At 34.9% G+C, this 72,089-nt stretch overlaps 4 protein-coding genes and 4 non-coding genes across 8 annotated transcripts; 5 read left to right on the top strand and 3 right to left on the bottom strand.

Annotated features, from left to right (window-relative positions):
• Positions 1 to 6,397: 6,397 nt before the first annotated feature.
• Positions 6,398 to 13,629, bottom strand: L(2)k09022 (lethal (2) k09022). Its single transcript, XM_021331505.3, has 5 exons — positions 13,464 to 13,629; positions 12,194 to 13,378; positions 7,475 to 11,998; positions 6,967 to 7,386; positions 6,398 to 6,635 (listed from the first exon to the last, which is right to left on the bottom strand). Exons 2-5 carry the CDS (start codon positions 13,354 to 13,356, stop codon positions 6,443 to 6,445), a joined length of 6,300 nt encoding a protein of 2,099 aa, XP_021187180.3. The 5' UTR covers positions 13,357 to 13,378; positions 13,464 to 13,629; the 3' UTR covers positions 6,398 to 6,442.
• Positions 13,630 to 13,931: 302 nt separating this feature from the next.
• Positions 13,932 to 15,795, top strand: LOC110374007 (DNA polymerase epsilon subunit 2). The gene has a single exon (XM_021331530.3). The coding sequence runs from the start codon at positions 14,100 to 14,102 to the stop codon at positions 15,678 to 15,680; it is 1,581 nt and encodes a 526-aa protein (XP_021187205.3). The 5' UTR covers positions 13,932 to 14,099; the 3' UTR covers positions 15,681 to 15,795.
• Positions 15,796 to 15,960: 165 nt separating this feature from the next.
• LOC110373987 (lysosomal thioesterase PPT2 homolog) lies at positions 15,961 to 22,883 on the top strand. The gene is made up of 7 exons (XM_064035311.1): positions 15,961 to 16,324; positions 17,648 to 17,789; positions 18,159 to 18,266; positions 18,677 to 18,848; positions 20,699 to 20,800; positions 21,139 to 21,370; positions 21,517 to 22,883. Exons 1-6 carry the CDS (start codon positions 16,190 to 16,192, stop codon positions 21,335 to 21,337), a joined length of 858 nt encoding a protein of 285 aa, XP_063891381.1. The 5' UTR covers positions 15,961 to 16,189; the 3' UTR covers positions 21,338 to 21,370; positions 21,517 to 22,883.
• On the top strand, positions 19,811 to 19,882 carry Trnaq-cug (transfer RNA glutamine (anticodon CUG)). Its single transcript has one exon. It is a non-coding gene; the product is annotated as a tRNA-Gln (tRNA).
• A 14,482-nt stretch (positions 22,884 to 37,365) lies between the features above and the next one.
• LOC110373996 (uncharacterized) lies at positions 37,366 to 38,019 on the top strand. Its single transcript, XM_021331508.3, has one exon. The coding sequence runs from the start codon at positions 37,479 to 37,481 to the stop codon at positions 37,848 to 37,850; it is 372 nt and encodes a 123-aa protein (XP_021187183.3). The 5' UTR covers positions 37,366 to 37,478; the 3' UTR covers positions 37,851 to 38,019.
• Positions 38,020 to 44,498: 6,479 nt separating this feature from the next.
• Trnaq-cug (transfer RNA glutamine (anticodon CUG)) lies at positions 44,499 to 44,570 on the bottom strand. The gene has a single exon. It is a non-coding gene; the product is annotated as a tRNA-Gln (tRNA).
• Positions 44,571 to 47,917: 3,347 nt separating this feature from the next.
• On the top strand, positions 47,918 to 47,989 carry Trnaq-uug (transfer RNA glutamine (anticodon UUG)). Its single transcript has one exon. It is a non-coding gene; the product is annotated as a tRNA-Gln (tRNA).
• Positions 47,990 to 51,515: 3,526 nt separating this feature from the next.
• Positions 51,516 to 51,587, bottom strand: Trnaq-cug (transfer RNA glutamine (anticodon CUG)). The gene has a single exon. It is a non-coding gene; the product is annotated as a tRNA-Gln (tRNA).
• Positions 51,588 to 72,089: the final 20,502 nt, after the last annotated feature.

Genomic DNA, 72,089 nt, shown 5'->3' on the forward strand with positions numbered 1-72,089 from the left:
GAATGGTGCAGCAATAGGTGTAGGTAATCTGAGTATTACAAAGTAGATTACAAATCTGTTATTATAGCTACCAAGCTAGCTACAGATGTGAATGATTATTATTGGGATTTATTATTTAAAGCCATAATCATAATCTTATCTGATAATAATAGATTAGTCAATGAGTGCAAACTAAATATTTTAAGGACAATTCAAATTGTGAGTTATTGGTAACCTACATAGATACATAATACAGGTACTACACATTCGTAATAATTCGCCGACTATATATTTATTATTCATGCTATTTCCGTAATGACGAAGGGACTAAGTACCTACTTGATGTAGGTATCTAAGATTTTTTTCTGTAGGTAAATGAAATCAGACCCAACTTGCTCGCCGTTCCGCAGCGCAGTGAGTCAGAAGTACTAGAATGAAAATATTTCTGTAGTGGGTAGTTTAATAGAGGGCCTTTTGGCGCTAGATTTTAAAAGCAGATTAAACTCTGTTTTTGCTCAACAATAAGCTTTGTAAACTGAGTAATAATACCACGGGACTAATTGTCTCGTTGTCTAGATTTAATTAAAATCCTTTATTAGTTTTCAGTAGTAAGATTGTTTACGGATAAAATTGGAAGAGATGTATTTTGAGAAGAATGGAACTAATATTAAGTAGGTACAAAGAGGAATATGTTTGATTGTTTGTACCCTAATGGCTCCGAAACTACTGCACTGATTTCCAAAATTCTTTCACTGTTGGGAAGCTACCTACCCCCGGTGACAAGAGCTATTTTATATGACGCTACGAGAAAAAGGTTCTAGGATGTAATACCCCTAGATACAGTGTTCTAGAGGTCATTCACACACTCAAAAAGTAGACGAACCTCTTTTCTATCCCATTTAAAACTCATACCACTCACAATCTTCATCAAATTAAAAGCTCAAAAAATAGAGTTGCGTACATTAAAACGATGGTAAACACAGTTCCGTACATAAAAATGCATTTCATTTTATATTTACACTGCTTTCGTAATATGTACCTTTCGACATATGCATTAGTTCAATTGGATTTTGCTCTATGCGCCTCGGGGATATGAAATGGGCAAGCCAGAATCGGCCAACTGTAATTGGTATGCTAGTACTGAGAATTATCATTTATGGTGTACTGAGTTGTTACGCAGATAAAGTTCTGTTTATCTGTTTGATAGTCTTTACAGTTGGAATAATGATCAATTCTGATTAGCTCAATGGCTTAACATACGTAGTAGAGACTTACCTATAGGTACTTAATACATGCCTATATAATTAGACTTACCTATACATATATTGGATCCATGTTTGTGAATTTGTGTACTATTTAAAAAATAATAGGAATATTTACCTACCCTTACAAAATCTGTAAATGCAAAAGACAGTTATGTCTGCCTGCCGTGTTTTCATGATATAACTACTGAACCAATTTATAGGTAGGTACACAGACGGACTGCTTGAGCCTAAGGACATAGGCTAGTTTTTACACGAGTGCGGGAAGCAGTGCCCTCGGGACGCATTTGGAACCACATGGAAGAACTACTAAAATAAATAAGACTAAAACGTACTTTATGTATAAATGGTAAACGAAGGGAAAACTATTCATGACTTTCCCTCTACGTGACATGCGGTATTTCCTGTCACTAAAGATATTATTATTATTCAGAAGTTCATTTTGTACACGTGTCACCTTAATACCTTATACATTTGTATGTACATACATTTATAGAAGAGGGAGATTTGTTTGCTTAATGTGAACCTATGTTACTTCATACATAATCGAGCAACAAACACCATTATAAATATCGTGCGTTCTTCCTGTATTAAGATAAGCCGTTCCTGTATAAAGATTCGGATATTTGAGAAAAAAAAAACAAATTATAGACCATCGATTAATAATGGCACACAGACCGATTGTCGGCCACGGTGACTATTCTCGAAGGAGCCAGAATTAGCTAGCTGCGCAGACACAGGTGCATTCTCTATTCCCTCGCTCACATAGCTCGATGCGACGACTATATGCCACGACTGACGAGATATTGGGCGAAGGACCAACATTAACATGGGTGTATCACCACCAGACTTCGGGTTGGTTCTTGAGAGTTTCGTACATATTCGAACCCGAGACCCATTACTATGGGTCTTTACTAAGAGTCACGCTTTGCACTCACTAAACCAACAGTGCCCAATTCTAATGGGAAACAACTTTAAACCTTTACAAGTTACCTAAAAACCTATCGTTTTGCAAATTAATATTCCTCAGACCCTTGAACATTATTTACAACCCTACAGAAATCTAATTAATTCTCAATAGACTATCGTTTCTCACAATAGGCTTGTTTGTATCGTAGCTACCTTTTCTTAAAGGCTCAGGTTCAACGCTAAGGATCTCTAAAAATATAACTTTTACAGGAGGGCGGCTGTTTCAATTTAATTAAAAATACTTTGCTGTGTCCGTAGTTTATAGTTTATGCATTTTGCTCTGATTTTTTAATGTTTTTGGTGACTTTGTGTGTAAAGTATGTGGTTATGAATAAACTATCTTTGAAACTACCAGCATCCCTTTTGTCTCTGATAAAGAATTATTTTCATATTGTTAAGTTAAACGTCCATAAATATGAAAATTATAATCGTTTCATGGCAAAAATCGATTATCTAAGCACCCATGCCTGTCCTCTAATTAGTTCGGATAATCTACCTACTGTAATCGAAAATTTACGTTACCCATAGAAAATATGAAAAATCACGGAGAATAAAAAAGATACTTTAATTAATATAAGTTTTTCCTGGAAGCGAACTAATGCTTCTATTTACAGATACTTCACCTATAAATCGAAGAAAAATATATTTCTTTTATAAAGCCATTTCTCGCCCTACCTATCTAGTAAAGCCTCTAGTTCATTGACCCGAACGATGACCCCGGCCTATCGCGTCTACAAATCAGTTTCCTGAAAACATCATTCGCCACTTATGATCAGAGGAAACGTAACTTATTTTATTTACACTAATGTAATCATTTACTTGCTAGCTAAAGGCACTAAAAGTAGATAGTACCTACCAATAGTTCTATTATATTCTACTACTACCTGTTTTCCGCGGCTTTATCCGGATAAAAGTAGTTTACTCATGTCCTTTCTCAGGCTTCAGAATATTTAAAAATACTGATACTCAGCTGCATCTAGTTAGACTAGAAGCTGACCCCAAAATAGTTGAGAAAAGGCTCCGAAGATTAGGTCATCAAGCCCCATATACCTAAAGTTCTGAACAATCACATAAATAAACCTCTGGAGTGTCCTACTAACATTCTTCGTAATTTTAACTATAGCAACCCCATCTTACGAACAACATTTACCAAGAGCACTTAACACCTGAGAATTCTTTATTCACAGAAGAAAATTAATGTAGTATCCGAGCAAAGAGTTTTTATTCTATTTTTCAAGACGTGTCCTCTTTTATACCCTTTCATTTCCTTGCATTTGAAGTAGCTTTCAGGTAGAAATTCTAATTATTATTCTTGTGATACTGAAAGGTTTTATTTGGTTAGCTCGGTAGTTACTGCCCACGTCATTTACTTATTTGCTGTAAGTTTTTACAGAAAAACATTTTATCGAAGTCAGGATCAGACAGATATTCTGGAACTACCAAACTACAAGGTCTGTCTCTATACTAAAAATACCTACCCGGTGGAGATATTTAACCGATTTCCAAAACATGATGGTTCAGGTTCATAATTCGTCAACATTTCCTTCACTGAATGTTCTATGGGATCCCTGAGCCAAGGTAAGTAGGTACCTATATTCTTCTGTTTACCATAGGTTTAAGACTATCCAAAGACTATTCAATATCTGCAATATCTAAACGTAAAACGCAATAACATGTTCATACCTACTTCAGCAAAATCTGTTTTATATTGAAGTACGAACACAGATTATATAATAGGTACGAACTTTATTCCTATATACGATGTCGATTCCTGCATTTTTATCATAAGAACGGACTGTCTGCAATCGTCTGTCTAGGTACTCTATACGAACACAAGAGTTCTTCAGAAAGACATATTAGATATCGAACGATAAACTATAGATTTCTCTCTTGTACGTGCTTCACGATAATCTATTGGAATTTTGATGCACTTTGTTCAATTCTGTTACAAAGAAAGAATTGCGATGAAATGAAATGAAATGGAGACTGGTGTTTCTATTTGAATTAGATAAAAGAATACATGAGCAGATTAGTATTTCGTTGGGTACATTGTTTGGGAAAATAAGTAGGTATGTACCTAATAGGATAACTGCACAGGGAGCATATATTTTGGGAAAATAGGGCAGATAAGTATACCGAGAGGAAGACCAAGGAAACGCTGGATAGAAGACTTGGATAGCTTCCTCGAGGACTGAACACAAAAAGAGCTCTGCCCAGCAGTGCAAATAAAAAATATGACTGATGTCCTTTAATCGACTTTCAGCTCACATTAAGAAAATCACTTTAGTTGAGACCTTCAAAAGTCCTAAGTTACAATAAAGAGGAGGTTTGGGAAGGAACCTTGCGTTATTAAAGCCTGATTATGTACGCCTAAACCTAACCGAACTTAGGACTTAATGATTTGTTTATTAACTAATAAGTTACTTAGGCTTTTCTTGGCTCATGTTTTAGTCTTTATTTAAGTTCGGGTTCTATGGTACTTAGGTACAAATCAACGTTACTTACTACGTAAGTATTTATTTTATGTTAGGTTTATAAAGCTTTTAGTGAAAACTGGGTATTTTTAGTAACACTAATATTTAAATAAGTACTACCTAGGCAAGCTACCGACCTATCTAGAAAGGAGTGATAATAAATATCGAAGTTGTTAATATGTAATGCTAAAGTTGGCTTAAGTATCTGGTTTGTTAATGAATCAAAATACAAAACTTGGATTACCTACCAGGTAGGTTTAACTTACAGTTAGAGCTAAGTAGGCAGTAGGCAAGTGCTTACATTCCCACGGAAGAAAAACTACTTATAATGCGATATCAAGGGCACAATATTAAAGAAAAGTTGGAAGATAAAAAGTTCAGCGTTTTGTAGGCTCTCTAAAAAAACATTTCAAAGTCTGCCAAGTTTCCATCATACTTAGGTAACGCCTTAGGTTCATACCAAAAACTTTATTTGACGAGACTTTCATCGTGTAATGAAAACTTTCCCATTTCGCGAGTAAATAAGGCTAAGAGTATTCACACGGCAAACTTTTAGTCGACCGATAGTTTGTTTGGGCTCTTTTATTAGTATGAAGATGAATTGTGATGATGACGTGATTTGTCTACTACGGCGGCTGTTCTCATGTAATGAGATCGGCCAACTACCTACGCAGGACATAATAGAGCACAAGCATTTGCGCAGACACAGGTGCACTCACAATATTCCATCACTCTCATAGCCCTATAGGACGGCAATCTGACACGACCGGAGAGAGATCAGCAGGACCGACATTTACGTGCTATCCGATGCAAGATGAATGGTATTACGTACATCAGAAAAAAATGGTATTTAGCCGGCATCAGACTGACTGAGAACTTGGAGGAATAAAAATTTTCTGTAAAAAAAAATTGGCAACCATCGGTGCAACTGTTTAGTCTGTGGTGTGCGCCTATTCTAAGTAAATATCAGTATATAGGCGAATATTGCGAGATACGATATTTCACAAGTTGATAGGTACTTTCATTTTTGCTGATGTGTTGCGTTTTTTTTCCAACTTATTTGCTTTTAGTTTTTGATTGATGATCTTCGAAATTAATAACTGACTTTAATGTGTTCGGAATCTGAGTACCTACTTATAACGTTTTTGACAAAGTTTATTAGCTAAAAAGTTTTTGAACTTTGCATGCGTGAACACGATTTTTGCATTAAGTAGGCAGGTCCTAATTGAGTTTTTTTTCGTGGATCAAAAACCAGCAAATAATATCTTTCACGGCAACTTAACGATGACATACACCTTGTTGATTTATTTGTTAGGTAGGTACGCTTTACAGAAAACTTCTGAACCGATTAATTAAGATGCAATTTGAAATGGCTATAGGTGAGGGTTGAGACAGTCAAACGCCTCTGTAAATTGACTAAAGAATATCTATTAAAGAATACTTATTAATAGTAGCTTTTTGATATATTCTCTCAAGTTTAACTTTATTTTTAAGTTTACAGTTTGTTAGAGCGGGAAATATTTTATTCAACGCCGAGGTATTCAGCGCCCTCTATTGATGTAATGAGTTATCAAAACGTATGCCGAGTCATCAGTACTTGTAGTGTTTACTAATAGGTAGTGATAGATGGCGCTTAGGTAAGTAAAACTATTCTAGTTTTATTTACATCAACTTAAAAAATAAGCGGCCCGGGAGTTTAAATGAAAAATTAAATACACTGAGTAATAATGTATTTCAGTATAAAATGACAATGTAAACTTAAAAGTATTTTTCAAGCGGCTCTCCCAATATCTGTTCGAGCTTCCTAATGGCATCTTTAGTGGACGCTTCTATTCTTGAGTCGCCATCTTCAAGCAGTTCCGCTAAGAATGGAACGCTTTCAGCCAAGAGTGGTAGCCAGCTGCTGCCTAGTTGTGTTGCCATGGCAACCAGACAATCCAGGGCTGTCAACCTGTAAACAATATTATCATAAAATATCGCATGAATCCTTACATGTAAGAGAATTAAAAAAATTGTTGGGGGTATTAACTAAATCATCACAGTAATATTTAAATGCGAAAGTTTTTGTCTATCTTTGTATCATCTTCATGCTCAAACGGCTGAATGGAGGTTGATGAAACTTGGCAGTAACGTAGGTCTTATTATATACATCAAAATATCACATAGGTTATTTTTTATCCAGGTGCGGGAAGCAGTTCCTTCAGGAAGCGCGAAATACCCGCCAACCAAAAAAGCTACTTTGTAGGTATATAAATTTGAAACAATGATCTTTCGGTACTAACCTGACTTCAGCATCGTTATGCCTCGTCTTCAACAAAATCTGATAATTCAACAACTTCCACAGTGAGTCATCCGCCGTAGCCACCGCAAACTGAGACACACAAGGAATTATGTACTCTGTAGCCCTTGATTTAAGGCTCTGAATCCCACCCAAAGTGTTCTCAAGCTGATCCACAACTGGCTGCATCAAAGTTTCAAACCTATCCTTATTCAGGAAACTTTGACTGTCATACAAGAAGACAGTATGAAGAGTTTTCACAATATACTTGATTAACATTAAGCATTTTGCTTCCGAATCGAAGTATAGGTCTTCAGTTTTGCTATTGTTGCAAGCATCGAGAAGATCTGAAGCATTTTTGATGAAATGACCAGCGAAGAGAACGAATAGGCCTTTCAGTTTGTCTGCTATGGCACTGCTTAATCTGAAATTGTGAAAAAATATTATAGCATCAATAATTTGATAAATAAAAAATGTATACTGTATTTAAATTTTCATATAAAGTAACATACCTATAAAATGTGATGGCCCGGTCCTTATGCCCATCAACATTGGTCCTTATAGCCCAGTCATAGATCTTGAAATAGAACGGCCTAAAGCTGGTTTCAGACAGCTTCAACACCAGACACACAAGTGCATTCACCACTTCATCTTCAGCTCTATCCACTACATCAGCATCTACATCTTTTTCCACTGCATCACTTCTAAGTTGAAGAGCACTTAAGAAGAATGTTGTCAAGTCCTGTTGCAGAGCCGTGAAATCTGCTGTCGTGACATTGGCAAAGCTGTCAGCGAGTACCAACATAACAGGACCTACGGCATCATAATCCTCCTTTTCTAAGAGCATCTGGTGAGTTTGATTTACAACAGGAATAAGGACTCTAGGTGGTATAGAACTGGCAATCTTCTTCTTAATCGTCAAAAGCTTGGTGACTATAGCAGACACTTTACTGCACTCTTGATCCTGACTTTGCCATTTGGCCAAGAGAATTGAGTACTCATACAATATTTTCTGTAAGTAAGGACTCAAGAAAAGTGGGAGGCTTTCGACTATCTTAGCAATTGCTGTCACTGTACTGAGTAGTACCAGTTCTTGTGTTTCTGCCTTCCGCTGCTTTTTGAGCACTTTGATCAGAGCTGGCATGAATTTCCGAAGGCTTACTAAAGCATGGGCCTTTAAGTTGCTGCACAGTTCAGCCAGACATAAAACCACTGACGCCATAACATTTCCAGCTATGTTAGGATTGCAAGTATAATCAGTGACAGTTTCCAAAACATCTTTGAATGGCTCAGGGTTCTCTGATGCCAGCATTCTCGTCAGTAATTTCAAGGATAGAAGAGCTGTTTGCTGGTTCAACTCCAATTCTTGAGAAGCAATCTCACTCAGGTTCTCATCTCTTGTTTCAATTGTCTTTACAATATCCAATAGTGGAGGTAATAAGGAGAACAGTAACTCTTTGTCAACTCCTTCAAACAATTCTGGACTGAACTGGATCTTGGAGTTCAGGAGCTCCATAGACTTTCTTCTGACAGTCTGCAGTGTATGTTTCATTAAGCCTCTGACTACGGACAAGAACATAGGTGCCGATAGCAAATTGTTTGTATGGTCTAGCAAGTCGTAACTGTGATGCAGCATGACACGCCAATATTTAGCACTTTTATCATCAGATACTTTGGATATTGTTTGAATGAAAGTCAGTATGTTGATAATGAAGGTTTTATAATTGGTTTCCATGGCTTTATCATCAGTAGCCTGGCTGGAATGCTGGATGAACCTAGACGAAGCTAGGCAGGTGTTCATGAAAGTAATTATCATGTATTTGTAATGACGTAGTTGTAATGGACTATGTCCTGCTACGCTAAATATGTCACTGGGGTCAACATCAGCGTCCATTGTGTTCTCATCCTTTTGCAAAGGTAAAGATTTTATATAGATGATCAGTTTTATGAAGTTTTCTAAGGCAATCTCTGGCGGGAACTCCAAAACGATACTTTGGCCAAAATCAATACGGTTTATAGGAGCTTCCTGGTCTGCTAATGTTCTAGTGTTTCGCTTGTCGGTTTTCTTCTCTTCGCTGAAGTGAGCAACATGTGTTTCGAGCAACAAAGCTAGGAATACCCAAAGGAATTGACTTGGTCCAAGAGTTTCTATAAGTTTTTTGAATAGTGGAAGTCTTCTGTGCTCTGGAACATGTAGCACGCAGTCTGCGAAAATACGCAAAACTGGGACCACACGATTCTGTAATTGTTGAAGTTCCTTTTCAGTGTAATCCTCAATGTTCTTATCTAACTTGACCAAAATAGGTATCAAAGTTTCTATGATCTTTATGATTATTTGGAAGCTGTAAGCGTCGTCATGTCTCAGCACTGATGTTCCCATAAATGTGAATATCTCCATCGTATGGTGAAGAACTTGTTCTGGCAACATGAAGGCAGCGTGAGACAAGAGAATCAGAGCATGATGGTGAGTTTGAGGGTTCTGAGTACCCCTGATACATTGCACAGCCAGTTCCACATCAAAAACAGATTTCAAAGACTTCATTTGATCCTTATCGTTTTCGTCAACGAATTTCTTACAATAATACCAGAGCGATGACAAAACCAGCTGTTTTGTATACTCCACGTAAGACTGCTCCTCAAATCTCAGGCATTTGTTTAATATTTGGAACAGAAGAGAAACAAAAGAGTTATCCAGCTTCATCTTCTTTTTGCTTTGAACGAATTCAAGGAAAGCAACTCCCAGTCTCCATTCATCTGTTTCTGTAACTTGGTAAGACAGCATGGAGACTGAAGACTTCTTTTTCTTGGACACGGTCTCAGCTGGATCAACGACGTGTAACATTTTCTCTAATATCGGCTTGAAGTGACTGAACTTCAGATGGATTTTCTTCATAACCTTGGAGGCGACACTTGAAATCGATGGGTTATTGCTCACGGCACCAGCACAAGCGATCAAGTAGACAAGATCATTAGATTTCTCTTCTGGCACTTTATTGAAGACATTTTCGTCTATTTGCTTCAATATCAGAACTGCAGGACTGACGAATGATTGATCCTCACGTAAAATACACTCTCTATACTCTTTCAGACCTGCTTGTATGGAATTCCATACTTGGTCTTTAGAGAATGTAGAAATAGTCGATTCATTGATGTGGCTATACACACTCTGGAACATATTGGACTCATAGATGTCAAAAGTAAATCTTGTGTTCAATTCATTTTCAGACAAGGTTTGTTCTAAAGTCTTCAAAGCTTGTACAATATGTGGGAAGGCTACAGCATTATTTACTTCACAAAGAATCTTCAGGAAGCTAGACTTAATATGAGATGGAGCATCAGAATTCAAAATACCAACAAGTTTCAGAAGACAGTTGCGTCTGAACATCTTATTCTGGTCTTTCATAGTCAGTATCGTATTCAACACTTGTGTTATTTGATTGTGGTCAAGTACCAACTCCTCTTTATGTGCCATTAATTCATCGTACAACTGGACGTAAATTAGTTTCTTATCTGGTTCTTCTCTTAGCAATTTATTCACAATATCGATGACGCATTCGCGTATAGCTGTTATTGGATTATTCAAGCAGAAGAGGATAGTTAAAACAACCACATCAGAATCATACAACCATTTCTCATTTTCTTGTACAGCGAGGAAATTGGACAGCAATTTGAGGCTTCTCAACTGAAGTTCAGGACCAATAACGTCTTTAGGATCGGTCGCATAAAGAATATGTCCACTAGCAAAGTTGGCAATGAACTCGAATTTTTCTCTGGCATTTTTGAAGAATTTCTCCAAAAGTTTTTGGAGCAGAGCAACGTAATTTTCGCCATAACTTGGTATAGCACAACCAATCACACATATCTCATACAATCTTCTAATGAGGATAGTTTCAGGAGTTTTGCAAACATCACACCATGGTTTAGGGATGTCCTTAATATTCATGTCTTCAATGACTCTGGAGAAAATGTATTCGATAATTTGGAAGAGCATGTTATTTTCGCGACAAAGCTTTATAAATTCCGGCATTATGGTGCTTGAAAATACTTGCCCCTCAGAACTGTGCACTATGGACCTATTTTCAACTGACTCTAGAAGCAGATTTAGAATAGCAGATAATTCTTCAACAGACGCATTTTTGAGGCAGCTAGTTTTAAGTAGCATATAAAAGCAGACATCAGAAGTATTACTTTTGTTCAACTGATTCTCATCAAGTATGTTATCTAAGTTAACAGTTTTATCAACAAACAAAGCCTTGAAAATGACTTCGCATAATTTCAAATGGTCTCCTTTTATTGATCCTTTTAAGTCTTTAGTTTTATTAGCGAGTCCGAATTTCTTTCCCCATTCTGAATTCAGTATCTGCCATGTTAATTTTGCTGTTTCTTCACTGTTTGGGAAGAGGTATGGTACTAGAGCTAGTACCGTTTCTTGGTTCACAGGTAAAATTTCAATTTTACAAAACTTAGTGATTGCTTTCTTCACTACAGGCTTCCATTTCTTGGCTCCCTTACCAACGATTGCGACAAAAGAATTGGTAGCATCTATTTCATTTAATACCTCCTTCAAACTATCATTAGGTATGTCTAAAGCTGCGCTCACAACTTCAGGAGTGTCATCATTAAATCTGTTGATTATGGATTCTTTGACAAATTCAGAATTCTCAGCTTTCAATGCGTCAAACTCCTTAGCTATGTAATTTACTGCTTCAATACGTAATTTAGCGTTGACATGGTTCAAATTTTCAAAAAGGTATGTGCCACCAACCTTATGTGCGATTGCAGGTTTAAAACCTAGAAGTTTTGACAACTGATTCCTTCTTTTAGGTGAATTCTTGCTATCGGAACTCATTTGCTCTTTGACAACTTTGTCAAATGCGTCAGGGTATTGGCGCTCAAGATCTTTTACGAAAAGTGCATACCAGTTGAGGACTTTGCCGGAAGCTTCGTCTTCTTCATCAATAATTTCGATGTCACTTTCGTTGCCATCATCCATTGTGTTTATGTTACTTTGTGGCTGGAAAGCATCAAGGATACACCTGAAAATTATAAGAAATTAAATTAATAAATATGGTCAGTGAGAAACTTAGAAAACAAAATAAACTGACTGCTAAAACCGTGAAAAAAAAACTTCTAGGTACATAACTCTAAGAGTAGAGTAGTAATAAATTGCTGTATTTAATTTGCCATCAACTCGCTAGACTCATTGTTTTGTTACAGAAATATAAACTTACTTGATAATCAATTCTGGCTTTTGCTGCTTCAGATCCACCTCACTAATCAGAATTTCTGGCAGTTTACAATACCTCCAGAAATCTTCACCTTGTATCAACGGCAGAATGCTCGACAAGAATGCTAACAAGAAAGCTCGGATGTTATTTCCTTTCTCAACTAACTTCTTCATATGATTGCACAAAGTATTAATTATGTCTACCGACAAATTGTTCAGTATATCTTCAGACATACTTGTCACATGGTCTTGGTTTTCATACATCATCGTAATTAAGATTGTTACATCGTAAGAAATATCAAATTCTGTTGTCAAGAGTTTAAGAGCTATTTCGTTCAGTGTATCTTCTTTAAGACTTGTTTTAGTAAACAAATATCCGAGGATAATGTATGCTGCTGCTCTGAAGTCAGTGATGGTAGAATCTATCGCTTTGATTACAGTTGGTAACAATGCATTAATGATAGCTTCAGTAACTTTCTTGCTGGAATCAATTACACCTATAGCGGTTTGACAAAAGAAAGCAAATACGGTGTTCAGCTGCGATGCTCGTTCACCAAACTCTTTAACATACTTCAAAGTAGTTTTAGCAATGAATTGCAAAGTACCAGAATTAGATGCACACTGGTTGAAAAGAACCTGATTGGCTAAAGCAATGCCATGTTTGTGTATAGGCATCAACCAGTTCCACCTATTATTGGTTGATTTTATATCCATGAGCTGAACAAAACGGACAAATATCTTTGTTCCATGATAAGGCAGGATTAATGCCATAATAGCATCCTGATTGTAATCATGAATGTGATATCTGTTTATCAGCCATTCCAGAGCTTTATGTGATGACTGCAAAAGGAGGTAAGGTGACAACTGCAGTAAGAACTTCTCTATGGTCTGATCTAGGTTTTGATTAACCTCCTTGGTCTGTACAGCTCTCTCGAAGTCTTTGGATGACAAGCTGAAGAGTGTATCCTCAAATAGGCGGAATCCTTCATAAATTGCAATGAGTTCTTTCAACCCGCTAAGACCAATTTCGTAGAAAGTATCGCGATCTTTCGCAGCCGCTTCCTTTGGGTCAAAGAGTAAAGAAATGGTTTTGCTATCATCTTTGTAGATTGTTGCCTGGGGTACTGTTAGCTTTTTCAGCTGCTCTGCTAAAGATGTAGCAGCCATGGTTAGTTATATTTGTTTTCACCTGTAAAATACATGAACAGTGATATATTTCCACGCCGAACCTGGACGTGAGAGGTTAGGATAGAGGATTGAAAATGAATACGTACCAATTCAACATTTACTTGAAGAGTATTTATAGTTATTGTTGATCTTTGATTATCGCTTAAAACACTGTTCCACAATATTAAAACAAATACATATTATAATCGTAAACTGCACGTGGAAAGTTGAGCTCGCCACTCAATGTTTACAATTTTTTTATAACTTTGCTGTCAGTGTCAGTGCTTTTAACTTTTTAATTTCATTGCCATTATTAAAATTACTGTGAGTCCTGTTTACAAATCCTGTTATTTTATGCTTGTTCATTGGTAAACAATTTTAATATTGTAAAAAAATATTTTACCAATTCAAGCCATTTTAGAATCTAGGTTGCATTGTTGTGAATTCAATTTGTGTAAAATAGAAAACCAATTCTAATTCTCAGATAATGGTAATGAAGAATGTGCATATTAAACTTTGTAAATGCAATGATAAAGTCGGATTTACCGCGTTGTCAGTGTCAGCTGTTTCTGAATCTCGTTGTTTTGCCGCCAAAATCAGTTTTGTAACCTGTTGATGGTTCTTTTGGAGTTGTTCAAGTTCTAACATTGTTGATTACGATAATCTGGCGTGTAATAAACATCGTACGCAGTTTGTGAACGTGATTTAATGTGTGTTGTGGGTTATCTACCTACACTAGAAACATGGGAGATGTGCAACGGATGCGCAGCGAAATAACTTCGACTTTCAAACTTAGTGGATTCACATTGAGGAAGGATGCGAGCGTTTATCTGGCTGAACAGCTCCTGCAATTGCCTCCAGCAGAACGATCCAAGATGCTCGAGAAGCTCGCAGCTCACTTGCTCCACCAATGTATTTCCCAACCTATCTTAGAGAAAGATCACATAGAAATTGCTTACAAAGAGTGTTCGACAGCAGGTCTCGAAGAACATGAAACTATTTTAAATGTCATAGACGCGTTTAGTATACCTAAGCTCTGTTACAATCACGAACTGAAGAAATTCGTTAAAGACGTGGATACATCGAAATGTTTACTTCCTGATCCAAAATGGAAGTCTCGATTTGTAATAGACCGCTACACAGTTATCTGGCAGAGAACGCTAAGGAACAATCTCTTCACTGCAGATCCTGTCAATTCATCTGAAAGTGAAAAACGTTTCCGATTGCGCAAAGTGGAGTTTTTACTAAGTTGCTCTAGTAGGGTTGATGATGTAGTAGTTTTAGGCTTGCTTACTCAAGTTATTGAGAGAAAGTATCATTTAGAAGACCCTACAGGAACTATACTGCTTGATATGACAGATGTGAGATACCATTCAGGTTTGTTCATGGAAGGAAGCTTTGTGCTCGCAGAAGGGTACTATGATGACAAAGTACTACATGTAACTGGTCTTGTCCAACCTCCTGTAGAGCCCAGAGAAGCTTCAGCACCTTATTTCGGCAACTTGAATGTGTTTGGAGGAAAATCAAAGTCATCTCTTAAAAATTCAAAAGCTCTCTTGAAAATTGAACAAGAAAACCGAGATGGGGTGATCGTTTTTGTATCCGATGTTTGGCTAGACAGCCCTAAAGTAATGGATAGTTTGAAGAAATTATTTGCTGGATTTGAAGATTATCCACCGATAGCAATTGTACTCATTGGCGAATTTCTCTCTTGCCCTTACACATATAAGTTCCATATGCATTTGAAGAATGGACTGAACAGTTTAGCAGATACTATTTGTCAATTTAAGCAGTTAAAAGAGAAATGTAAGTTTATTTTTGTACCTGGAAAGACAGATCCTGCGGCAGCAAATGTCTTACCGAGGCCACCATTACCAAATTATCTAACAGAAACAATACAGAAGAAACTCGGAGACAATGCAATATTTACAACAAATCCGTGCCGGATACAGTACTGTACTCAAGAGATTGTTGTATTTAGACATGACTTGGTCATGAAGTTATGTAGAAATACTTTACACTTTCCGGACAGTGGGGATATTCCAGACCATTTAACAAAAACATTATTAAGTCAGTGCTGCTTAACACCGCTGTCTATAGGAGTCCAACCGGTCTTTTGGAAGCATTCTAGTGCCTTAAATCTGTATCCATTACCCGATTTAGTTATTATCGCAGATCATTTTCAACCTTTTGTAAGAAACTATAAGGATTGTCAAGTTGTTAATCCAGGGTCATTTCCTAGAACCGAGTTTACTTTTAATGTGTATATCCCAGCGACTAGAGTAGTAGAAGAATCACAAATACCTAATGATGATGATACATGATATTTTTTACGATTATTATATTATTAAATTAAGTTTTAAAATAACAAGTAACGATTGTGATAATAATGATTTTTGTATATTAATTCCATCTCATGTACTTGAAATATAAACTGACTTTATACAATAATGCCTAAGATTTTTATTGTTTCATTTTAATTCCTTTACGTTTTTATTGAAAACTTCTAAAAATATGAAATTCGTTTTATGCAGGGTAAAAATACTTGCCATATCTGAAATTGATAAACAGAGCTCAGAATTTCGTGGCAATGGCAACACACAGAATGACATTGGCTGTTTGACTTTTGACTCATGCCAGATGATTATTGTTTACAAATTGAAGGATTTTGCGTATTATTTACGTAAATTCTGTTATTGAAATATTATCAATTAATAAATTAACAATGTTTAATTTATGACGTAGATGTAGTGTAAGTTTATAATGTATTGTAAGTGAATTCAGTAATCGTTGAATATTACATCAGTAAAGTCCTTTGTTCGCGTGTTTAAAAATGGCATTGAAAATCGTATTTCTTGGCTTAGTTTTATTTATTACGCCTATATTATGTTATAAACCGGTGGTTTTAATCCATGGGGTCATGACTGGGAGTGCTAGTATGGAAATGATTAAATTCAGAATTGAAGAGGTAAGTTTTTATTCTCAACTTTTTTTTAAAATGACCATGCTGGTGTTTGCGAAGGTCAAGTTCATTCCCCCGTTTTTTGCTTCATGTGCTATTCGCGGAACTATTTTTAACATAATAGTACATACATAGGTGCTACATAATAATGTACTCAATAGTGAGGATAAAAATACTCAAACTGGTGTTAAGATTTCGAGTCAAAGATTAGATCATAATGTGGATAAAGACCTCTGAAACAGACGATTACGACAAGCATAAACTGGAAAATAATCATTTACAAAAAAATCTACTCCACCTGTTTAGTAATTCCTTACAATTTATCTTAATAAGTATGAAATAAAATGTTCATTTAACTCATCTTTATACCTAGGTCTCATCATCATACCTACTACACTTACCTACTTACTTGTCCCAGGGTTATCACATTGCTATTCCCTAGTGGACAAAGAACAGTGGAATAAAACAAACAATACATTATTGTTTTAATTTCCTGTGAACAACAAATAGATACATTAATTATTCTGACAGCTATTAATGATTGCATTATGCAAGGATACTTTTATCATATTGCATATTTTTTATTTACTTTCTTGCATATCTTTTTTTTACCCTTGCATCATTTTTCTTACAATTAATTCCCTCTGTATGCTTATCTTCATTTCTTCAGTCTGATTTTTCTAGAACACACAAGTCAGCACCTTCAATATAATTTTGTTTGCCTCCAAATTACCGAAATATCGCAAATAGACAAATCCTATCCGTCTTAGTTAATCCTAGTTTGCTCAATACAGAAAATATTATGATGAAGCAGAATATTGGTAGGTAATTGTTATGTATAATATGAAATCACAGTTCTAACTCTGCTCCTCCACATAAATAAAAATAAAATAAAAATAGCCTTTATTCTCTGAACTTATAAAGTAAAGTAATTATTCTTCTTAACAAAAACTTATAAGCTTATCTAAATTAACCTAATATTTTGTTTATTATACGAAGCTCAATCAGCTACCGGGTCAGGTTGTCTTCTGCTCCTCTACATACAGTGCCCTTAATATTATATTGAATACTAGCTGTTTTCTCACAGTTTCGTCCTGCTTCCAGTGAGAACTACTGACATACCTGGATAAAAATTCCAACAGGGAAAAGATTTTTAAAATAGGTCTAGTAGTTTTTCAATTTATCCATTGCAAACAAACAAGATCACAATTTTTTCTCTTTATAATATTAGTATAGGTAGATGGAATCACAATTTATATTTTGCTCCTGAACATACAATGTGTACTTAATTTTCTTTTTGTATAAAAAATGTATTATTTAAATTCACAGCAACACCCAGGAACAATAGTGTACAATGTGAACAGATTCGAGAGCTGGTCCAGTTTGGAGACAATGTGGCACCAAGTTCTGGAAATTGGTATGGATATTGCCAATATATCGGCCAGCCATCCTGAAGGAATTAATCTTATTGGTAAGATTTATTAGTAGCTTAACGCTCAATCCTTCTCCATGTGAGAGGAGGCCTGTGCCCAGCAGTGGGACGATAAAAAAAGGCTGTAAAGAATTCTTTGATTAGCCTCTTACAGTGCACTACTTTATGCCCTAAGATAAAAGGTAGCCTGTAGCCTTCCTTGACTGTAAAAAATTCAGCAGCAGTAGTCCTAAGATAAGCTCATTCAATCAAACAAAAAATTCTTTCAGTAGGCACAAAACAAAAGAATCAGTCTGATCATTATTCATTGTACTATCAAACTAACAATGGGTAATTGTATTAAAGATAGGCAAGAAAATTAGCTATTATTTGAAATGTTTAATTTAAACTATTTATTTAACTTTTCAGGGTATTCCCAAGGAGGGCTGATAGCGCGCGGCATAGTGGAGACATTCCCCAATGTATCAGTTAGCACATTTATATCTCTGAGCTCACCACAAGCTGGACAATATGGAGGTAAAACAATTATAATGTCCGATATAACGTATTCAAAACATTCTTCAAGACAACAGAATATTCAGATCAGCCTAAAAATGACTTGTTCAGCACTTCTTTGTATTATGACAATACTTCATCTTTGGCACAGTGCCAATAAGTGATGAATTTTCTGGGGTCTTCACTTATATTCAGAAGCCGAGTCCAATCTACAGCCCTGTATTCAGCTTTATGCCTAAGTTCCCAGGAAAACAAACCTAGGGAAAGCTAGAATGACATATAATATAATTAAGCAGCGTAGTTAGCCTACCTCAACAGGAGTGAAAATAGATGTAATGATCTATGACTTACTAAACCAAAAAAAAAAAAATTGAAAACCTCCATGTAAAAATAGAACCTCATTTCTAACACGTTTTTTTCTAACTTTTCAGCTGGCTTCCTCCACCTAGTATTCCCCGGTCTAGTCAAAGACACAGTCTACGAACTATTTTACTCTCGAGTGGGACAGCACACATCCGTCGGTAACTACTGGAACGATCCCTACCACCAGAGCTTGTATGAGACCTACAGTGTGTATCTACCGTATATTAATAATCATATTAAGTAAGTATTATTTTGTTATTTTTAAAGCTAACGGTAGAATGCTCAAACGGTACTCAATTTTAGAAACCGCTCAGACATTATTTTGTAACCATCACACTTGCATTAATTGCTACGATAAAATACTCTTATGTATGTATGACTTAAAGTTAATTAGTGACGTGATGAGATTTGGAGAAAAGTGTCCTGTGGTTAGGGCTGCCATCTCGAATTTCGCCAAACCCGGACAAACATTTAAAAAACCCGGACATTTGGCGTAAATCGCATTAACGAATACGATTTTTTTTAAACAAAATAATACCTAATTTGTAATCCATTTACTGTAAACATATACATACTTAAATTAAATGAGGTGCTTCCTTACATGAAAAGTGTCCGCGTTTTCCCCCGACGCTTCTTGAAACCCCGCCCGGATGGCCCCCGGACGGCCTCCAAACGAGGACAAATCCGGGGAAACCCTGACGGATGGCAGCCCTACCTGTGCTTAGTTTATCTTCATGACAACATCTTCTAGTAGTAAAACAATTGTTGAATGTAAGGTTATGTACCAGAGACTTTCTTACTTTTTCAATGTGGAATTTTTATTATGAGCCTAAAGTTCATATGTACTAATTGTACTATGCCTCTTTCATGTTATTGACTAACTACCTACTTACACGATAGAACAACATTATTGTATACATGCTACATTTATTTCGCTAATAAATGCCATATGCATACAATGTATTGGCATTGTTTCAAGCCACGTGGAGTAGATAGTATTAGAAAGTAAATGCGGAGTTAAAGGTCACGTGACCTTGAATAAATACCTACTGATAACGGTAATCGCTTCATAGTTATTTAGAATGCAAATTAATCTGTGATAGCCGATTATAAACTTTATTGCGGATTATGTAATTATATGCAAAATAATCTGGCACGGAAGTCGTAAATAGTGATTCGTTATTTCGACTCAGCTATCAGTCGGTTCCATGGTGTAACGGTTAGCACTCTGGACTCTGAATCCAGCGATCCGAGTTCAAATCTCGGTGGAACCTGATCTTTTGTTTGTCTCTGGTGCAATATTTTGAATCCATTTTTCTATGAAAAGAGTATTTATGGGGAGTTTTTAATGGATATAAAATTGATTTTTATTAATTTTTACATGTTTGAATTGCAATTTGCATTGTCTGAATAATCACTGGTACACATTTTTTTATTTTATGACTTATTAATTGTTTTGCCAATAAATACAAAATAATATTTTTTTATTGCACCATTTCCTCCAGTTATTACTTGTAGGCATTTGGATAATTTTATAAGCTTTGTATTATGTGTGTGCGTGATCTACTAGGAAACAAAAAATATTCTAAAATGTTGGTCATCTAAAAATAAGTGCTTACGTCAAACATTCAAACGAGGTCATGTTTTGACGGGACATTATAACAATAGTGAATTATAACTAAATTACTGTTAATTAATAAAGATTCATTTTAGTTTAGTATTTTGTAAATAAGGAAAATTTTACTAAAATCAGATGAATGTTTTTACCACAAATCAGAAACGTTATTTGAATGCATTTTGCTGTAGAATGTGTATCTGTTTATGTAAAATAAATAATGCCTAATTACTAAACCAGCGATAAAAAATATTTATATGTAGGGACAGTTGACGTCAATAGTGTCCTACCGATAATATTTCGAACATGTTTTTCTACTTATTCTGTTAATTTTGCTAACTTTTTGCAAAAACAAAATCGTCAAAGAGTTATGGGTTTTCTCTGTACAGATTAGACTCAATATTAATTACATAAAATATTTTCTAGTTTCCTCAAAAATATATTCATTAAAATAATTGTTTCAAACATTTTTCAGATCAGCGAAATCGGAGGACTTCAAGAAAAATCTACTAAGACTGAAGAGATTGGTGCTCATTGGAGGTCCAGATGATAATGTGATTACACCCTGGCAAAGCAGGTAAAAACCATTACTGCTACCATTAAACCAACCATTTATTATCCTTTGATCTAATACCTAGTTTTTGTACTGAAAAAGCTTAATATGTAGTCATTAAGAACCTGCAACAAAACTAATTTTATATTCGGTTTACCTCCATTTTATTAAGAGACTTGGAATGTCAATGATTCGTTTTCGAAATAATTTTTCATGACGCAGTAGAACACAGCTTAGAAGTTATCGTGACGCAGCAAAATTCATTTTAAAGTTTGACAGTAAAAGTTAAAAATAGGTCAGTTACTTATAACAAATTTTTACGTAAAAAATGAACACCTAAATTATTGTTTATGAAATTCCAGCCAATTCGGGTACTACGATGCGAACGAGACGATTATCGAGATGAAATCCCAAGATATTTACATGGAAGACAAGATAGGTCTTCGTACCCTCGACGAGAGCGGTCGTCTCCATGTCGTGACCGTCCCAGGAGTCAACCATTTCAGCTGGCATATGAACATCAGCATCGTTGACGACTATTTGCTACCGTACTTGGATTAGAAACTTTTTTGAATGAAAACTCCTCGGAAAAATGTAAGCGAACTCTTTTTTTTAATTTGAAGTGACGTTCTAAATTTGAATGGTGATAGTCTATTTAAAATTTTACGGACGATTTTGAATTATTTTGTTTTGGTGAATTTGGTTTTTAATTAATGCAATGATTTTTTTTTTGCTTTCAGCAAAATATACAGCTAAAAACCCTTTTTACATGAAAGGATTTTTTAGTTATAAATCCGCTGGCTAAAGTTCTTAACTTCAGAAGTTTAAAGAAAAGTCGGTTAAAAAGATAAAAATGGCAAAAACAAAAAGTTTAAAAATGGTACAAAACAGTTTTAAAATACAATTGGCTTTTCAAAATTATTGAACATTATTTCATTTTTTTACGGACATGGTAATTTGTATACTACAAATAAGTAATAAAACGAATTTATAATATAGCCAAATAGAATTTCGAATATCAGAAAAAAAGTGATTGGTAATTTAAAATTTTAATTTATTTAGGTAGGCAAATTTTACATAACTAACTCATTTAGTTTATAGTTTTATGATTTAGTAGCTTTCTCGATATACATTGTATCTCGTTTGCTAATAATACCTAAGTATTTTTTGTCGATCTGATTTGAACCTTTAAAATAACTTCGTATTGAAGTTTTATTTATTGTGCATATCTATGTAAAAGAATCTGATTATAACACATTCATCTTTGCAAATAATACTGTTCCTTTTTTAGCAATTTTAATAAGTATTAATATAATAATGCCAAAATATTGAAGCTATGAATTGGAATTTTGAAAAGTGATCTTTTTGTATTGTATTGAATTTTTACAAAGCTCATGTTAAATAACTTAAAAACTAGAATACCTAAATTTCTTGGCTAATTAATTTATTTAGAAGGTACTAAGTATGAAATAATGTTAAATTACGCACAAAAATGTATACAGACGCATACATTTACTTTGAGGCGGTTTTCAGCTCAATTCTCATTTCGTGTGAATTTTACAATGCACTATTAGTTTCTAAGCCTAATTATTAATAAGTTACTAGAAAGTTTAGAAAAACAATAGAACTTTTCCTAGTAATATAATTAGATTTAGAATTGATTGATCTTTAATAATTTCGCCCTTTAGATGGCAACAATAAGTCGAATTACCTATAATTTTATCGTATGGCAACATTTTTTTATCAATCTCATAATATTAAACAAAGGCTCAATTATAATGATTATTGTAATTCCTGTATTTAAATCAAATCGTGTTTATTATCATGTTTTAATATCTCGTCTTGATGATTTTTATCTATTTGTACTTATTTAATTTGATACCAGTTTAAGAATATTATGTTTGTTTAATAACATTTTTAAAAGGTACTAAAATCACATGAAATCGCTCTGAAATTTGATATCAAAAAATTCATTTAAAATGTATTCAGAAAACCACTATTTTTCAATTCATTTTACATCTTTCTACATTATGCATGTATTTTATATAATTTTACTGACAATAGTTCAAATAATTAATAATTTCTGTGTTAAGTAGGCTTTTTAGTCCTATAAGGAAAGTAATAATAACTTTTTATACAAGTATTACCTATCTGTTTTATTACCTAACCACCTTTTTACCTTCTTCCCAAAAAGGAGGTTCTCAATTCGGGTTTTTTTTTATTAGGTCAACTTGTGTAATGGAATCTAATTTAACTATTTTCCAAGGATCGTAGCGTCATGATAATTGTCAGCTGTATGTAGTTCTGATGACAATACAATAATATGGTACTGTCGAACTGATCTGATGATGGAGCCGGAAGATATGAACTGGAACTTCATGATGGAAAATCGTATCATGGCTGTATTTGAACTTGTTAGAAAAGTCTTGTAAAGATTTTACGTATATTTAAAAAAGGGTATTGTGCTAGTGTTTATAATTTTAACAATTTATTTATAGTTACACTGAATCGCAGGTCTGACTTTAGAATTCTATATTTGGTATAATGCGCTTTGAATCATTAATCATTTAAAAAGTAATTTTCAAGGCAGATTCATACTATTTGTTAGGGGTTTTTTCAACCACAAATTGGCGAAGATTATGACGTCTTATGCAGTTTTCTAATGACTTATATTTTTAGTTTTACCTCTAAATGACACCGTGTCTAATGTTCTGTTTCTTGAAAATACTAAGTCATTTGTACCTTCGAGATTTTCCTGCTATTAATAAAAGTGATTCGGATATTAATTATAGTTTTTAGGCAGTCGTTTAAGGTAACCATTTAAAGAGTAGGATTTTATTTTTATTTCTATCTTTTACTATTTTAATTAATTACATTTTGGGGTTCCCACACAAACCGTACCAAACGGGCTCCCGAACAAAATTGCATCGCATCGCAGTTTTGTGTGGGCGCCCATAGCCAAAAAAAAGATAAGTAAACAATGTTAAGTTTTTCATTACTTAATCATTTAGCTGTAATAAAATTAATATTACATACTAAAATATTAGTTAACCTACATCAAACCTTCAATCTTTATCCTTCAAAGCTTTTTGTGATATCCCCCCAAAACCGGATCTAAATCTGAACCACTTAATTTCTCATACTTTTTTTGCATCTTAAACAACTACAAAGTAGGTGTATCCTGCCAATAAAATATAATTAAAAAAATAAAAAATTAATGTAAAAAAAGCTAATCAAAGATTTCTTTTAGTTTAGGTAGGTCGTAACCGGTTTCGGGGGAAAAACGTTACTTACCTAACTTACCAGTTTTTGACTTTTTGAATGTTTTATACCTGTTATTTAGTAACAACATGCATATTTATAGTTTTCATAAACTATGTAATAGCTAACGTCATAATTTGTTTAGTCTTTTATTTAGAAAAACTGACTTTCCGTCTTCCTCGAGGTCATTGATTTTCTGAGAGCTTTTTTAAAGATTTATGAGGATTACAAGACAAATGCATGGGTTTTAGTCAATAAGAGTTTTATACTTCCTTCTACGTAGTCCACAGCGAGAAGTAATTTGATTGAAAATTCCTCAATCCAAGGCATGGAAGTCTGTACAGAGAAATTCAATCGTTAGCCACCTAACCAGAGAACACAGTGAGCGTGGTCATCTTCATCTACTTACCACTGTGATGCAGCAAAAGCCACATCAGACCACGCCTACGTCACTGACTTATGTCAGCGACCTTTAGTAGGTACTTACCATGTTCAAGACATCAAAACAATTGAGGTCACTGTTAGTGAGGTTGTGACGTGTGGACTGGTTTAGTGACTTCACACATGTCGTAAGGTAGGTAAGTAGGTATGTATTCATCTCTGCTTTTCGCAATACAGTGGGAAAGGTAGGTACTGAACTTAGGTCTCTCCTTGAGATGCGTCAATCAATTGGGTCTTTTGCTTTTTCCCTGAACACACTTGCTAGAAGTAAGCTGTCACTTACCTACCACACCGACCATCGTCTACAAGCACATAAAGTGATATTGTCGCACTACTGCAAAACATTATTTTTTTGTCGATATTTCTTTGTTTAAGATAAAAGCAATCCCATAGATATATGGGATCATGGATATAGTGTAGGTAGGTTATTCCACATTTCGGTGCGCGAAATAGGAAATATTAGGACATGAATGGGCTAGTTCAACTACTTTTCAGAAGGAGTATTTGACGTCATTAACACATTTGACTCAATAATTCAATGACGCCCTAAATAATAATCTTGTACCTAGGTGACAAGCAAGAGCCTTTATCAGCCATCTTCAGATAACCACCAACGTCATTTACAACTTCCCCTGAAAATGATAACGTTGAAACGCCAGCTACGTGCCCATATAAGGTAAGAAGCGAAAAGTGTGTCTATTTTGACTGTTATCAGGTATTACTCAATATCTTCCAAGTAGTATTAGTCATAGTGCACTCAAAACTATCGCTTATCTTGTTCCGTTAGTTCTTATCGCGGTTTTAGCATTCCTGTCGATGTTGGCCGCATTTAGTTAGAAAAAAAGTTAGTTAGAAATTATTATAGTTTTGTATGTAAATTGGCAAAGTAATAGCATGGTTTGATTGATCATAAGGTTAACAAACGCTTGGACCGGTCGCTTGGAGGATAAGTGTCTCTCTTGATATGAGTCCTCCAGTCCGTTGAACATTTTTGGCAGTCGTTACGAGTGGCAGTAGTCAGGAGCCAGAACGTCTGACAACCGGTCTTACTAAACGTTTGAACTGGATTGAGGAGTTCAGATCAGCAGTCCCTGTTTAGTATAAACCTAAATAAGTAGGTAGGTAGTTTGGGAAAAGGCTAGGCAGGTGATGTAAGCTGAAATGCCTTTCGGGTTCGTAATCAATTCATGACTGACTGATAGATGTCATAACCTGATTATTTTAATGAGTGTCAAATAATTTGACATATCGAATTCGATACAGGTAGGTATTATTTAAATACTCAAATGTGTCATGCCCATGTAGGTATTTATTGTTGTCTTCTTTGTTTAATACCTAGCTTATGTGTGTTTTACCTTCCTGCGAAAAATCCTCTTTTATTTATTTCCCATCTATTTAGGTGTCTATCTGCTTACCTACATAATTTCGTCAAAACAAACAAAAATAAATTTACAACTACATCCTGCTAAATCGGGGTTTATTATTTAACATTTCTACAACTACCTAAATGATGTAAGATATTTACATCATCAGCAAAACGGCTAAACAGCATACACCTCCATTCACCATGACATGCATGACGTCATCCAATCCCTACTCTATTGCCTTTTACTTTTTTCGAAATACTTTGATATATTTCTTGTGTGACTCATCTTGCATCCCCGTAGTCTTAACTATGCAGTTTTTACTCGGCCGTCAATTCCATTGCTCTTTCTTCGAAATATGAGGTTTTATGCTGGTTAAGTTTAAATGCACTGGTTTGACTCATTCTTGACCATTTTTGGGATTGCTTGCTATATTTAGATACTTAGGCAACTAATTAGGCTTCGTTTGTTTTTGTGCTATGACTATTTTTGGTATTGTGGTTTGCGGTTAATCAGGTGATCTGTTGTATTTTTAGCATTTTCTTAAGGACATAAGTACCTACATGATGATTCTGAATATTTAAATGTTTCATTCTAGATCTTGCTTTCACAGTCGACAACCATTTTTGTGGCCTACATCTCCCTCACAATAAATATAGATACCTTTAATTACGTAGGTACCTACACACATACAGCTTTGGGCTATGTTTCAACAAAAAGTACCCTGTCTATCTTTCCGGCACTCCACGGGGTAATCACATTATCAAACTACCGTCTATTACATAAACCTTAAGTACATACACTTCAAACGACAGAAACTCTTGAAAATTTGCGTCAAACGTAAAAAGTCCCTGAGCACTCGATCCATCAATTCTTCCGATACGATACCGATCTATCGATAAGAAATATCGATTAGAAGTTTACAATTTTATCTGTTGTACTTAATAGGCAAATCACTGCAGTTATGTCATTATGATATAAGTAATTAGCAGTAGGTGTTAGTAGATAATATAAAAACTAATTAGCAAGTCAGCTAGGGGAACCACCAATAAGATGATCAGGTTTTTTTTATTAGTGGTCAGTTGCGGTCGATATTTCCTTTGTGTTAGATTTTTTCCGATAGGTTAGGTTACCAATTAAGGCTTTGTTTTGCCTTGCAGGCGGTTAAGCTATTATAATGTAGGTGGCTTACCTGCCTTTTATGGGAGACCGACTTAGGCACGCTACACAGACAGTTTGCCGTTCCTGTTTTGTCGCTGTTTGTTGATATTGTTAAGGGAACAAAACAGCGATATCTAGCATTTAATGGCATTGAGGAATATCTAAGTAGGTACAATAAAATAAGGCTGAAGAATTGGTTTCTTGGTTTGAATGCTTTATTCTCAGGAACCATAGGACTGATTAAAAAAAATACATTTCCGTGTTAGACAGCCCATTTATCTAGGAAGGCTCCTACACTGCTTTTTATCCAATTGCTCAGAGCAGTTCCCACGGAATACAGGCAAACCCGCTGGCTAAAGCTACTTGTAATTTTCATGTTCGGCGCATGTTTTTTTTTTGCAATGCAATAAACCCACAGGCAGGAAACAGTTACCTTTTTAGTATAATTAGTACCTGATTAACAATCCCAAAAATGTATGAAGATAAAATAACAAAGTAGGTGTACAATGCTCTATTAACTTTCCTTAAAGGTTAAGCTGTAGTAAAATTTTGGTGTCATCAAAAGCCAAATATGTCATTGATTTACGTCATTAAGTTAGTAACCGCACATTGTAGCGTCATACAAACTTAGGTAGGTACCTACTTTCTACATACCTACCGTGAATTAGGGAGGAAAAATAATCAAAAAATACGATCGTCTTATAGGTAGGTACTGTAGAGGTTACATTTCAAAGTGTTTAGGAATCCTGGCTGGTTGTAAAGACAGTAGATTTTAATATTTTTGTTTTCCAAGGTTTCCATCAACCTCTTTTAAAAATAGAACAGAAAAAGAAGAAAATATTAAAAGATCCAGTCATTTTAGACATTTGAAGTTACATTAATTCACAACAAGCTGAAAATTGGTGAGATCGTTTAAAATACAATAATAAATAAAATTTCAAAGTTCCCCATATTTCCACTGTATGCAAAAAAAATATTCAAGGTCCATTCCAGGTAAAAAATACGTTATTTTTTTGCGTTTTGTTGTGATTTCCAGCAAAACGGTAATTTTTATAATAATAATATCTTCGGCAAAATTGTGTGACACAATTTTTTTGGTCTAATTTGACCGGAATATCAAAAACAGTTTTCTTTTAGGAACAACCGAAACGCTACCTAGTACGTTCTGCTTCCTTACAACAGTACAAACTCTACTAGGTTCTTCATATAAGTAAACTTCTTTGACAATCTGATCAACAAACTATGATACTCGTAACCACTCAAACATTTTGTGTAAACAGAGTTAGCACATCCATATGAACTCTCAATGCCACTTTAGTTAGGTTTTTTACCTAGATAAGGGTTATCAATAACATCTAGTAATCCTTAGGTACTTTTGTTAAACCTATTGAAGGGCGGGGTGCCCCTTTTTATTTTCAATAACAGATTAGTCATTGTAAATCACCGAAAACTGCGTAAAGGTTGGTAAATAAAAACATTTTTACCAATTTTATTTATTGGTTTGATAACAAATTCATAAGTAAGTATATTGTTATAAAGCCGAACCGTCAGTTTGTGCCATCACCGTGTCAAAAACTGCAGACATATTACTGAATACAGATTTCTCAGTAATTAAAACCCCTGAAAATACAAAAGCCCCAATAAAACAGAATTCCAATAAAACTAAAAACAAATTAAATCCAAAACATTGTCATTTACTAAGAAAAAAAACAATAACTGATTCTTAACATTACACTACAAAAGTTTGTTCTGGTTTCTTGTTATAATGAATAGTGTCTGCGTGTGCCCATGACTCACGGTAACAAATTCCCACGGAGGCTTGCCCAGGCGCATCGTTCGGAATTCAAAGGACAATGGGCACAAATATATGGGACCTGGTATACCCCACCAATAGGAATGTCATATATATCATTGGATAGGTCTTTTTATGTAGAACAATATTTACTATGACAGCTTTGTTGAAATGTTTGTCCGTTCTGAGATATGCAAAAGTTAGAACTAAGTAATCTATTGATAACTCAAGTCTTTAAAGGATAATCTAAGTACTACTAAGTGTAAGTCTTGTAAGTACTACCTGCTGTGCGTTAGGGTCCATAATTGTTACTATTATGTATCATTTCAACCTTTTATTGTATCAACTGGATTTTGGGTTAAAAAGAAGGTTGGTGGTTAAAAAGACCTGTCCAACGATATATATGACTTTGCTATTGGTGCGGTTTCTCATTACGCCCAATATCCAGTTGGTACAGTAAAAAGTTGAAATGTTAAATAACAATAATAGTTATGGACCCTAACGGGCACAACAGGTAGTACTTACAAGACATACACTTAGTAGTACTTAGATTTTCCTTTAAAAACTTGAGTTATGAATAGATTACTTGGTTCTAACTTTTGCACAGTTTTTGATCTATATCTCAGAACGGACAAACATTTCAGCAAAGCTGTCATAGTAAATGTTGTTCTACATAAAAAGGCCTATCCAATGATATATATGACATTGCTATTGGTGGGGTATACCAATCTGCCCATTGTCCTTTGATGTAGCATTAAATTATTTGATTTTTGATTAATCTTTTACTTGAAGTAAAAAGTTAAATTGCTTAAGATGATTAGCGGGGCTATTGAAATTAAAAAAAAAAAAACATCCACATTTCAATAGAGAAGATAGCTGGAGCGTACCACCTGCTTGGAACCCCATCATAATACTATTAAACTAAAAAAAAAAACTGCTAGACCTAAGAATAAAGTGAGCTCGTTCTGCGTGAATCGGATTGTCAATAATTCAACATAGCTGATTGCAACTATATTGTCTAGACGACCAACACCTTGTCTGCATGTGACCATGAACGCTGTAAAGGATCCGAAACGTCGGGATTAAATAATATTATGTAGTATGACCGTAAAATTAGTTTTCATTTCAATTTCTAATATTCGCGTAAGTGTCAGAAAACTACATGTTAATCTTTGCTGCAAGAAGTCGTGTGAACTGTGAAAAATCATCTTTACAGCGAAACGGAACATTCAGTTAGTATTTCTTTGAAATAAACGACAAGCGATCTAAATGTGATTGCAAAAAACAAACTGGCGCCAAAAATTGGCGACCGTCACTTTTTACGAAGAAAAACAAAATCCAAGCGTCAGATTTAACACTAATACTTATCTTAGTTTTATTTTATTATGTTGGCACCTTTTTATGTGATTCTGTAGAAATGATCTAATTCTAAAACATTATTAGGAGGATAGTATAATTTTGAAGTAACATAATGAATTAACATTAGTTTAAATAATTACAGGAAAGTTGTGGTTTCTTGGCACAGAAAGACCGCTAATGTTCTACGAATATTTTTTTACGACGTTAAAATTTGTCCGCAAAAACTAAATGAATCAAATAGTTTACAAAATTGATTATTTTTTTTGGCTTACCAAATTAAATGGATGTAAACAAAGTCACAGTTAAAATATACTCAAATGTTTGTTTAGCCATTAAGATTAGATAGGATTATAAATAATACCTACTTATTACTTAGATAATGGGAAACCCCATTAAAAAAATAACGGTCTAAGTACCTAAGTATATGACCGATGTCCATTGATTCTTTTGTTATTGTTATATTATGTTAAACAACGCGTGCTCAAGCGCATGATTCATAGACGGGCGTCTTTTGGCACCCAACAAACCAAAAAAAGTCATAAGGAAATTCGCATTTACATAGAAAATTGCACTCAGTATTTCTAAAGAAACATAAGACAGTTCGATCTAAAAAGATTATTTTTTTTTACATAAAATCGCGGTGACATGGTCAGTCGTCATGTTAATAAGAATTGCGTGTGTAGAAATGGTAACATTGGTGATTGAACGGCGCGGCGCGTGCTGCGTCTGCGCATGACTCATAGCGTGGAGTTCTCACGGGGGCGTGCCGTCTCAACGTTCAATGGATCCCTTTGACACAGATTGTTTTGGCAGAAGCGACATTTAAAAACCTGATTAAAAGACTAAAAAGTTCCAAAAGGCTGCTAGTTTGAAATGAGATAAGTAGCTACAAAAGTAAACGACTCCTATTTCTTCTTTTAATCATTGATAAAAGTAATAGGCATTTAAAATAAAAACGCGACTTTGCAATTTTAGGCCGCATTTTACAAATATTGCTCTTTATTGCAGCATCAATGACGATCACCACATCAGTGATTGCACAAATCCAAAATGCAAGTAAGCGTTACAAAAATATATTCTGACGAAATCGATAAAAGAATCTCAAAACCTGACGAAAATATTGTCCAATAATACCTACTGATTATACAATCAGATTTCGTCAATATAAAGAAAGTCTTAATACATGAGTCATTTTCTGAAATAAAGCTAATTAATATGGGTTGAATACTTTGGGCTTTCTTTGTCGTATCTGCATAATATTTTTATCTATATTCCGGCCACAATCTTGAGTTTGGTCTCCGGTAACATAACTATGAATGACTCACGCTTACATCAATTTAGTAAGAGCATAACACCATGATTCATATGAACATGAGTGGTATACCTATCTCTCTTTTTCATACCAGATAGAAAGAGAGACTGAATATGACTTGACCAGGGAAAATACGGTAAAACTTCGGTAATATGATTCAATCAATCGATCAATGATTGCATTGAATTTATTAGAATTTAATCTATGGCTAGAAATGTGGATTACTGAAAGGAAGTGCGGAAGGAAAATAATAACGAACTGACTTTTCACTTCATAATTTGTTGCAAGAATTTAAATGACACATTGGAGTTTTAAGTACCTACGATTAATAGGATAGCGCCTGCAGTAGGATTTTTATAATTTCCTAATAATTATTAGTTAAGTATTATAAGGCATATACCAGTTCAATCTGATTGTGTTTCAAGCCCCAAAACTCCCAAATATCAGTCTTCACCAACTACATACTTATTCATCGTTGGACAAACCCGAAACCAAAAGCCATATGACTATTTAACAATGACGACCAGACAATCAGACCATTTATTGTTTATCGAATATTGATAGAGGTTTTCCTGTCCCAAAAAATGGGACCTGCCATAGAAGTAAGTTTCCTAATACAAAGTGTGTAATGAAATCATTTTCATTCATAGTGTACTTGGCCGAGTATTTAAATGTATGTGGTGGCATGGTACCTAAGTATGCAAAATCTTGCAATGGTATGTGAAAAGAAACTATATGTTGGTTTGTTACATTACAAAGATTTGAACTGTATCCATAAAATATGACGTATCTATGTAAAGCATTTGCTTCTTTAGAGAAGTTCGAATCCAGGTACCAATCACGTTTTTGAGTGTATTACCTACCAATGATTACTTGACCAACAGTGAAGTAAAACATCGTGCTGAAACTTGACCTAGTGATTCTTGGCTTTGACATCATTAAATATGGTACTTTTCGAATTATTTCTTTACAATTTCATTTACACGCCTGGCTACCTGAGAGGGCTACTTTGGGCTTCATACTTGAGGATAAAACAAATGAAGCCGTTTGCAGAAGCTAGTGTTTCTCACGGCCCTTTCACACGGCAGTCCAGTTTTTTGCAGGATACCGTTTTTTGCAGGATCCCGTTTGATCGCAAAAGATATTATATGCTAGTGTTCACACGAGCAAACCGCATGCAGGATCCTGCAAAATGCTGTTCCCGTCGTAATATCTTTTGCGATCAAACAGGATCCTGCAAAAAACGGTATCTTGCAAAAAACTGGACTGCCGTGTGAAAGGGCCGTTACATGTGCACAGTTCGATGATGTAACACCTTCATAATAGCAGGTAACATACCATAATATTATGTTAATTCCCCATGCTATGAATACCAAACATAAGTGTTGCGCATTTACCTGTAAATATTATGATCATGCTTAATTAAGAGTACAAATGTAGATGTACCTATGTTTATATTGTATTCTCACAGCCAGGTGACATGCTTACACCGTAACAGCAGATGTTTTAGAGTCAGTAGTTTGTCAACAAAATGAAGTATTGTCCTATTTATTTTCCCGGTTTATGAAAATTTAGGTACTTCAATAATGTCCATAACTGTATTTCCTTTCAGTTTAAATAATTTTTAAATCGTTCCGTAGATCTAGCTAGATACTACCCCCCATAACTTTGTCATTTTATCCAAGCAGAACACATTATTTGTAATATCAAAATGTTTTTTTTTTCATTGAGTAGCGAATCAAAAATGCGGAAAGTGCAACACGGATTTGATCATTCGGCATGCGAAATGACCATGACCCTAACTACATTTGAATCCTTCGTGATTTCCCTGAGATATGAGAACATTCCGTTGCAGTTCAAGGTATACTTACAAAACCACGCTTTTTTCATTCAGTAAACTTGAAATCATATCATCTGCCTGACTTTGTCCAGCTATGTTTTTTAGGGTCGGCGTAAGTCTAGCTAAAAGACATGTTTGTTGTAAGGTACTATTGATTAATAACTTTTACTCAATTGTTTATAGCTACTCTACAAAATATAGTGCTCCAGTTTATTACAACAACAGGTCTCAAAATGCCCTCAATATGGGGACGGAACCGGTAAACTGTAACTAAGCACTTGTAAATATAAGAACAATGGAGAACACTATTATTTACTGAAGTAAGTTGAACTACACAAAATGATACAAGTTCAATGACCTGAATTTGCTCCGACAGTCGCATGAAAATAGCTGTAAAAGTGATTTCAGGAAGTATGCTTTCAAAATAAACAGCAAAAAAACTGTAATCAAAATAGACATGGCCTTGATTGCAAAAAAATAGTAGCAAAACAAAACATTCGTACACAGTGAAAATCCCCAAGAAAATCACAATTGTTTCTTCTCGGTATTTGGAATTTTTCGGGCAACTGTCCCAATTTTCTTTTCCCCAAAAATCTTTTTTCAGATAGTTACAAGAATTATGAAATGAGATAAAAAACAAAGAGTCTGGACTTTCCTTTGGGCAGGTGGAGAGGTGATAAATATTTTTAAGTACCTACTGTGTACGTATTCAAAATAAACTGGTAAATAACCGCTTTAAAACCGGACACTAAATACTGAGATTTCTTCTTAATAAACGTGCTAATTTATTATGCAAAACATACTCAATAGTTGGCACGTGGTTAGTACTAAGTATTTATTTATTCAAGGCATTTACCTCGTACATTACCAAGGCCACTATTACTATGAATTGTACATAGACTATATTACAATGTTTTACTAAAGGATAACTTAATGTGTATGAGTAGGTATGCCTGTTTTTGTGCATTTTTAGTTCATGACACTAAGAAGAAACGTAGCATTCTATTGGTAAAATAATTTCAAAAATCTTTTCATTAGATTCAGAGATTACCCCCCTACAACATCATAAACTTTGCCTCTTCATACAATGTACATTAGATTACACTGCAATGTTTTTTTTTTTATTGTGAACGCAATTTTTTTACTAATACCTAACAGTTGTTGACGCATTCCATTCATTCAGAATTATCGTAATAGGTATTTATTTAAATAAAAGCGGTCACGTTTGCAACCCAGGGAATCCTCGCGTGTTTATTTATTTATCCCATTAACAAAATTTGCAACAGGAAACAAGCAAAACGCCCATGTTTCCTCTATATTCTTGACTAGTTTTTCGCGTGGTTTTACTTATATTGACTTGAAATCCCGACTAAAACTATTCTCTATTTATCAGTTTATATTTCTGTTTAATTTCATCTGAATCCCTTCAGTCGTTTTACTGTAAAAACACATAGATGGAAATCATAGATGTTAGGTATGTGTGATTAAAAAGATGGCAAAGATCAGGCCAATAATTATTATAATCTATTAGACGTAGGTATATCTATTAAAATGTACATTTAAAACAACATGATTTTCTATCATTATCTCGTCGGGAAGTACCTATTCAGAACCACGCGACTAGATAGCAAAAACACGATGTTTATCTATGCGTTATAAATTATTATTCTAATATCTAACTACGTGTGTAGGTAATATGTATGTTTACTTTGCAAATACATTGACCTTTGAATACATCATCATATGAATAACCTTTTCCCAACTATTTTGGGGTCGGCTTCCAGTCTAACCGTACCCATACCGTTTTACAAGGAGCGACTGCCCATCTCACTTCCCACAGGGTGCAGCTGAGTACCAGTGTTTTTAAAGGAGTGACTGCCTATCTCACCTCCTGAACCCGGTTAGGTATATGGGCAACCAAACACGCTTTGGTAAGGCTAGTTGTCAGACTTTCTGGCTTCTAATCCGTAATGACTGCCAAAAATGATCAATGACATCCAAAGATATTCAAATGATGTTTATCTATGCATCATACATTATTATTCTAACATCTACCTACGTATGTATGTTTACTAACAGATACACTGAACTTTGAATAATTCGACCTCAGATCAAAGAAATAATTTGACATTAAAATGCTATTATTTCGTGCCTTAAACTTGTTTCCGCGCTCAGGTTAAATCCCGCGCTAATCGCTGTCAAACTCGGTTTGAAAAAAAAAACATGGCGGACTTTGACCTCCGAATGCATTTTGTTTATGGTCTGATTAAGAGGACGAATTGGAATTTTTGGCGCCAAGGATGTCAATTTTTCTCAGTAAATACAAAACGGATCAAAATACAACTTGGTTACCTGAAAGTTCATGATATAAACCTTATTTTGTTAGTTGTAGAAACATGATTAGGTAACTTTTATAACAGAGAAAAATATATCAAACATACCTCTTTTTAAAAAGAGATTCACATATTATGGGCAAACGGGACCGATTAAAGCCTCTTAACTTTTTTAGTAGTTGAGTATATACATACTCTTTAAAATTGTAGTAGGATTTTTTATCAAACTATCATTTCTAAATAATAAAATTACAAAACCATTTTGTCGCTTACGACTTTTAGTTATAAGCTAGCGCGCGTATTGTTATCCTCGCCCCGCTCAGACGCTCCGACCCCTTTTGGCGCCTTAGATGCGCGTGCCGGTTATGGAATTATTGTTGACCACTTCCTCGCCTTAACGTAAGAGTACTGTTAGGTCATTATGTCATACGAGGTTCCTCTCGCGGTTTCACCCATGTCCCGAGGTGGGTGCTGAAAGTATTTAAGTACTAAAACACTCGAAGTAAAAGGAGCTTAGGTGTGTCAATCTCCAGAGTACGGCCTACTTCTATGCTTTTCATCCAAATTGGTGCCATTTTCGTGTGATAGGGTCATTTACAAAGAGAGTAGAAGAGAAAAGAGTGTGTTAGATAAAGCAAATGTTTATTTCGGGCTATCAATAATAAAACACATGGCCCCCTGACCTGCTGTCAGTCACAAAGATTAAATTGTTTAACTAATTGTGTATTTCCATATACATATTACTTCAATACTAATTAACAATTCTTTGCACGATTTTTTCCCGTCAATAGCATCAATAAAAGTCTTACGGAAGAATTGTCAGTCACATTGGTCTGTGTCAAGTAAAATAATATACCCTGTTATAATTATGACTGTTAATTATTATTTGTTCTTAATTTTACATAACTTCCCAAAAAGGGGAGAGTCTTAATTCAAATATAATGTATTTTCACTATACTTACTTATTTATTCTATTCTAACGCGGGTATGTCCCTAAAGATTACAATCTAAATAGGAAACGTTTACATAGTTTACAAAATTATCTATTGTGTCGCGTTGCTATTTTTATCTACATACTCATAGACAACAGTGTTTTTGTAATTACCTAGGCAACAAAGTGTTGTTATGTTTTTAATATCTATTCAAATCTAAACAAAATGTTCAGTAGATATTCTTTTACCCATTGAACGATGGATATTATGATATTATGTAACAAAGCTAGGTACCTAACTGGGTATGTATAATACCCTTCCTTATTTATAGAAAACCAATATATTTCAGTACTCTTATGAACAAAGATGACTGCACATTTTTATTATCTTATTCAGAGGTTTTAAAGAAAATCATGTGGTAGATAAATGTCTATTTTCAGCTTCAATGCTTATCGATAGAAATGACATAAGGCTTCTGCCCTCAAACCGACACAAGGAACTAAAATAAAATAGTAAGTAAATATAAGATCTATCACACTATAGTACTAGGTAAATGAAACTCGATAATTAACGATAAAAAATAAACAAAATTAAACATAAATACCGTTAAAAAGTATTTAACCTACATCCCATTTTGGGGGAATAACTATAGCTAGTATACAGAATGATCCTTACAGGTGGTCGATACTCCGTTCGATTCACGTTACATTGAATGAGTGACGCATAGGGGACTCCCTATCGCTCCAACGTCTTGCGCTCACGCATATAAAAGCGAGCGCCGTACAAAAATTTCATTCGCTACTCAGCTAGAGCAAGCAACAGTCGTGTGTAACACTGAAAACTAATATCACAAATCGTCGTAAATTCTGAAATCGAATTTTCACTTTTGAAAATAAATCAAAACATAATGAAGAAATACTCAATCCTCGGTAATAAGAAGAAGGTGACCATGGAAGTGAACCCTACCCAACTGAAGATCGTTGGGAACAACTGCATCATCAGGGTTTCTGTCAACCACGGTGATATTGAAGTCGTGGGGAACGACTGCCGTGTCGAAGTGACGGACAACTATGGAGTGATTAACATAGTGGGGAACAATGGCATGGTGATTATCAGCAAGCGGTGGAAAGGCGACAGAGTGCAACTCCTCGGAGTTGGCTGCCATCTCGTGGTAGCTGGGAAGGAGAAGAGCACAGGGGGATACGAAGCCCAGCTGTCTCCCTTCAGCAAAGACCTGGATGACGTCATCGAGTCTATCTTCACATTCGTGATGCGGTGATGAAGTGTAGTGATCCCTGGACTTAAGTGCTGTGAATAGCTTCTTGTGTCAGTTCACCTTCTGATAATCAGAAGAAACGCTCGTTGTAGAAACGGAGGTAATCGCTCTCTGCCGTAAATGAGAAGATTTTTCTTGTGTTTTGTAATAAATGCTTTGATTTATACCTGAACAGTTTTTTTTCCTTTGGAATTTAAATTGGTCCGATGTTATTCCCCTGAGCTTAGAATGGATTTGCTTTGTCTCTGTCTAACGCCTTGTGATGTAAGAGAAGGATAATACGGATGGTAGCGTCATCTCAATAACAGTTGTTTTTCTTAGTATCAATCTATTCAGTATCTTAAATGTTGATGTGTACGGTTTTTAAAGCTATCTTAATTGTTTTTGTGATCTATAAAAGGTTAACGAGTTACTTACATTGCTTTTTAAATATTATTATAATATAAATTCATAATACCTCAAAGTAAAGTCAGATGCAAATATATTTTCTTTCTACTTAAGTACTTGAACAAATACAGATAATAAGCCTAAACGGTGTAATCTTTTCTATCGAAAGAGGTACTTTAGGGTGAATTCTAACAGTAAACAAATTGATAGACAAAAACCGTTATGATAACCGTTATCGGCCTCTATTGCGTCTAATAGAAATTATTAAAAGTCAATACAAGTTTTGTTACTTGAGTAGGTACTTCCTATGTCTTCTGATCTACAGTTTCTTAATCTATTTTGTAGCTTGCTAATATGGATTCCTCTGAGTACTACCGGACCTACATAAAGGGACTGTCATTCCGACCAACATTACCTAGTTAGTTATCATATAAGACTAATACAAGGACTATGCTTAAATAAATACCTGGCTGACTTTCACATATGCCTCTCAAGATTGACAGATTAAGTCCGTCAAAGATGTTCAAACGACCTGCCGGGGCTGCGGGATTGTTCGGAAGAGTTACCGCGGCCCTGGTACATAAATAAAAGGCCTACGACGGAACACGACGGTTTTTAGTCAGTAAGAGTCTGACACTCCCTCACCGCTGATGATCCAGTTTTAAATGCCATAAAGAGACGGTTGCTAATCCATCTATAACTCATCTCTCACACATCTTTCCATTCATAATTACACATTGTTTAAACTATACTTACGTAGTATTGACACACCTGATGACATTTGTACAAGCATAGCAACACATAGGTCGAAGATCTTATTATCACAAATGACATCGGTTATGAATGAGTAATTAAAATCTTATCACATTACGTAGTATGATAGCATGATAAGGCAATTTTATTATCATAGTACGTGGCATATGCAATCATATTATGCTTGAATGACCTTGGCGTGTGTCTGATGACGTTGGTACTTTAATTGAGTGCAGACAATTGACACTTCAGTTGATAAAACAAATTATTGTTGAAGGGAACTAAGCGTCCTTTGTGTTCGACGTTAAAAGACTGAAAGCTGAAAAATTATTAAAAATACAATTGATACTGTTCTGTTAGCTATTTCTGTAGTATTTACTACCTTATACTGAAGAAATTACTCTCGATGCACCTGGAGCAAAAGTAGCCTAATATGAAAAGAATCTACGTACGATTTCCACGAGAAACTATTACACAGAAGTAATATAATATATAACCAATCCTAGTCAAGTAGTACGTTATTTCTAGGCTGATATTATAAGCGAGAACTTCTAATTGGCTCTCTGTCGACTATAACTTCCTTCTATTGTTTAGTTTTTGTTTAGCTGTAAGTCCTCCATAATGTATTAAATAAATATATAAATATATCATTGATTACAAAGCTACATTCGTAAACGCTAACTAGCCTTTCCAATCTAACACAGTCCTTTCTGAACCAAACCTTCATACCAATCACTTAAGCAGTCAGTTAAAAAAATGACGATATATCAATCATATAAAAAATAGGTCTGTCTGAGTATAGAATGAAGCCATAACGTGACTAGCTTCCATTTAACCACCATAGTTAACACATTTACTATAATTACTGTACAGTTAGTACTGTGACAATGTTTGGGGTTACCACAAATTAAGGAAAAGGAGAAACTATCCTGTATAAAAAAATCTTCAGATTTTTTTATTTTGCCCTGAATATAGTTTTGTTATGTTCCTTTGCCAACACAGGATCACGATCACGCTAAATTGACGAAATTTTGAAAATAAAATATGTACTTCTATCATGTCTTTCGGAAGAAGTTTTGAAAGAAAAAACTATCAAATGTATTTTACAAGTACGTACAGTCAGCTTCATTAATTTTTAATTCAGGAAAAATGAAATAGATATTAAAATTCAGTATTTTTCCTATCCCATGACTCTAATAGGCAAATCGAGTTAGTTTCCAAGCTACTAACGATTAGAAACACGTGTGCCAACGGGATTTCCCGCAAAACCGATAGGTCACGACCACTGTGATAAACTATATAAGAAGTTCAGAGAAACTATTGTAGGTAGTACTTTTAATGTAGATAAATATGATGGGTTCAATTGAAGAGTTCATTCCATCACTGATGGTGTCGGACGAGCTATATTTAGATCAGTAGAGTAAAGTAAATGTGCCTCAAGACCAGCTAATGTCGATAGTTTTAATCCAGAAAAGGATATTAAGAATTGGTAGGATTCCTGTGGTAAGGGCAAATATTATTTACACAGCTTGACATCATTCCGGATATACGCAAAGAAAGTATTAATTTTAATAAAACTATATCAAAGATCTTATTGCTAATGAATGATGTCATACATAACCAGTGGAAAAATTGATAAAAGGGGAACAATGTCCAATTTAGATAAAATAGTAGACCTCAATGTCTAATCGAAAAACAATCCAGCTGATAGGCTGTGTTCGTCATTCGGCATAATGCGTCAAAAATAACAATTCCTATTTAAATAGGAGCACATCTCTGTATCCACCTTCTTGATTTTATATTAACTTTCATCAGTTCATATAATTCAGATATTTTACATTGTTCTAATTTCTTGACTTACCGTGATAAAAAAACCTATCAGTTGGTATTCTGCACTATTCAAGCTGATATTCATCAACATTAAGTTTATAATATCTTCAGTCTCATTAAAACCTAGTAAGGCGATCCCATATCTACATTTTGGAACGCTAATGATACATTCATTTTGATTTCAATCAAAATTCTCACACGTCCGTGCCATAAAAACACCATATTCTACTCAATCACGTCTTCAAACCCTCTCTCAATAACCACCTACTAATTTACCCAAATACTAGTCATTTGGAACCTTGTCCCAATTTAAGCTTTCACCTTCGGAGCTTTCTCTTCAGGTAAATCCCCATCAACCTTCAGACTTACACAATAAAGCTTTTGCAAGTTTGTAGTTATTTTTATTTGAGGAAATTACAGTCTGTCTGGCTTACCTTGGTTAACTACGGATGTCCGATATGACCAATTTAAAAGATGTGTCAACCGGATCATCTTGTACTTGACTTGTCTGGGATTCTGTAAATTCTTTGAGACTTGTGAGATGGTTTTCCTTAAGGTCTTTAGTAGTTCCTGTATCGTGTGTGTGGTTTTTGATATGTTAATTAGCGGTTATTGTTGCTTTTGATATGCCATCTGTTGCTATTTATGAGCTAAAAGATTCCATACTTGTGGTTAAGGATTATTTTATTTGAGAAATGGTGTAAAAGAAGGTCAGGTTTGGCACGTGTAGGATTTTATCTTGTTTTTCGGACTCATTCTTGGTTTTTGGAGGTGATTTTAGGTTAAAAATGATCTTGAAGATATCTGTAGTAATTAACTAGAAATAATTTATGATGTGCTGAATACTCTTGGTACTTTTTCTGATTGACAAAAGGCTGAGATGACTGAGCAAAGTCGTTATGGCATTTAATGGCCGCGTCCTTCGTGGTTGTATAAAAATGCTACCTATTCTTTTCTCCTCCGTGCTACCTATTCATATTCATAAGTGTGGAATATTTCACACATTACGAATAGTCATAGTAATTATGTCGCGCGATAAATATGAATAATAATCCAAACAAAACCTATTCTGAGAAAATTTACATAACAGTTTTGCACTATATTCCTAAGTCTTCAACACAATTGCTGAAACTGTTTTACAATGCTGGTTTACAAAGACCTACATTATTACTGATTAGTGTTAAGGAAGCAATGGAGAAGATAATTGCTTAAAATCCGTTTCGTCTTATCAGGAATTCTTCGCATCCTTGTATCAGTTTTGGTAGCTAAAATGACATTGACTTTGAAATATCTGTTGAACGATAAGAATAGCACAAATGTCAGTCAAGTTAGTCGAAAGGAATGTAGGAAGAATTTAAAGTATTTAGCGAAATGTTCATATATTGAAATAACTAGCTTCTCGACCACTAAATTCTGAGAAAATAAGGTACTTTGCAATTTTCGCTAATAATCAAAATAGAAGAGCCGATGCTAGTGCTGTAACAACCGCTCACCAACATGCTCAGCAAGGTTAATGTAGGCAGATCCCGTAGCTTGGGGAAGGCCTTTGACCACCAGTGGACGCTTTTCGTCTGTCATGACGACGACGATAGAGTTGCAATAGTGCATAATATTTTGATGTTTATACTACTAGAACTGTCAACCAACCAATGTATTTTTTTATTGTATAGAAGGATATGGTCATCCAGATTGTCAGATGTTTTGTATAATGATTAGGGAGCTATGTTTGTCTACAAGAGTAGAACACATTATCCACTCTCTGTTACCTGTCATGTAAATAATTATCATACAATAGATGTGCTAATGTGGTGAGCCGAAAATTATAGCGCTTTATTTTTGGAAACACCTACCTACCAGTTTTGGATACTGACCATAACATGTCATAAAAATTTGTAGTATGAAATGGTTGTTCACCTTCCAGTTAAATAACTCATCTGTATATTAACAACGTAAGGTTATATGCAACGTGCATTCTGTATGACTCAGTGAAAGGAAATGCACTTTGGATTAGACTTCTAATGTCATATGAGTTATGATTCACAATATTATGATTTGTGTCATTTTTGATTCCCTAGGAGGATCAAATTACTGATGTCTGATGATGATGATTTAATTCAAAAGATTGATAATCTTATGGATGACCTACTTAAAGCTAGTGATTGTAGAACTTAATGACTTCATTGCTTAAGTAACGTATGTTCCCGATTATTCCAATGCATAATGCTAAATAACTAGTCATTGGAAACTAGACAAGAGATTAATCTAGAAGTTAGACTTGGCAAAAAACACTAACAAAATCTGGAACAAAAACCAACTTAAAAATGTGGTCACCCCACGCCACTTGTTACGGCAGTTATTAGGTAAATGGGTAGACAACCACTCGAATGGCCACGATTACCCATAACACACCATAGAAAGTACAGTCAAACAAATTAGAATAGGAAACTCTTTATAAAACTGCTTAAAATCACATTTTAAAATAATTGATGTAATTTGGGAATTTAATCTATTAAATAAAGAAAGTAATATTCACACTAAAAACAGAAGAAGAAAACCTTTATTATATTGTTCCTTGAATTTACTTTGGAAATTCTGTGGATTCTCATTACCTACTTCTCTTTATCAGAACTCTACTTTCCCACTGGTATTTTTTAAACGTCATTATAGATTATTTTGTTTTATAACTATACAAAAACAAAGATATCTTGAAGATGTAAAATACGTTTTACGTTACTGTTGTGTAGATAATTATTGTTTTGTGTGATAAAAAAATAACATTTGCCATATTTTAACAAACTAGCTTTTTTTCTGCGGTTTTACCCGCATCTGATATGAACTACGGCCCGTAGCAGGACAAAATATAGCCTTTAGTACCTACTCGGGGATAATGTAGCTTCCCAAAAGTGAAAAAAAAAAAACAAATCGGTTCTGTACTTTAGGAGACTGGAATACAAACAATAAAAAACTATGTTACCCAAGAAGACTGCAGCTTTCCAACAGTGAGAGAATAGTTTAAGTAAATAAATTGTTCTGTAAGTTCCTTCAGGGCACAAACAAACAAAAAAAAAACTTCTTTATTATATCAGTATTAATGTCGTTGACTGTACTTCACCTTGATCGATATCTTGTCCATTTGCTATATGAACTCTGGCTATCAGTCGATAACTGGACGATTCAATCGCTTTGTTTAGACTTTTGATAATTAGTCACCAATTTGAAATCCATATGCAACATCGATATTTTGATTGTGAGAAATTGAATTGCAATTTGATTAATGTAAACAAAAGCATTAGAAAAAAAAACTAATAATTCTACTCAGATACTTAATTTATACAGATTTACATACAATACTAAATATCTTTATGTTGCGGAATCTTTTTTTCAACAAAAAAAATATAAATACAACTTTCTTTCTTTTAATACCTAGATAAATCATAAAAATGTAGTAGGTATGACATCATAGAACTGTAATAAAATTAAACTGACCAGAGAAATCGACAAAACGTGAGTAATTTTTAAAAATAGATATTTTACTTTCACTTAGAATTTATATGAACACTAAACTTTTTACAACTGTTAAATTAACAACTAATTTAACTAAAGCAGCCAATAATTTGAACAAATGAATTAAAAACACAATTTTCCCTTACATGTCGAGTATGCTAATTGCACAAAAAGATCAGGTTCCACCGAGATTTGAACTCGGATCGCTGGATTCAGAGTCCAGAGTGCTAACCGTTACACCATGGAACCGATGAGAGAATGTTCGAAATTAGCTATCTGTTTCTACGTGTGTGTAGTTATTGGTGTGTATTTGTAGAATGTCTTCATTTTTTTTTAGAAAGGCGGATAAAATGAGCAAAACGAGTTCATTTTGAGATGAAATAGCACCATAACTTCAGTTATTGAGATTCTTTTTTATTGTAATAGGTAGGACGTGGAATTTAATTTGCCAAGCAATATTTTTTTCTAATAATGGGTTTCTTCATCGGAGTTTACTTTTGTAGGTACTTACATTTTTTCATCAGTAGATCAGGTGCAAAAAATAATTTTAATTATAATTTAATTCCAATCATTCATTCTACCAGATCATTAAATTTTATCACGCTCTTTTGATGCTGACTGTACTTAGTGATTGTGACTGAATACGCCTTAACATACCTCCGGTTATTTTAAAGAATTTACACCTCCCTATTATCTATGTTTTAACTAATCATTATTATCAGTTTTTGTCTTTTCAAGTTAATGTTTACTATTATTTTATAAGGATTACCTTGGCTTAAGATGTAGGTACAAATAAAGATACTACTTACTTAGGTAAAAAATATTATCATATAAGTAGGTATATACCTAATAAGTAAATAAATTGATAATCCGTAAAACGTTTTTTGATCGGCATATGTTTAATGACGTCACAACAGATTTGAATCAATTAGTTTCGTATAAAACACTTGTTCTAATAAACAGGTAATTTGAATATTTATTGAATTTACCCAATGTCACGTGTTACAAGGATAAGCAAATATTTGAGAATAATATTTTGATAATGTAATAAGTACAGCAACATACATGGGCGTAGCCAGCTTTGGGCTCAGGGTGGGGCAGCAGTCAACTTATCCCCCGGGGGAGGGCGGGGGCCCTCCTAATTTTTGTATCTTGAGCCGTTAATCTCAAACTTGTTAATCTCTTAATTTGAGAGGTTTATATTTTCAGGTACAGAAAATAAACAATCACACACAGGACAAAAACCAAAAGTAAGGGCATATAGTTAGGGCGAAGCGGTCATGCTCGAGAAGGAGGAGGCGGAACGCCAGAGAGTGCGCACCTCTCATCCCGGCCGCCGCGCTGGACCAGGTAGACACCATGGGCGCCGGGTGTCGCGAGATGACTCCCGGCCACCGTAGGCGTGGGTCTGTGGGCGGTGAGTTCGGGTGGCTCATCGTCCCTCTGTCTTCCTAGACGACAGACCCGTGTCGACGGCGCGCGTTGTTCCACGCGCTCCTCAAAGAGACGTCAGCAACCCCAGCGGGGCCCAGCAGGGCCAAGGCCTGCCGGGGCTGCGGGTTGTTCGAAAGAGATACCGCGGCCCTGGTACATAAAAGGCCTATGACGGAACACGACGATTTTAGTCAGTAAGAGTTCGACATCCCTCACCGCTGCTAACCCACAGCGGGAGGGGTCATTTGATGATTTTACGTCGATAAAAAAAAGGGCATATAGTTTCTGAATACGCGAGCGAAGCGAGCGCGAAATTTTTATCGGACTTAAACCAAACATTAGGTAAAGCCCAAACGTACTTAACTTTTTGTTTGTAATAAAATGAATAAATATAGTTTCAGAATACGCGAGCGAAGCGAGCGTGAAATTTTTCTCGGACTTAAACCAAATATTACGTAAAATTTAGCATTAACGTTCTTAACTTTTTGTTTGTTGACAAATGCAAAAATAAGGGCATATAGTTTCTAAACACGCGAGCGAAGCGAGCGCGAAATTTTTATCGGACTTTAACCAAATATTACGTAAAATTTAGTCCAAACGTACTTAAGTTTTTGCTTGTAGACAAATGCAAAAATATGGGCATATAGTTTCTGAATACGCGAGCGAAGCGGGCGTGAAATTTTTATCGGACTTATACCAAATATTACCTAAAATTTAGGCCAAACGTACTTAACTTTTTGTTTGTTGACAAATGCAAAAATAATTAAGTTTCTGAATACGCGAGCGAAGCGAGCGCGAAATTTTAATTATTTTTTAAGACTCAAAACTAAAAACTACGTAAAATGTCGCCCAAATATACATTTTCATGAATACGTTTACTAGATAGACTAAATACGACACACCCGATTTACGTCCATACGAAAACCCCCTCGCTCGCATAGATAAGTCGATAAAAATAAAGTTAGATAACGTATAGCAACTTCGCGCAGCTAAGCTTCGCGGACCACTTCGCGGAATGCCTCCAGGGACCACCAGTGGTCCGCGGACTACCGGTTAAGAACCACTGTGCTAAACGATCGTTCTATTGTACAGGTCGTACATGGTTGGGCAAGCAAAATAGCGAGCACGGTTTTTACACTAGCTAGGATAAAATTGCATTTCCGAAATTTTGATCACATTTACCAGTTCCATCTCCTTCAATGCATATTTTTTTGGATTAGATGGACGGCTCGGCTCGCTACGCCACATAGCAACTATTCTTTTAGGGAATATGGCTCGCTTTCAAATGACGCGCGCACCGCGCACGTTCGGGAACTCGAGCGTGTATTTTGTTTTGATCGCGCTCTTTTCAAAGAAGACAATTTTTTTGTGCATTAACTTACGGATAGTACATATGATTGTTGATGTTGTTAGTTAGAGTTAGTAAAAAAAACATTTTTTAATCAGACACCTTATAGGTCAGAGCCAAGGCCCAGGGTGGGGCAAGTGCCCCAGCTTGCCCCAGTGTGGCTACGCCCATGGCAACATATGTATAAGTAACGTTTTCTGTTTCCGCCCTTTTAAAATATATACCTACCTTAAATAGTTAATTGCTAACAATATGTGAGTACCTACCTACATAGGCAAATACATAGAAAAAAAAGTAAAACATTTAAGTAAGACACAACGTGTTAGATATAGAATATTTTTTTTTTATGTAGGTACCTTAGTTTATTAAAAATATCAAATAGGTACCTAATCAGTGAAATGGCTAACTTCAGTAACACAAACTTATTAGGTGCGAACTTTACTTGGAGATTTTATTTATTGTAATAGGAAGGAAGACAGAATTGTTAATTAAACTTAATTCACTGCTAATCATTGTACTTACCCATTTAAAACGCTGTGTATGCACAAAAAGTAAATTAATTAGCCCATTAAGTTACTCGCTCATGCATCGATATTACTTCTAAGAAATTCGTGACACTCTCATTAAAATTATCGACATTAACAAAAACAAGTGCGTCAAGAAAACAAATTGTTTTACAATAATGGACTATATGCTCAACTACTAAGGTTTAATTTACTCAGACAATATAATAGTGGCTATTTTGTTTAAATTATTACAATGTAGTTAGGAAGATAGTGGTATCTTATTTCGCTGCTCTTGTCTCATCCAGCACGGTTCCATGGTGTAATGGTTAGCACTCTGGACTTTGAATCCAGCGATCCGAGTTCAAATCTCGGTGGAACCTTGGATACTTTTTGGAGATTTTTTATTTAAAGTCTTTTATATTTTTTTATAGGGAAATGGGTTTAATAATTTGATTCAAGACCTATGATGATTATTAGATGATTATAATTTTTATTTGTTTTTTTTTTTGTCAAGTTATGGCAAATAGTTTGAAAATGTAAATATTGAAAAGTACCTAACTAATGTCATCTTTTTTTCAACCCTGAAATTCTGCTGAGAAACAAAGCAAAATCATTAGTTGGACTTTGAATATGTTTCTTGTATGAGGCATGAAAAAAATTGCTGCTCAAACAATATCAGGCCTAAACAGAAATTTTTGCTGCATATTCATATTTTTGCTCTACTTTTACTATTGCGAACCTTTGCTTAAATTAAATCATGAAGTGTACTTAAATCAGCAAAATAAAAACACACAGCATTGTTTCAAATTACACCTATTATGTCATACTTGTTTAACCCTACAATTACAAACACCCGCCCCAAAAACCTATTTTCTACCAAAAAATGAAACAAAATAAACATTACAGTGTCATTTAATTACCAAAAGCCAAGGTTTTGAATATAAAAAAAAAATCGCCTGACATGTCGAGTTTTGGCAAAAAAAGGGCCCTAAGTGGTAATAATTCGTATTAAAATACGTCCCCAGATTATTTTGGCCGTCGATCACACCCAAGTAACCTAGTCCCGCCCAAAACCTCCTGGGTATCGTATTACTTTAATGAAAAAGCATCAAATAACGTAATTGACGGTGTGACGGCGTGACACGATCGGAAGGGGTTGCCAGGTGAAAAGTTTCTACTGAACAGGTAAAAATTTTGAAAATTCTCAAGAATTTAATAATCGTTAGAAAAATCTAACGATTCATAAATTATTTAGCAACTTTGACGTGATGCTATTCCTGCTAATTGTTAAGTTTCTGGCGTGTCTGCTTATCATAATAAAAGTAGGAGTTTTCCTTCACGTTAGTTACACAAACTTTTGGTTTTATTCTGGGAAAATTTACAAATACCGAATAACCTATCTAGTGTCCTATTCCTAGGTATCTTAAATGTTAATATAATATAACAAAAGTACACTTTTGCCGTTCCCTTTTTTTTTCGGTGAGTTTTTCTCCACTTTCCCCACCATTTCCTTCAACTGGCAACACTACCGTGACAAGGCGTGACAGTGTCGAGCAGCTAGTCTCCCGGGACACACAATTTATTAATCAGAAATAATAATTCACCAGTAATGTGGGCAGCGCGTGAGTTCTATACGATAACCATCGCTTGTAATCGGAAGGGTTAAGTTAAGGGTTGCTACACAAATAATGCAGATTTTTGTTATAATATTTCGGAAATCTTTGTGTTTCGGAAGACGTGTCAAGTAGGTATAGGTGGTCTTTGGCAACGTAAAGGGTAGTCATAATAAGTCAGATTTTTCTGGCTGGACTATCTTACCAACCAGCCTTATGAGGATTTCGGTTTTTCAGACAACTCAATGGTTTGAGGAGATCAGATGACGGTCGCACCATGTAAAACACTGGAACTCAGCTGTATCTGGTTATACTGGAAACCTATAAATATTGTTTGGAAATAGCTAGGCACATGATGGTTTACTTGCCTCTGTTCGATTAGAAATTGCTTAGATTTCTTCAACCGTAATTCCTGAGTTCAAAAATAGTGTGTTCCAAAAAAGTATCCTATTGTGATCTGAAAATTTATTCTACGTATTTCAAAAAACTCCAATCATTCTAACTCAAAAATTGCTCACTAAGTTTGACTTATTTTAATAGGTCGGTGTGCTAACTAAACCATTTCATCTAATTAATTATTAGCAATTACGGCTATAATATATTTTATTATAATATTATAATGGCTTTTTATTAACATAAAGTGACAGCCCTAGTTTTGTGGTGGGTTGCACATTATAACCTGAGGTGAAGTTAAGTTAAAGGTGTGCAAAATTATGAGAAAACTAAATAAAAAACAATACAAGTCTATTTAAGTACTGTACTCTTTTAAGAGAAATCACATTTATAACAGGTACTTTCTTACATTTATTTAGTAAACGACAAACCTTTTTTAAACTCATTCTATTCTGAGTGTAGCCGAAGGGAGCGACAGAATTTTATACTGACTTAAATCTAACTGTGTTCCTTCTGAAGCCCTTTGCGTTGGCTTATCACAACAGTCACCGAGAGTATAAGAAAACTTGTAATACCTTTAACGTTGACTTTAAACCCAGTTTACCTTTACTAACCAACAGTGCCAACCAACACGATTTTTAATCCACATACTAACGCTAGAAATCCCAAGGCGCTCCAGCGAAAGAGTTCGCTTTTTTTAATTAAAGTAATCAGTAAATTCGTAAGGGCGCGGCCAGACATGAATGCCGAACATATGGTAATTAGCAAGGGTTTAGCATATCGCAGTGTATCAGGGCTTTTAGTTGACTGATAAATTGGGGAACTCCACCCAATTTTGATTTTGGAATTATGATTATGTGATTTTTTTATGCAGGTGTTTTGGTATTTGGTAGTTTTTTTAGGGAGGAAGTAAGAAGGTAGGTATGTGTTTTACATCCAGTTTAAATTATTATTAACGATGTTCTTTTTGTCTGTAAAATTTCATTTCGTCCACCAACAAACTGGACAGACGACCTTACAAAGGTCGCCGGTCGCTTGATGCAGGTCGCCTCCAACAGGTATCTTTGGAGATCTAAGGGGGAGGCCTATGTTCAGCAGTGGACGTCCTATGGCTGAGGTGGTAATGATGATGATGTTCATTTTTTATTTTATAATTAGCCAAGAAATCTTTAGTGAATAACATACTTTTCATATTTTATAACATGCTTTTTCGAATATGTCAAAATTAATTTATAGTTAACTATCTAACTTTGTGAGTATTATTAACCTTTAATTAAAATGCAAAAAAAATATCAACTGCAGTTTTGGGTTAAAAATTACTTTATACGTAAGTATTTCAATTACGTCAAAATTCAAACTTTATTCGTTGTTTTATCGGAATGTTCAAAAAAGGATATTGTAACCATAAAGTTATTAATCATGACAATGACTATCTATTGAGGGCAATTGTGATTACAAACAAAAGACTTGCATGAATGAAAAGATAGCAAAAAAATACCTATTAAGCACAAAAAAAATTACATGATTTGGGTAATAACTGTTTCGATAATATTAGTCTTATCAGCGTTGACATATTATTATACAATAAAGATTGGAATGAGTAAACTTTAATAAATAATGGTATGTCAAAACAGTTTTTCGTAATTCTATCTTTTTAAACTATCTTACTATAAAAACGTAAACATGTGGCAAAATGGACCTTATTCCAACGTCATAATCTGAATTTTTTTTAGACAAGGTTTAAACTGATGTTTAAAAGTTTTTGTGGTAAGACGGTATAAAACTATAAGTATTTCAATTGTTTTATATTATAATCTCATAACTACTGACTAACTCTAACATGAGCAATATGAACAAAACGGACTATTATCTTCCCTAACCTTTTCTTTGCCAAAAGATCAGGTTCCACCGAGATTTGAACTCGGATCGCTGGATTCAGAGTCCAGAGTGCTAACCGTTACACCATGGAACCGACTGACAGCTGAGTCGAATTTACCCACTACTATCGTAGCACTTTCACCAGCTATTGCTAATTTCGTCTATAGATCTCGTCCGTGACCTAGAAACATGTCTAAGAATGTGTGAACTGAGAGAATCTATTTTTGTTAGAGATTGTAACTGTATGTTATATGTGCGATTTGTGCAAATCATCTTTAAATCTTTTACTACATTTAAAATCGAGCAATAAAAAAAAACTTTTTTACAAAAAAATTAAACCGACTTCCCAAAACACTAAAAAGCAAAAAAAAAACTATTTTTAGGTGCATCGGCCTAGAAGTCGGTGTCTAATGGATGTTACTAAGTTAATTTTGCCACCGACTTCTAGGCCGATGCACCTAAAAATAGTTTTTTTTTGCTTTTTAGTGTTTTGGGAAGTCGGTTTAATTTTTTTGTAAAAAAGTTTTTTATTTAAAGCTTTTCAGTGATATGAATAGTTGTCACTATCCATACAAGTGGGAAGTTCTCATCAATACAAAGAATATTTTCCAAATACGAGGTATTTTACATATTCAGTTGTCGAGTTCCCTCGACTTTCTCTGGTCTCCATCATCAGGTCAGCTCCAAACCTTCACTGTTGCAAAGGTCTTGTCAATACAAATAATTTAAGCCCAAACACGAGGTAGTTTACATATTCAGTTGTCGAGTTCCCTCGACCCTCTCTGGTTTCCATCATCAGATCAGCTCCAAATCTTCATTGTTGAAAAGTGCTTTTAGGCGTACACCTGAGTGTCAAGTTTTTACCCTATGTATGCCTACAACTTTCGAAGGTTGCCCTCGATTTCTCAGGGTTTCCATCATCAGATCCTGACCTGATGACTATGGGACCAACTGGCAGCTATTCCGAGTCGAACAAAAAAAGAATCACGTAAATCGGTCAATAAACCTCGGAGTAATCGATGTACATACATAGAAAAAAAAAAAAAACATACTGGCCGAATTGATAACCTCCCCTCCTCCTTTTTGGGAAGTCGGTTAAAAAAGAGGTTGAATCCAAGTACGTATCCGACGAAACAAAAAAAAGTGTTTGCAGTAAAATACAGCTTCATTTTGCAATACGGTACAAACAAACAACATTTCAGGATACAAAATATTTAAAGTTTTGTACCAATGTGAAACTTTCAATTTCCTACTCAATAACTTTTTAACTTACGAGGTTTTCCGAGGGTTATCGAATCTCTATGGATGTTTTTGACATCTGTCAAATTTATTGTACCGCTTTCAAGTCAGTTTGTCGTTATTATTTACCTAATGAAATTAGATTTTTGGTGAGAATGACTACGACCATTGAAGGGTTAAAAACATATATTCATGAAACATACTGAAAAAATCAGCTTGACGAGTTTTATTTTGCAAACAACACTGATTTTGCTTTTTTAAATATCTTACGTATCTACTTGAGCACAAAAACGTGTGGATAAAATTTCGATAAAAACGAATACGTATTTAGACATAACCTATATAACATTTAATTTATAGGCACTGGCAATTTTATATCAAATACTACATAATCTTATTTAATGCAGTTTTATTGTCTCTCAATAATTGACGCAAAAAACGTACGTTTGCTGATTATAACATAGAAGATTATAGGTAATACAGTAAGCATATTATATTATTTACTTAATTTATGTACGTAACAGGCATTTAAAAGTCAATGCTGATATATATTTTCTCCGGAAAGGCTTTGTATATAACATTAACAGAAAAAAGGTTTAGCTTAGTAATTTAAAAAAAAAAATCGATGGGTCATTCATATTTTATACTGCCAGCCAATCTAATCATAATAATATTTTTACGTATAAAAAGAGCGAAAACGCCAAAAAACACCCCTTTACCCCAAAAAAAATACCTAACCCTAAAAAACCCACGTCCATACCACACAACCTAAAAAGACACAGATACGTCAGATATAAAGTTACATAGAAGTGGCGAAGAGCCCCTAAGCGTTTATCCCTCATTGTAACTCTATAACATATTTATTGGCGGGAACATTCGAAAATGGAATGGCTCCTTGGAGTAACCGACGGTTGTAACGGCCGAGTCGTCCGCCATTTTACATTTTTATTTTGTCAATAGTTAATGTGATGGGAACGTACGTGGACGAGAGGAATATTTTTGTGAATAAGGTTGGCCACTTGAGAAATAAGTATTTTTTTTCTTATGAAAATATGATTTAAGTACGTAGATATGAAATTGGCAGATTGTATAGTGTTAACAAGAAAATTTTCGGTTACATATAGAAAAAATATCTACTAAAGCTGTGTATTGTGTATTAAATTATCTGTTTTTAAGCACCAAAAATAAGACAAAAATTAATAAATTTTGGTTTTTCTACAGATTGTTAATTCATTGGTTCTATTACCACTAACACACCATATAGATTAATACTAGATACTTCAAATCACATTTAAATAAATTAATAAATATGAAAAACCTGTAATAATATTACATATCGTAAGACAAATCCCACGGCCCTAATCTCATGTTAACCCGACGCGCGACGTCCACGGGCATACATTTGCGGAGTCGCTTAGCGACCGCTATAAAATATTGTTTTTTACCAATATTCCGACCGGGACTACATCTGCAAACTGACTAGGCTAAGAGCTCGATAGTCACGGATTTTTATGGTTTAATTTTTATTTTTTTTTCTTGTGTTTTTAGGTAAGTTAAAGAAAGGAACATTATTTATGTGTTGTTAAAAAATAATGTCACTAGAAATGAAAAACAAACCTTTAGTTAAGATATTAATTTTATAATTTAGAATTTCTGTAGCATACCTATCTCTCTTAATTTAGATATTGCTTATAAATAAATAAATTATAAAATATAAAATAACTACGTTTAAACAAATTTTTAAGGGTTAAGAGGCGTAGCATGGTTCCAGGTTGCCCCTGAAACCTCGCTTAAGCTAGAAATTAAATAAAAATTAGAAGGGTATACCTAGCATAAAAAAAACCGGCATCGATGTCTCATATTGACAATTCTCTAACAAACTGTTTTAGATGATTTAATAAGCAAATTACTTAATTTTTATTTTTTCCTTACTACACAAGTCCAAAAAAAAATAAGACCCATCTCCAACACCCAGGCTCTTAAACTACACAAAGTAAAGGTGGCAATATGAAATATGAAAACATCGGGCATCGGACCACGGAGCGCTCATATATTGATTGACGTATCTGAATATTTTATATTACCTCATCTCTGCTTGGACGCTGAGCTGTGGCGTGTATCTACGTCAAAAAGTAGGCTAAGAAACTTCGTGGTTTTTTGTTTTTGTTTTGTGAAAAGTACGCCTTTCTTTGTTGGGTTGTATCTCACCAATGACATTGCAAAAACCATACTAACTTAGGATGTCACTGGTCTGCTTAATTCACAACTGATTTCTTCAGGTGCTAACCCGGCCAGTAACGGATTAAGAAAACGCGGATAAAAAGTTGTAATCTTATAAGGACCATTTCAAACGACAGCATAAATGTCTATTTTGTTTAGAACAATAGTTTTAGCTAGTAAACAATTTTTTTAAGAAAAACTGACGTTTATTTTGTCGGTGAACTTTAACCTTACTATCTACAGAACAGCGAAAGAATGATGAGATGCGCGCGTGTGCCTAGGTATGCCTATGAAAAAACAAGGTCAGGTTGGCTGCATGGGTTCCTTTAGGTCTAGGTGCGGGACCCATAACAACTGCTTCTTTCACTAGTTAATCCAACACAAGTGCTGGCCCACCTTTCATTAGATACACAAATAATACTTACAAGAATTCCGTTACCAACGTAAAACAACAATAAACGTAATGACGTCACAAATTCATTCATAAATATTTATCCAAGTGTACTACTACAACATCCATTGCTCGTTTTGTATGCCTATTAAATATATTTAACGAGTTAAATCTTCAATGTATGACCATGTTCATACGTCATATAACAAAGATGGGCAATGTCACGTTGATTCGATACGTTTTATGATAATGGGTTTTCCAAAGTATTGGAAGACAGAATAATATTATTATCATGATGTAAAGTATTGTCTATTATCTATTCTTTATATGTATTTTCTATTCTAATATTATGGAGAATTTTCATGAAAAGAGGTATTATAAATAGATGCACCTGCAATGAATAATTGTCCTTCTGTGAAGAGAACATAATATACTAAATAACTCTAGGCTATATCTAGACAATTTGAAATAATATTTTAAAACTTTTAATAAGGTAGATTTAAATTCGTTGTTCATCAAAGAATCCCAAAAAAAAACAATTTCCTCTGCCAAAAACGTTCACTAATTTCCAAGACGTTCTTGCTAAGAAAAAAAAAGGGTATTTTGTCCAACAAATCAGTCAACTGCTTGACACCTCGAAACGGTTGTCGCCCTGACAAGTATTTACGACGAAGGGAACGAAAAAAAAAACTTTGCACACTATACCCACTTTTCATTTGAAATGTAATCTAAACGACGAACGACAAATGAGGTTCGGACCTGACTCTTTTCCACCTCCTTTTGCCACTTTCAATTTTTTTTTCTGTAGCTTCATTCTTTTTTCTTGGCGCTTGTTTTGAATAAAGAATTGCATTTGTTTTTTTTTTAATAGCAAGATTTGAAAAAGTATTCTGTAGAATCTTATTTCTATAGGTTTTGACATTAGCAAGCTTGAACCCTACTTGAATCAGATTCATACAATCATTTACTTTTGAAAAATCATTTGTTATGTACTCGTATAACTGTTTTCGATCATTGATTGAACTTTACTTGGTATAAGTATTTATTGCTGTAGTAGACTATTATGTACTGTTTATTTGGTAAAAACTACAGTGCGATCCTCAATACAAGTTTTCAGGTTGATATAAACACAAAAATACTTCGTAAACTAAAATGAATGATAATATAAATCTGCTGAGAAACTAAAATTTCTTTGCCCTCAACTTAAGTGACATATAAAAGGCCTTAAAAACTTCAAAATCCATTTAATTCTACCTCTTTCCCCAAACAAATTTCTTTCAGAATCGAACTCCTTTGTACCCCTTTGTAAACAGTTAAAAGACAACCGCACAGAACGATTTGTCCGCCGTCTAGCGCTATATTGCGCGACAAGACTGATGATGCGCCGGCGTCGCCCTTTTAATAAAATATTTACAGAATAGGGATGTGGTGTAAATCGACTTCTGTTTATTGGGAGGAGTTTTTTTTTGTTGTAACTCTTTGTAGTTCTTGTGCTTTGGATTTGAAGTGTTCTTATCGAGTGAGCTGCAGGTTTAATCACCTGACAAGCCTTGGTGTCAGTTTTGAAGTAAAAAAAAATGAGTACCTAGATAAGTAATTTTTCATCGGTTTGGATTTTATTTCAATTTATAACGGGACTTTGAATTCGTCTTTAATAATTTCATTTAGCTAAAATGCTCCTCAAACTTTGATAAGTATGGTTATGTGCGACGCACCTTTAAAATATTGTAATTTCTTGCTTGAGGCATACACTTAATATACCCTTAAGTAAGTGTAAGTTAATGTTTTCGTCCATTCCGTAAACAGCGTAGGCTACAGCATCGCATCTTTCCCACCCCTAGTCCCTAAAAAGACGGATTACTCGTAGACAATAATCTTGATATCAGTACTTTTGTTGTAAGGTGTAACTTTTTCGATTTTACTCAGCGTCTGAGTTTTCCAATTTAATAGTTTGGTATTATTTTATTCATATACTTACTTTGAGTAATACTTGGTTTACGAAGGCATGTTTCGGTGGTGGATTCGACTAATGGCGTCCACGGCCGATTTCGGCCACGGCGGCTGTTCTCGTTTAAGGAGATCAGCCAGCTGCGCAGGACATATAATAATGCACAAGCATTATTAGGTACCTAAATATGTAGGTACTAGTAATACTCAATGATGCAGCTATGTAGATTTCTTTGATTTTCTTTGATTTCTTATTGCCGCCGCCGTAGCCAATCGGCTAGCAGAAATTCATCATTAGGTATTCTTGATTTTAGAAAAAATGGGTCTCAGAAATTATTCATGAAAAGAGACTGAATTCCGATATCTTCCTTACACAAATAGTTTCTTATCGTATTTTGTAAGAAAGATCAAGCTATTCTTAGAAAACGTTTTAGATTTGTTATCATTGTTCTAAATTGTCTCAATCTGGTTATTGGAAATCTGATCCGATTAATCATGATATGTCATGGAGAACAAAACATTGTTATTTTTCCTTAATGTATTTTTAGGTCTTGGGTCTTGGATCTTTAACTCAACTTACATAGAGTTAAAACTTTGATCAAATTAATGTAATCATACGCAGTTACAGAAAAATCATAGGTACCTACTCATAAAAAATTCATCGTTTCTCGCGTTCCCCAAACAATATGACCGTCAAACCTTCAAGTTAAGAGCAAACTTACTTCCGTTTTAAACGTCAACCGTCGACATCGAAGGTTCTTTCATATCATTTCGTATCGATAGCTGTCTCCGTCAGGCAATCAGTCTACTAGTTTACCCGTACAAACTTTAAAGCTATCTAAACAAAATATGTTAACACAAAACCCACTAAAAATACTAAAACTACCCCTTCTAATACATTTCTCTACATACTGAAACGTCTCAAGGGAAATTCATACATCAAAGCTGATGTGACGTCACTCTAAGAGATGAGTACCAATACATCGAAGGAAATCTTAATCCAATAGCAAGCGACAGCAGAATGATTTATATAGGGAAGCTGTAATGTGATCGGGGGACTAAAATGCTGCTGTAGGTAGATGAGGAATTCAAGATGGCGCGTGTGTGTTTGTGAACTGAAGTTTAAAATAGGCTGTTAAAAATGCAGCTACTAAATGTGTTCCATTCATTTTATTTAGTAGAGATTTTGATGGACTTTGATAAAGTCGACACTTACTCTTGCATCGAGTTGTTTAAAATGAGAAATAGTTATGAAATAACATAAGTTCCCGGTACTACATTTCACCATATTATAACATATCGCCGATTTTTGTATTCCTGGGAATACAGTAAAGTAAGAAAGTGTAAAACCAACAGGTAGGTATGTATACGTCAATTCGAAAAATTCCTTGATTTTACATCAAATAATTTTAACACACTTGATAAAATCACGTCTATATCTTTTTTGAATTACCAAAATTCGTTCGATTCTCTACGTTTATTGGTAACTAATATAAACTACCTATGTAATTCCTCTGCCATTCGTCAGTGCAGCACATTTTAGCGGCCCAGCGACTCAGCAATATACTCAAGTCGCACACACCTGAGCGCAATCACATTAGCTCTCCTTCTTACAGGATTTTTTATACTTACACCAAGTTTTTTTGGCTTCTATATTATATTAATATGTATATAATCAAATTCGAGGATTTTTACCGGCCATAGTAAAGGCTGTCTGAAAGCAAGAGACGCTTTTATCATAATTTTTATGCACGTAAAAAATCACCCGTGTCGGTATATGTTTTATATTTGTATGCAAACTGCCTACTGAAATAGCAGGACCAAATAGAAGAATATAATTTCATACTAAATATTCGTATAGTAGGTACGTTCTTTACTTCAACTACCGAGGAAGGAAATATGGTTTAACTAATTTCAGGAAAAAGGTGATTCGATTTGAAAAACTTGTTGAATGTTGGATAGCCCTTTTATCGAGGAAGGCTAGTAAGATATTTTTTATCCTGGTGCACGAATTACTTCCTACAGGAAATAAGTAAAACTACTAGTTACCTACCTAACCAAATAAATGATATTATATTCTATTCTATGTATAATGACGATTGTAACCAATCCGTTCAAAAAAAATCGACAACTTTTCCTTCCTCTGACTTATCTTAGCAGTACTTCAAAACCAAACAGGTAACATACCACCAACACCCAAAAGTGTTACACACTCCCCTAAAACTCATTCTCAATATGCTGTCTACCTGTTATTTTGCCTACTAGAGATATGAATTTCACATAACTTACACGGGGCTTATGTCAAAATATCCAGTAACCAAATCAACAGATAAATAGAATATGTTCCCTCCGACTACGGGTACGTGAGGAAGTGTCAGACTCTTACTGACTAAAATCCACCACGTTCCGTCTTTGGCCCTTTATGTACCAGGGCCGCGGTAACTCTTTCGAACAATCCTGCTGATTTCATAAATTTACAAACTAACCAGTACTTCAAAATCATCATCTTCTTCCTGCCCTGTTCCCAAGTCATTTGGGGTCGGCACAACATTTCTTTTTCTTCCATTCCCCTCTGTCACACGTCATACTTAGGTACATCCACTCCCTTCTGCTTCATGTCCTCTTTCAGGCAATCAATCCATCTTTTCGTCGGTCTACCTCTGCCTCTTCATCCTTCCACATCCATACTTAGCGCACCAGTGTTTCAAAATCAAACAGGCCATATACTCACACTCAATAGGGTACACACAGCACTAAATTCAAATAGGGGGCATAGCATTGGATTTGGGCTGCGCATACCAAAGCGACGCGACGCTCTGCTATATTATGTCCGTGATTTATAGCATTGAATTCTCTTCGGTAATTAGTGCGTGCCTTCAACGAGGGTCGGTCGGTGGCACTGTTGGAAACGGGGATTAAGTTAACTGAATTTTTAAAGTTGAAAGTATGGAGTCGTTGTGGTGATTGATAACAGTAAAGAAAAGTGTAGAAATGTACAAAATAGTGAGGGCAAATCTTACTGTCTTCTATTTACTAATTTATATGAAAGAGATGTAAGAATCTTATTCCAAGTGTCTCAATCAAGGTACCCTTCTATTGGCGAATACTATTCCTTAAAAACAATTTTATTTTCTTTAATTGAAGATATTTTGTGACAGCAGGTAGGTATGACATCGGTACTGCTGGACTGGGTCGTACTTTAATTAATCTTTTACGTTTATGTAAGAAAGTCTCTCACGCAAAAAGTATCAATGGAATACCGTTAATATCCTGATATCCTGTATCCTAAATTGTTTGGGACTGCAATGTTATTATGGAAACTTCATACATACAACAAAAAATAAAACATTATTTAACTTTCATTTAAACAATTCACAGTGCAACCCGCCTTACCACCGCGGATTACCGGAGATTGAGTATAATCGGACGCCCGGGAACGTCCCATTAATAACGGTACTCCGTTAATTGAACCCGTTCCCGCCTATATTTCAAATATAGAACTCTATAAAATATAGCTTGACTAACGATTGAGCTTAATCGTTGATTACCGAGATAGTGGCATTTGACTTAATTTGATTTTTTTTCTGTTTGATTGATGAAGTTTTGCAAGGTTTGTAAAGGGATGAAAGTGTTCGAAAATTAACATCAGGCATTGTTCTGTTGCGAGCTGCCTTTAAACTTCGTGGCGGCCCATAGCAAGAAGTAAAGTTGTAACAAAACAGTGCTTCTATGTTTCCTTAAAGATAAAATTTCGCCCTATTTTTAAGTGTTAAAAATACATTAGAATCACTCTTTTTACAATATGTACCTGGCATTTTCTCACATCCAATCGATTACTGATCTCGAAAGCAAAATAAAATCGGCATCAATTAAAACCTACTATCAATAACAAAAAAAAAACACTGGCCAGAAACAAAAAAAAAAAACAGAATTCCGAATTCAAATAAGCCCGCCATTGTAACGGGTGCGTTCAGTACATTTCCCGCGTTCCTCCCTACGGGTTATTTATGAACATTCACGGAGCTATGTAATAATCTGAGGCGGGATTTAATTTGTCGGACTGATTTCACACTAGAGTGCGAACGGGATGGGTTAAATACGATTTTTGGTTAGTTAGAAAAGCATGGAGGATTGGACGTTGGAAACACAGTTTAAACATATCCTCTTGTAACAGTTGTGAAGCTACGTATTAACGTTAATAACAATGTCGGCGTGATTAAACATCTTTGACAGTTGTTACGGGTAGTCAAAAGCCAGTAAGTCTGACAACAGTCTTACCAAGGGGTATTGGGTTGCTCGATTAACTGGGTTGAGGAGGTCAGGCAGGGCAGTCGCTCCTTGTTAAATACTGGTACTGGTTAGACTGGAAGCCAACCCCAACATAGTTGGAAAATGGCTTGGAAAATGCTCACACACACAAGTGCTCGATGCACGACACTCAATACTAACAGCACCGGTAAAAGCTCGTCGATGCACATTTTTACGAATGTTATGGGTATGTGATGCGGAGGAAAGAGAGTCATGTTGTGAGAAAGGTGATGAGTATGAATGTGGTCGGATATAATGGAAGAGGAAGACCAAAGAAACGATAGATGGATTGTATAAAAGTAGATATGGAAAAAGAGAATGTTACTTGTGAGATGACGGTAGATAGAAGAGTATGGAAGAAGAAAACATGCTGCGCCGACCCCAAATAAAATTGGGATAAGAGCAGGAGGATGATGAGTATTTAGCTTCACAACTGTATATCTTTATACTGTGCTGGAATCGTTAGCGGTTTCCGTAGACAGACCGTAATGGAAAATCGGTTGAGAATTTATTTTCTGGGATCTTCTCTGTTGAGTAAATAAAGGGATTTGTGTGTGAGGTTAGATTTTTTTTTGTTGCCCATGTGGAGATTGGTTTTCTTTCTTTCCTTCGTGTGTAATTGTTTTCCAGAGTTTCGTTGGAACTATTTCATGTGTTACCAGATGCAATGGCAAGGGATATTTTTTTACTCGAGTCTCATTTGGTTATTATAAATTATATAAGGTAGTTCACAATAAAATGTAAGGGTAGATCACCAAAAAAACTTGCACTAAGGATTAAGGTCTTCCTTCATGTATCCTCTACTGGAACAGGAAGAAAGCTGACGTTTATATACAAACATCCTGGTCACTTCTCATTTCTTTTAATTATCGGTTAAACAAACTTTTTTCGTCTGTCAAGTTTTATGTCGCAAGCGGTTTTACATATAGAAACTCGCGATATAAAGACCTTCTGAAATCATCTCTAGAAGATAGCTACACGCTAGTGCTTGCTGGGAACTTCTCAGAAAGCACTTCTTCTTCCCAGCAAAAACACATAGGAAGTGGTGAAGGGTCGAGAGCTATAGGTACCTATAGATTATGTTTTAAATCTTTAGGCTAGTTACAATGTCATATACCAACTCCCTGAGCTTCCATCTGCGGTTTTACCCGCTTTCCGTGGAAAAAAAGCACGGCTAAAAAGCACACCTATTATATCTATGACCCCAGTACCTAAATGATCCATCTGAATACTAGAAAACAAAATTGAAACCGGGCCAAGTAGGAAGATACAAAGTACAGATTAATTCAAAACTTATTTTCATCAAAGTTAAGACTACATTAGCACGTTCATTCTAGAACCACAGATCATTTACAACACCAAGATTATTCCAAGAAGACGTACAAAGACCACATCTCAACAACAATCCGACGATTTAACAGACACGCTTAATCATAACCATATTGTCTTCCAAATGTAGTTTCATTAACTACCTTAATTGTCCCATTCACCTTGCTAGCTACCTGTGAAACTAACGTGGAGAACTACATGACTAGCGGAGGTGCCTTAACAGCGGGGCTGCGGGATTGTTCGAAAGAGTTACCGCGGCCCTGGTACATAAAAGGCCTACGAAGGAACACGATGGATTTAAAAATCATCATGTCAGAGACACATGACATGACATGGCAGAGTCATGAGAGAGAGAGAGAGCTCCCTCACCGCTGCTAACCCAGAGCGGGAGGGGTCATCTGATGATTTTATCGCCTAAGAAAGTAGCGCGCCAAAATGCGGGTGTGCGGGGTACGACGAATGTTACTGTTTTCGCCCTTATACGCCTTGTTTGGATCAGACCATTATTTTCAACATAACATCACCAATCGATCAAGACCAATCTTTGACAGTTTGGTTAATAACGTCCCGTTAGTTCTGGTAACTGGTAAAGCCTACTACACGAAGGCGCCTGACCTACCTGCACTATAGCATCTCCGCTCTTTCCTTACTCTGTGACAGCTACCAGTATAACAAGACCTCTGTCATCCTTCTAACATTCCCTTAACAGTACATAAATGTAACCTTCGAAAGGGGGACGGGAGGTCAACATAAGTTGGTTTTGCATACAAACTTGTCAGGTAATTAATCAGACTAAATACCCTATGAAGCGTCATGACAATAGGATTAAAAGATATTGTATTTGGTTTGTGTGTGAATGTGTTTGTTAGTGTCTGGGTAATTAAAGCTATTTGGGCTCGATGATCTAATATGCTTTATGTAAAAACAAGTTGGAGTGGTGATATCATAGACAGTGCTCGTCTAATAGCTTTGTTTCTCTGAACTTGGTTATTTGTGACTTTGAGACCATTAAAACGTAATGAATTTAAACTTATGAATGTAACACTAAGGGTGACTTGCACCATTTAACTATAATGTTTACTTTACCATAACCAGCCATACCCTTGCCGCCCATTGGTCAAATCAAACTAAAACAGTTGTATGGAGTCCAAATAAAGTTATTGCCTTATTAAAGTTATTAACGATATGAAAAATAATATAACCTAACCTTAACCTTTTCTATGTGGGAGGCTTGTGCCCAGCAGTGGGATGATAAAAATGCTGATGATGATGATAAATAACTGCACAATAATCAGGAACTACTGTATCTGCATGTAACTACCTAAATAAATGCGTAAGAGCGTTGCAGGTTTTCAGTTCAAGCCTAGAAGTACCTTTTCATTTGTTTACTTCTTGACATTTTTTCAGAGAACTAAGTTGTAAATTGTAGGTACCTACTTCTTGTTAAGTCATTCTACTCTTCAGCTATTTAACAAAACACTTACACGTGTCTCCAAAACACGCAAAAAATAAATACAATTAGAAATAGGACCGCCCCATTAGTGACAACACTTGTTCTCCACTCGTTAGCCGAGTCCATTTGTTTGCCGCAACGCCACCTAATCCCGGGATTGTTCCCGGATAATCCGGGATCACGAATCATGACACTATTGTTGTAAGTGTGAAACCGACACAAATAGGCCTACGGCTTACAGCCCCCTGTTGTAAATACACCGACGAATTTGTACAAAGGAAATTGTTCCCTATCTTCTACGCAGTAAGGTTGATTTTTTATTGGCTAGAGGTTTGGTTTGCGGTGATGCAGCAAAAGTGAATTCTTTGTAACAATTGACATTGAACTTTAATTGTTTGTCATAAAGCTGATATTTCAATATTCTCTTCTGTGAAAGTTATTACGTTTTGATACTGAAGTTTACAGTGCGTAGTTCTTTTCGATGTCTTTTATTTGTAATCGCGTATTGTGCGTAGTTAATAACAGAATTATTATCCTCTATGACCCTTTTGGGGTGGTTTTGTTCAAATATTGGCTGTTGGTTATGTTTGCCAAATGGTTGGTGAAATTCGCTCATATTTTGTAGGGAGCTACTGTTTGCTTGCTTAATTGAGATGGTAAATAGTTTTGTTTCTTTATTTGTATTTGGTTGGAAGCCAATTAGTTTCGCTAGTATTTAGTAAGCATTTGTATAAAAATATAATTTTGAATAAATATAAAATTATGACACCAGGATTTATTATTCTAATGGCAGAACAAAACTCTTCCTGCATATACTTATTAGCGATGATTTTATCGGGATTTAGGGTTCTGAGGAATAAATATGTATAGGGGTTTTACATATGTATTTTCTATACAAAAGCTGCCTCAACGTGAAACATACTATTCTTTAGATAAAAATTATCTGAGGAGTAAATGATATGGCAAAACTTACTTTTAATCTTCATAGAGCTACGCCGTAGTCCACTCGTAGCGTTTTCCGTAGCACATGCTTTTCCATCTCCCATGAATTTACCTATCTCTAGATAAGTAGGTATTTATATATTTTTATACTCAAATAAACCACCTACCCTTTACCACTCAGATGAAAAGATAACTCAATACTTCCACTTCAATTTGCTTAACGTAAGTAAATCGAAAGCAATTCTCGTAATGGTTCAGAAAATAAAAATAAATTTATATCGTATCTACGTTAGGTGTCGTGTCGTGTCGTGTCGTGTCGTACGACACCCGGGGGCGTCGTCAATGTCGTATTGCCGATAATTATCGAACGGTTAGTGGTGATGGGGGGTGTTTAGACTTGACGGGGCGATGACGATACGATTTTCACAGAAGCCAGAAAGTCTGAGAACCAGTTGCCTGGGTAACTGAGAAGAGAATGGCATCTGACCTCCTCTCTGCGTCATCTGTCTATCTAAAATAAGGAGTATTTTTGAGACCTAGGTATATTTTTCAGTACATAACAAAAAAGCGGTTGTCATTTGAACATCTTTGGCAGTCGTTACAAATAACCAGAAGCCAGAAAGTCTGACAATCAGTCTTACCAAGGGAGTAATTAGCTGCATTACCTACTGGTAGTACACAGCTGCATCTGGTTAGACTGGAAGCCAACCCCACCATAGTTAGGAAAAGTCTAGAGATGACTTAGCAAAAAGCTTAACACTCACAAAGGTGTTACTGAGTGACCGAGTGAAACTTTTACCAGATTGGTAATTTTTTTAACCAAAAAATCGCCAACACAAAAAGCCACTCCAGACGCCATAGGCCTCCGCCATAAACGTGAAACTCCTTATAGCCTATAAACGTTTAATGTGTATTTGCATACTTCGGGCCGTTGCATCCAAATGCATATTCAGAATTGACGTACACACGATAATAAAGGTGACAAGAGTGGTTGCAAAATGACGGCTTTTATTGGCGTTTGGTGGTAGGAATTGGTGCAAATGGTTGGTAAATAAAAAGTAGGTAGTACTTCCTATAATATTAATGTATAAATTTTACGGTTGATAGCGATATTATTAGAGGATGAGTACTTGGTATATTTTTTTAAACTTGTGCATGAGTAACTTTCAATATTGGTCAGTCATAATGCTGCAATGAGCCGATTTAGACGTTGCTCTTCAATTTCTAAAAGGCACTTAACAGACAATTTTTGTTTCCGTATCGGAGTGTTTCAAGGTTCAAATGCTATTTCCTTTGTTTACCATGTTCAAAATTAACGAAGAAAGCAATAAGTAGGCAATGAGTGGTCCAATTAAGTAAAACAAGACGATACCTACTTAAACACATAGGTATGTTTCCTTTTAACAATTCCCAAAAAACACATAAATAAGCAACAATTATTTTTTCACCATAATGGCATTTTAATTGGCCATAAAACCAGCATCTGTTGCCCACAAATCAATGTTAGCGAATTGTTGGCTGAACAAAATCTCCTGCTCACATTAAATCTTCGTTAGTTGCCGCTAGATGGCGTTAGACACGCGATGTTCTTTCCCGTATAAGTTTAACAATGAAAAATAAAATAAAATGTTAGGGGATTTCTTGGGTTGTAAAGGTATGATCAATTATTGGAATTAAATTATTTAAATTTTAGTAAGTAGGAGGTAATGGTATGAGCTCATTGTCATGTGTTGCTCATGTGTCTTTGACGCCTGCTAAATTTTGAAGAGCAATCAGCAATATTGCAACAGGTACCTATATGAATTGATTTAGGGCTGATTTTTCAATCGCCAGATAACTTTTATCTGAGGAATATGTTTGACGTTTTGACAGCTTTTGTATGGAAAATATGTCAAACCGCCATATTTATTCCTCAGATAGAAGTTAACTGGTGATTGAAAAATCAGCCCTTAGTAACCTACCCATAACACGTGTTTATTATTTCAATCAAGCCTTATTGTTTTTCATATTAACATCAATGATAGACGTTGAATTATTGGTTTTAATTTTAAACACCATCAATTTTGTATTTTTACACTGAGAAAAAAAAAATGAAAAACGAAGAATCTCTTCGCAATAAATAACTACACAGTTTTCTAACTAAAAATTACTTAAAATCTACGGTTGCATGTTCGAATGCAATGCGTCGGTCCCCGGGCGAGTTTCCGAATCAATTATTCCTGATAACTGCTTAGTTGGACGAGAATGGACCATTCTCGGCCATCGGTCACAATTTGCGCAATAATTGGCCCAATGATATTAAACTTTCAAGGATTTGAAGCCGTTTAGTACGTCGGTTTGTCAGTGGCTTGTCGAATTAGAGAGGAATTAGTTGGGGGATTGATAGGAGATAAGTAGGGAGGTAAACGTTTATCCATGAACAAGACAAGCTATTTTCCAAATATTTAGTACATTTTCCAAATATTTAGTAAGATACCTACCATGTTCTATAGAATTATCAGCTGCAGTGCAGCTTCAGAAAGCGTGTTTCTACTCATATTGTAAAGATGGTAGAATGTGTGCAGGTAATCAAGTTTGTTAAATTCACTTAACTAATCAAAATTGCTGTATAAAGGAGGTCATATCTATTATAAGCATATAATTTTATGAATATTTCAAAATACTGATGAAACTTCAGATATATAATTACATACAATAGCTACAGCTTAGACTTCAAAAAACACCAACTAAAATTAGCAAACATAATATAGCTACAAAATAAAAACCCAAAAAAAATCGACATCACATACGTAATTCGAGTAGGTATCTACATACCTACCCGAGCAAAATGCGATAAAAATACGTTATTTGAATAGAAAGTACCTTCTGCGTTCGGAATGATTGATTCTATATAGCTCTGGCGTGATGTCGCGTAAAATTTTGATGGGTCCCGGTCATAAAAAAATATTCCCCTTTTTCCAAACACTCTAAGATGACCAGAGAGCCTTTTTGCATAATTTTCTGGATCGCAGCATCTTGATTCTGAAAGGCCTAAGGTTTTTATGTGTGTAGGTATGTAGAGTATTTTTATTATTGATAGTTTGTGTGTCGGTTTTATGTTTTCGATATGAAGATTGGTGGTTTCAAGGTGTGTCGCAAAAATGAGGTCGTAATTTAGAGGTTATTTAGGTAATCAGGTAATTATTTTAAAACCGTATGGTGTTTTCGATGGTAAAAGGAGAAGCTAGTAGTATTCAATCAGTAATGATATTTTGTAAATTTTTGTTCGTGTGTATCGATCATGCGCTTAGGCGTTTTGTTGCGTTGCTTAATATGTCAGGCGCTTAATAACTATTGTTAAAACAAAGATAAGCATTTACGGTTATATTTTATAAGAGGTAGATATTTTATAAGAGGTATATTTGACTACGTTGAATATTTAATTGTTACCAACGCAGACACATTTCTTGTAGCGTTTACTTCGATGAAATTAACCAAAACAATAATTTTCCTATCACCATAAAATTAACAAGCCCAACCCTTTCTTAATTCAACCGAACCCAACCAATAACTTAATAATGGTCTACCGTTTGATTCCCGTTTTTATATCGTAATAATATCGGCGTCGCAGAGACGAGAATAAATTTTATATCTCTCTATCACTTAGTGTCGTATTGCTGTCGTAAATTATACCAAGGTTTACTTTGTCATATTTACGACAACGTAAATATGACAGTGAAGGTTTATTCTAGTAATCACTTTTCATATTAAGGACTTGTATTGCGGGTTTTACATGGACGTATTTTTCATATGAGCGTAAAATTTTATAAGTGTTTTTTTACTTTTTTATTTTTATTTCAGACTTTGTTTTATGATTTTGTTTGAAATGGCAGGTTTTGGTGACTTTCTTTTTATTTTCATTAAAATGTGCTAAGCTTAATCACCGGCGCACGAATAATGTTTCAGAAATTCAGATTTACGTAGCAAATCTTCTATCAAAGGATTCTAGAGTGCAGTAAACTTATAACCATTAGGGTTAAGTTCTTAAAACTTAATACTTTACTATATACTGCACTATTAAGATAGTCCTCTCCACACCGCAAGATCTTTTGGGTTCGTTTGCTACCGCTTCTTCAAGTCTACTAAAAGCTACCCCCTACTCCTCATGTAATTCACCTATTCTTTATAAACCACCCCAACAGCACGTCTTAATATATTGGCTCACATTTCTCCACACGCACATTCTTAAGGATATTTCTATCAGCGAGTATTTGAATGCCGATCACCCATCTGTAATTGATTCGCAGTCTGCTCTTTGAATTTCAATTGAACGATTAAATTGATATAAGTGACTCGAAGACGTATTGTACGTGAGAGGGGAAATCAAATCGAGACGTTTGGGGTACTGGGGGAGTCTTCCGCGAGTGGTGAAGACTTTATTTTCTGTTGGGGGCGGTTTTTAAATGCTTTTTTTTTGTTTCCTACATAGAAAAGTTGTGTACCTACTTCCGTAATAAACTACTTATGTAAAAAGTGTAGCCTATGTCCATTCTCAGGGTACAACCTATCTTACAGTGTGCTGAATTTCATCTGCATCGGTTTGAGTACCTAAGTACCTGTGGCATGAAATCGTTTTTAGGCTGTCAAATACCGAGATCGACTCACCACACATAGCAGTCTAAACTGTCGTTGATTTGGTCTAATGTTTGGTAAGCAGTTAATTTTGAAGGTAATACTGAATCCAATCAAACTTTTTAGTTTTGATAACGGCCACATACCTATCTGAATATTGTAATGTGTCCAATATCATTCATCTGATTCATCTTCATTCCTACTGATTTATGAACCCAATCCAACTATCGACTGACTAAGAGTTTGCACCGATTTTTAGAGGCTCTCACAAAACATCCAAAGATAATAGTGATATATAAGCTTTATCTAAGCTTTATCCATTACAAGACAATTGAAAATTCGACACCAATTTAAGCTGTCCTTACACCCATCTTCAGCCTACCAGTCCATCAGTCCGTCACAAACAAGAATAGGCAATAGGCAAATATTCAAGAGTGGCATTATGTAAATATGGAGATTACGACCGGAGCAACGGGATATTATAATGGAGCCTTCTGATGCGATTGGACCGGTGTAGGGACGCGTAACTCAATACGCAACTTGGACGCCCCTAGTGGCGGGTAGGGATGGGATAGGTCGTGGATTTTTATCGATAGAGTTTTTTCTTGGCAGGTACAATCTGGTTGATGTGTGTTATGGTCTCGTACCAATGAAATAAAAAAATTGCATGAATGTACTTTTCTCAAATTACACATAATAAGAAAAGTCGATAGCCGTAATGAATCGTAATTTAGTCTTGCTAATATTTGTGTATTCGTCTTAAGAGCACTTTCTTACAATTTTTGTAAAATATAAAAGTTTTCTACAGATATGAATGAAATACGAACCGTCTTTTCTATTTACAGACAGAAAATATTTAGATGAAACTGAAAATCCTACACGTAGGTATTATTTCAATCCGTCATTCACGCATAATTTTTCTTAACAATTATATTATTGACTTACAATTTACTTGGATAACTAACACAGGTTAACATAGATACATGACACCTTAACTTAGTTTGAAGGGTCAATAAACAAAACATCGACACCACAATATCGACTACACCACATCCCTAATCGTCTTGAAACTCCCGAAAACTGTAAACGGATTCGACGTCTGTGCTAAGCGACAGTTTTAAAGTATCCTCCTAACTCGATTCTGATGCTGAAAGTCGACATCTTTATGTAAATTGTGCCAACTTAACTTTGCGGGTGGGGGCCATTTGTATTGTGTAGTTTTTTAGATATTCTTGAAAGGTAATTGATTTGTGTGTAAAGATGTTTTTTTTTTTTTGTTCTTGATATGGATTTTGTTTAGGTAGTTGTATTTGTTAATTAGCCGACCGCAAAAAAAACAGGTTTTCAGTTTTAAAGTTGGTATATTATGTGCATTGTTATATAAAATGTATGTTGTAAGAATAATGATAGGTAATGTAACTTTTTTCATAATCCATTATGTAAGTAACCGGATAGGTAGGGGAGAGCGGGGCTGAAAGTGCCGATTTTGACAAATCCTTTGAAGATTCGGATAAAACAAGTACTATGTCTGAAAGTAGTGGTTCATCCTAAGCCAAATTTAATCTATTTTACGAATTTAACTTCAGATTTTGCACATTTTTAATAGTTTTTATGAAAATGCGATTTTTTTATACGGAGTCGGCAAGGCACTACCAACCCCAATCTGGGGCAAGTTGTGCCGTAGCTGAGGTCGGTTGTGCCGTTGATAATGCTGGGAGTTTTATATGAATGAAAATAATTTAGGAAATTAAAACACATCAGTTTTATAATAATATATTTATTCGTTATATTTTTTAATATAAATCAACAGTTTTTAAAGTTTAATTGTATAATACTAAGTATTATAATAAAAAAAAAAACAAGGAAGCTTCTTATGTAATTATTCAAACATAAAAACGTATTTTTAATCAATAGTTTGTACTTATTTTTATGCGAATGAGATCAATTATTAATATGTTCCAAAATTATTAACTTTTTGAGTCTTTTTAAGAAATAAAAAATATACCAAAACTAGTTGCTCTCCAGGTGATTGATCAGAATAACAATTAGGACATACAAATGCTTGGTTTTCTTCATCTTCAATACATTGCAAATGGGCCCAATTCTCACCTCTGCATTCAATCCATTGTTCTCCAGGGGCAGAGATAGAATAGGCA

This window comes from Helicoverpa armigera, chromosome 6 (genome assembly GCF_030705265.1).
Source record: "Helicoverpa armigera isolate CAAS_96S chromosome 6, ASM3070526v1, whole genome shotgun sequence".
Lineage (NCBI taxonomy): Eukaryota > Metazoa > Arthropoda > Insecta > Lepidoptera > Noctuidae > Helicoverpa > Helicoverpa armigera.

Excerpts from the sequence above, each read along its gene's own strand:
- LOC110374007 (XM_021331530.3), top strand. The coding sequence starts at position 14,100 with ATGGGAGATGTGCAACGGATGCGCAGCGAAATAACTTCGACTTTCAAA.
- LOC110373987 (XM_064035311.1), top strand. The coding sequence starts at position 16,190 with ATGGCATTGAAAATCGTATTTCTTGGCTTAGTTTTATTTATTACGCCT. Across the intron at positions 17,790-18,158 it reads TGAAGGAATTAATCTTATTG|GGTATTCCCAAGGAGGGCTG; the intron begins GTAAGATTTATT and ends TTAACTTTTCAG. Across the intron at positions 20,801-21,138 it reads ATTACACCCTGGCAAAGCAG|CCAATTCGGGTACTACGATG; the intron begins GTAAAAACCATT and ends ATGAAATTCCAG.
- LOC110373996 (XM_021331508.3), top strand. The coding sequence starts at position 37,479 with ATGAAGAAATACTCAATCCTCGGTAATAAGAAGAAGGTGACCATGGAA.